The 53,078-nt window shown below is 42.0% G+C and overlaps 4 protein-coding genes across 5 annotated transcripts; 3 read left to right on the top strand and 1 right to left on the bottom strand.

Annotated features, from left to right (window-relative positions):
- The first annotated feature begins 3,227 nt into the window (after positions 1-3,227).
- On the top strand, positions 3,228-17,930 carry LOC117373835 (protein-serine O-palmitoleoyltransferase porcupine-like). 2 transcript variants are annotated; one of them, XM_033969949.2, is made up of 13 exons: positions 3,228-3,378; positions 5,522-5,701; positions 7,821-8,013; positions 8,708-8,751; positions 9,743-9,924; positions 11,345-11,475; positions 12,324-12,449; positions 13,444-13,544; positions 13,624-13,700; positions 14,329-14,392; positions 14,476-14,561; positions 15,968-16,078; positions 17,729-17,930. In XM_033969949.2, the coding sequence occupies exons 2-13, from the start codon at positions 5,566-5,568 to the stop codon at positions 17,825-17,827; spliced, it is 1,350 nt and encodes a 449-aa protein (XP_033825840.1). In that variant the 5' UTR covers positions 3,228-3,378; positions 5,522-5,565; the 3' UTR covers positions 17,828-17,930. The 2 variants fall into 2 exon arrangements, with proteins under 2 accessions (XP_033825840.1, XP_055078845.1); XM_055222870.1 differs by having other exon boundaries at positions 3,234-3,378; positions 5,482-5,701; positions 17,729-17,911.
- A 1,047-nt stretch (positions 17,931-18,977) lies between these two features.
- Positions 18,978-27,207, top strand: si:dkey-16n15.6 (organic solute transporter subunit alpha). The gene is made up of 7 exons (XM_033969951.2): positions 18,978-19,066; positions 19,688-19,839; positions 21,331-21,404; positions 22,542-22,697; positions 23,564-23,675; positions 24,931-25,183; positions 26,212-27,207. Exons 1-7 carry the CDS (start codon positions 19,006-19,008, stop codon positions 26,622-26,624), a joined length of 1,221 nt encoding a protein of 406 aa, XP_033825842.1. The 5' UTR covers positions 18,978-19,005; the 3' UTR covers positions 26,625-27,207.
- Positions 27,208-27,955: 748 nt separating this feature from the next.
- Positions 27,956-34,791, top strand: LOC117373836 (histone-lysine N-methyltransferase SUV39H1-like). Its single transcript, XM_033969950.2, has 6 exons — positions 27,956-28,027; positions 28,443-28,588; positions 29,220-29,879; positions 30,436-30,582; positions 32,575-32,704; positions 33,475-34,791. Exons 1-6 carry the CDS (start codon positions 28,009-28,011, stop codon positions 33,615-33,617), a joined length of 1,245 nt encoding a protein of 414 aa, XP_033825841.1. The 5' UTR covers positions 27,956-28,008; the 3' UTR covers positions 33,618-34,791.
- A 937-nt stretch (positions 34,792-35,728) lies between these two features.
- lactbl1a (lactamase, beta-like 1a) lies at positions 35,729-47,471 on the bottom strand. Its single transcript, XM_033969943.2, has 7 exons — positions 47,443-47,471; positions 47,006-47,121; positions 45,869-45,972; positions 44,762-44,916; positions 41,139-41,332; positions 36,877-36,982; positions 35,729-36,707 (listed from the first exon to the last, which is right to left on the bottom strand). The coding sequence occupies exons 2-7, from the start codon at positions 47,109-47,111 to the stop codon at positions 35,729-35,731; spliced, it is 1,644 nt and encodes a 547-aa protein (XP_033825834.1). The 5' UTR covers positions 47,112-47,121; positions 47,443-47,471.
- Between the last annotated feature and the right edge of the window lie 5,607 nt (positions 47,472-53,078).

Genomic DNA, 53,078 nt, shown 5'->3' with positions numbered 1-53,078 from the left:
ACTGCTTTATATCTGTCTGAAGGGAGGAGCTAACTACACTGAAACTGGAAACAGCAATTGTTTACAGTTTCTGTATGTAGGCTAGGTCTAGGTGCCTGAGACATACTTAGCATATTCATTCAGCTTTTAATGGGTGCTTCCACACACTTATTAGCATCCTGGCTAGCGGCATTATTCTCTTTGTTTCCTTTGTTTGCTTTGGGTCTGATGATGGAGTTATAGATGGGGGACAGGTGATGTCTCAGGCCCCCATTCCTGTTTAAGGATTGTCTTTCTTTAACTCCCCGCTCAAACCATTTCTTTTCTCTGGCTCAGATCTGAACTTCACTATCTTCAAGTGGTTAGTGTCTTTGAGATGGAGATGCACGGTGGACTGGGGTCCAGAGGAACTCTCCCGCCAGTGTTGGTACATCCTCTTATGGCAGGCACACCCAAAGTCCGGCCCGGGGGCCAATTGCGGCCCCTGTACAAATTTCCACTAGCCCTCAGCATCTGGAATAAAAATAATTATGTGTGGCCCGTCAGCACTGTTGACCAGTGTAAAATACACATGTTCAAGCTCACTGACTTTTATCACCAACTGGATAAAGACAAGTTTAAAGAAATTCAAACCTTTGCTAAGAAAATGCTGAGTTTGTTTGGTTATATTTGTGTGAGAAGACGTTCGTGGTTATGAACTTTAACAAGAACTGTGTGAGGACAAATCTAACTGACTCTCACCTGTGTGACACTTTGCACATCAAAACCATTGTCTTTGAGCCAGGCCTGGTTTATTTACCACAGTCCAGATCTCAGTTTCACCCTTCACATTAGTGCAAGTTATTTGTTCTCCTTCTGAGGTGAATAAATCCTAAAATCTCAGTGAATTTATTTTATTGTGATTATCAAAACCACAGTTTAAATGTTTACTTTTTTACATTAATTTTGTTTTTGAAAGGTGAAAGCCATTTGCAATTAAAAGAAAAAATAAATAAATTAAATAATTAATTTGCATTTAATATTAATGGTTCAAAGAATGATCAGGCCAAATGGTCGGCCCCCAAACACTTTCACCTCACCACATCTGGCCCTCTTTGTAAAAAGTTTGGACACCCCTGTCTTATGGAGTGACTGTTTAGTTTCTCCAGTGTAACACTCACTGCACTCTTCACTACACTGAATGGAGTAGACCACATTACTTTGTTTATGGCTCGGGGTTTTGTCCTTAGGATGAACCAGTTTCTGTCTTAAAGTGTTTGTGGGTTTGAAAAAGGCAGGAATTTCATACTGTTGGAAAATTCTCTGAAGCTTTTTGGACCCACTCGCTGTGTAAAGAATGATTATGCCTCTCCTTCTGGGTTCAGATTCCCTGTTGTCCTGTTTTTTATCTCTCTTCGATCTATTGAAGGTCCATTTTGGATATCCACAAGCAGAGAGGGCTTTCTCCACGTGTTGTTCCTCCTTCACTTTTTCCTCTGTGTTTGTAGGCACCACTTGAGCTCTGTGTTGTAGTGTCTGGATCACTCCGAGTTTGTGCTGCAGTGGATGGTGTGAATCAAACAGCAGGTATTGGTCTGTATGTGTAGGTTTCCTGAAGACTTCTACCTGGAGACACCGGTCCTCTCCTATTGTTACTGCACAATCTAAAAAGGCCAGTTTGTTCTCCTTGGCCTCTTCCCATGTGAACTTGATGTTTGGATCCACAGCATTAATATGTGCAGTAAAGGACCAAGTCATTGATAGACAGCAGTATTACAGACTATCCTGGTGAGTCCATTCTTGTATCTATGGCCTCCCAAAAATCCACAACCCCTCAGACCTATTGTATGTAGCACAGACTCCATCACATACAATGTGGCCAAACATCTGAAGACCATCCTGGTGGGCAACATGGAGCACCATATTGAGAACACAGCAGAATTTGTGAGGAAAATCAAGCATCTCCAATCTCCATAAGAGACCATGGTTTCATTTGCTGTGACCTCTCTTTTCACTTGTATCAGCACGAACTGGTGCACTTCACAAAATAGATGGCATCATGAGGAAAGAACATTATGTAGAAATACTGAAGCAACATCTCAAGACATCAGCCAAGAAGTTAAAGCTTGGGCTCAAACAGGTCTTCCAAATGGACAGTGACCTGAACCATACTGCCAAACTGGTTACAAAGTGGCTTAAGGATAACAAAGCCAATGTTTTGGAGTAGCCATTGCAAAGCCCTGATCTCAATACTTTTGAAAATGTATTGAAAAACCTGAAAAGGCCTGTGCAAACAAGGCAGCCTAAAACTTGGCTCAGTTACACCAGTTCTGTCAAGAGGAATGGGCCAAAATTCCTGCTATACTATTGTGAGAAGCTCGTAGAAGAAAGTCCGAAACATTTAACCCAAGTCACACAGTTTAAAGGCATTGGAACCAAATACTAATGAAATGAATCTAAACATTTGACTTTGAAGAAGGTCAGGGAAAAAATAAATAAATACATAAATAAATCCTTCTCATTATTCTGGCATATGGCAAATAGAAATAATTTTAGTAATCTTAATTGTCTTAATTGACCTAAAACAGTTAAAGGTCAGTCTGATTTCATGTCAGATAGGAAAAAACATATGTGTCTTTATATAGTGTATGTAAACTTCTGGTTTGAGCTGTAAAAATAAGACAATTGAAGCTGCAGTAATGGTGAAACGTGTTCACTTAAAAAAATTTGTCCAGTTGACAGAATTGAATTCTTCTTTTGCAATGGATCATATCTGGATGACTGAGGCATTACACAGACACTTCTGGGGCAGCACTCCTGCTCTGAGCTGAGCACACACAGACCATGATAATAAGTTTTATTTGTATTGCACTTTACATTTCAGAGAAATCTCAGTCCTCCTTATTTGTGACATAGGGCTCAGTAAAGAAACTATCCTTAAACGGAACATAACGTCTTACTTTGGCTTCTGTGACATTTCTAATTTCCACTTCTCCTTATTGGTGTCAAGCGGTAAAAGTAGGCTCTGCTGTTGGAAAAAGTACTCTGAAAAGTAACATTTCTTCACAAAGCTGCTTAAGTAAATGTGACTGAGTTGGCTGCTACCCACCTCTGACTATGTTTGACCAATAATAGGTTAAAACCCTGTATAGCATTCAATGAAAATAATAAGATAGTAGCTCGCTGTAGAGGTCATACTCCGGGGCGGTAGTGAGCGCGCGATCCCCGAGTCAACCCCCGGCACTGCCGAAGAAGCGCACCGGACGTCCCGCCTCCTGCTCCACGCGCCACGGCCCTACGGCCCCACGGCGCTACACTAGAACCAGAGTGTCCTGCATATGCGCCTGCACAGCCCCGGAGCACACCCCAAGCACACCCGGGCACACCCGGGCGCACCCGCAGCACAGAGCCTCGCTGCAGGTAAGAGCCGGCGCTCCGGAGGCTCTGGTCCGGCTGTGTGCTCTGTGTTTGTCCGCCTCCGGAGGCTCCGGTCCGGCTGTGTGCTCTGTGTTTGTCCGCCTCCGGAGGCTCCGGTCCGGCTGTGTGCTCTGTGTTTGTCCGTGTCTTCCATGTGTCCGTGCTCTTTCTGCGGTGCTTTTGTCACAGATGGTGCAGTTTTGGGATGATACAAACTCACGGTCACCAGAGGAGAGTAGTACCCGCTTACATATACTTGAGTAACTTTTTAAAGTAATTGTCCTTTTCAGAGTACTTTACTAGCAGCATACTTTTACTCGTGAGCAGTATTTTAATTGAAGTAAAATTTTGGGTTGCTCTCCTCACTGTGAGTGAATCTACAAAAGCTTTATGACTAAAAGTGATAAAAGGTTTATTGACACTGAGTGAAATGGGCAGAATCGACAATAATTGTACTCATGTAGTAATAATATTACACACGTAGAAGCACAAAGTAGTGCTCCAAGAAATTACTCAAGTAAGAGTAAAACGTATTTGGAAAAACTACTGCACAAGTAAGAGTAACTTAAAGAGCAACTGTGTGGACATAACATCCCATTCAGAATTTGAAGTTACTGTAACTTGAGGGACATTCAAATAATATAATAAATCTGGTATTTTCAGAGGATATTTCTGAAGGAGCAAAGCAACAAACACAAATCCATTTAACATTGTCAGCATAAAGCTTTTGTTACTTATAGACATGCTCACAGTGGGAAGAGTACTGTCACTTCAATAAAAAAATATTATTCAAGTAGGTGTAAAAGTGTGCAGATATAAAAGTACTGAATGCTGCAGTTTCTTTATCAATTTACTCAAGTAAATATAACAGTACTATTCACCACTGCATGTAGATTTTTTGTTTTTTGGAATAGAGCATTTTTAAAAATGGCCTTTTTTTAAGAGCAAATGCCAGAGCTGTAACCAAGAATTACCAGGTTAACTTCTTCTGTATCAGTTGATTTAACATATTTTCCAATCACAGTATACTGTCGTTGTGTCCTTTGGCTAGACACTTCTTCTCTGCTTATGAATGATGAGTTATGTGAGCGAGTGGCTGGTGTTGGGGAGATTTGGGTGCAACAGAGCACCTAGTAAAAAGACTGGTGCATTTGTATTGCATTATTATGCATATTATTGTTAATTTGGCAAATTCAGTAAAGAATCTTTATGTCCATATGTTGGTTGTGGTCTTTCTCAGTGTGGGTAAAGGTCACTGGGCAGCCACAGCATCACTTAGGTTTCTCCTGTCATAAAACCTTGTTTCAGTATTTCAGTATAAAACGGTATTAGGACTGTCTGATTATGATCATGATTTGGCTCATAATTGAAATAACAATTGAAAAACTGCTTTAAATATAACAAAGTCAATGCTTTGGAGTGTGCATGTGTGCATATATGTATATATGTGTGTGTGTGTATATATATATATGTATATAAAATATATATATACACGCACTTAAGTAACAAAATTGAGTGTTTCTTCCACCACTGGTAAAAGGGCCCATATTGCTCTATTTTCCGATCTATATTATAATGTTATTTCGTCATTAAAAACATATTGGAGTTATGTTTTGTTTCATTTACACATGTTTATGTTCATGTTTCTCTCAAACTGAAAACACTTGACCATGTCATAGTAATACAGGAAGTGCTCCATTGTGTTTTTAAACTCCATCTTGATTCATTTGGAAAACCTTCAAACCTGGAAAAAAGGAGTTATTAATTTGAAAATTACTACTTCATGACATCACAAGGTGGAAGGCGGTGGAATAGAGAGCATTTTGTGCTTTGGAGATGTAGACAGACTAATAATAAAGTGTTACTCAGACATGTGTGAATGTAACAAAATACAAGTCCAGGTCTGTTTTGGTCAGGTAACAACATTAGAACATGACTTAAAGCTCACAAGAGTTAGTTTTGCATAGTGTAGGACCATGAAACAACTCTAATCATGACAGAGACTGACCAGTAGGAGGAGTGGTAGAGAGAAGTACTGCCTACTAAACTTATTAAACAGATAAGAACTGCATGGCCACATAACATTAGCACCTCTCTCCAGCACAGGTCTTCTCACCATACCTCTCCATGTTTCTGTGTACTGCAGCCCCAGCCCTTTGTCCAGCCCACTGACACTGAGGCGGGGGCAGTATGGATGTGTGGAGCCGCCTGGAGCTTTGGAGGGAGCTGGCGCACTCATGTGGCCTGGGCACAGTGCAGCAGGGCCTGGAGCAGTTATGGGGACTGCTCCTGCTCTGTGGACTCTGCCGGGTCTGCTTCCGAGTGGGTAAGACACACAGCAGCCTGCACAAGGCTAGTCAAAGTACATAAACTGGTTTACATGTGTTTCTAATAAGTTTGTCAAAAGTATTGAAAATCGGATACTAATCCATACAAAAACTAGTATCGGAACTAGATACTCATTTGAGTAGGAATCAATACTGAAAGTCACATTCACGGGACAGAAATGAGCCTTTCCTGAATATCTCTAGAATGATCTTGAGCTGTATCAGAACAAGTATAAGACACATAGACTAGTATTCGCCTATGGACCACTATGAACCTGCCTGGACACTGAGGGATTACACAGATATAAGGCCACATTCTATGGTCTAAATAAAGACGCTTTTTATCATTGTGGTTTCGGAATAGGTATTGAGTATAGTATAGTATAGTATTGTGACACTTCTTGTAATGATTTTGTTTAATTGGGGTAGAATCAATGGCACACATTTTACACATAGTTTCAGTCAAATGGCCACATTTGGTTTCAGAGTGATGAAAATCTAGCACCATTACCAATTATCTAGCACCATTAGCAATTATCAATTCAAAACAAAATATTGAATTTGAAAAAGTCCTCAAAATATCCATGAAACCAGTGAATGTTGGAAAATTATAGAAAGTAGCCCTGCATTCTAAAAAGGAATCTGTCAAAAAACGTCCATCCATAATGCAGGTATAATAACTATTGTGTACATTAGCAGAGTTTTGTCCCTTTCCAAAGCTTTCTAAAAGTAATTCAAAAACCCTTAAAGAGGGAGTGTTTTACTTCTGTGGGTTATTAACTACTAATACATGCCATATTTAGATCACTGTGTTTCCTTTTATTATTTTGAAAATGCTATATTCACCGAAAACAATGTATTAAAATCATTAATTATTAGTTTCCATTTTATTGCTCTGAGTCTCCCCTCCCTTTGCTCGCGGTGCTAAGTAACTCCCCCTTCAGAGCACAGCAGCATGCACTGATGAAATGATTGCATATTGCATCAGATTTGTCATGTTATTGTGCTGTGTTATTTATGGACAATATACTTTGGCTTGTGGGCTGAGCATTGGACAGAATATTATTGTGCCCGGGAGAGATCACTAGATTACTCAAACGTGCATGAATGATATATAAAACCCTTCAGGCATGTTTATGATGAGGGAACAATGTTATAACATGGCAGAAAGCTCAAAAATGTATTTGACATAGAGCCTCTTTGTCAATCATGATATTTATGGGTTTCAGCTTCCAGTTTATATGTGATATTTTCAAGATTCTTGCCCACTCAGTCCACACATGCATTCAGACATGAAATACTCCCTCTGCCCATTGCTCAAACTCAATCACAAATTGAACGCTCCTTCACATGCAAATGAATGGTAAAGCCAATCCCTGTGTTAAAATAAAATTTCAAGATGTTTATGTCATTTATCTGATTTCCTAACTAGTAACATGTAAAATAGGAGGTTTAGTTGTCACTAGATGTTTACCAGAACCACACAAGTTTAGAAATCTCAACTGAAAGCTCAGATACCACTTGTACACACTAAGTATTCTCTGAAATAAAACACCAAAAGGTTTATTAATTGAGAAATGACTTTAAACACGGCTTTGTCATCACCTAAATGTGGTTGATGGCTTGGTACCAGCTGACGCCCTCTGCAGTATTCATAATTTGATCTTTTTGCGGGCTAATGCTTACAGCTATAGGAAAAATTACAAGCGACTATCCCTGGTGTTCCAAAATCTTCCTGCGTCTCCATGTCAGCTCCATGTCTTCTAATGTCTATCATTTAAAATATATTTAGTTTTGAATTAATTGCAATCAGAATCAGAATCCTTTTATTGCCATCGTTTGTGAACACAGTTCACAGACTAGGAACTTATTTTGGTGATAAAGTGCAACATAAAACATACTGAATAAATACAAATAAGGGCATGCACAAAGTAAAAAAAAGAAGATATGCTTAAAAATTAAATAAAATACTTAAAGGTAGAAAATATATACAACAGCAGCATCAGAACAACAGTGCAAATGGTGACTGTGCAAGATTGTCATTAAACTTGTGATGAATATGAACTTGTGACTCTTTTGATTGTCCTGACCTGCCCCTCCCTTCTTTCCCATGCCCAGGCTGGAGCTCCTCCCTGAAACATTGTATCTCTGCTGGGGCAGGAGTGAGCGCCCTCTACCTCTTCTTCCAGGTACATGCATTCTGGGTGCTGCTGCTCTGTGCCCTGTCCTACCTGCTCCTCCATCTGAACCAGCGCTCCGGGAGCAGGGGGGTGCTCCTGTCCCTGCTCCTGCTGATCTTCCTCCTCACTGGGTAAGATCCTGTGCTCCTACAGTCTTAGTCTGATACATTGAAGGTGCACTGTGTAACTTTTGTGGAAATGTTAAAGGAACTCTTACCATTTTAAAAAGGTACTACAATCACAACTGAACCTGAGTGGCCAGTGCCTTAAACTGCAGATAGAGACACACACACATGTTTATCTCATTCTCAGTTTATGGACAGGCCTCATGTGAAAGCTCAGAACCTCCAGAATTCACTCACTGAGCTGCAGAGGCTGCACTAGCACTGATTAGTGATTGGCCGCAGATTTCTGTGGTTTAGGTAGTGACGACTCAGGTCAGAGAGAGTCATTCAGCTCATTCTGATTCCTGATTGAATCTTGAAAACCAAAACCCCAAGTTATAACATAAATTTAAAATAAAAATCATACATACTTTTTAGTGTGTTGTTTACTAAAATAACAGTAATTGTGAGAGTAACTGTCTGCATGTAACATCTGATTCTCACTTCTGATACCTTTATTTAAGGATATTTCAAATATGAATACAACCAGTGGTCAGCTGCATCTACACTGCCACAACAGAAACACAGCAACTACCAACTTTCACTACTCATGTTATTATCTATCATCTATTTCATATTTTTATTGTAATTTGAGTACATGTTTTTTGAATAAAATGCAAAAGTTTAACTGAGACTGCTTTAAATGATTGTTTTCTCTTAGGGAGCTGCATTTTGTGGACCCTGTGACCTGGGCTAAAATCAGAGGTGAGCAAAACAGTAATTTCAGTAAGATTTTATTTATTTCTTTGTTTTCTGTTATCCATGCAATCCCTCTCTATTCAAACCCTCCTTACAGTTAGCAGTACAAGCCTGTGCAAGGCTCCACCCACAATTCTACATCACCCATGCTCCCTCAGACAATTCTCCATAAATATACAACAGCAGGATATAAAATTCTACACTACAACATCACAGACCTGATGTAATGTGCAGTGCAATAGTTTCATTAGTGGGGTGTACGCTGATTGTGATAGTACTCTAAAGGGGGACTGACTTGGCAACAAGGAAACTGAAACTTTAGCAAATATCATTTTCAAAATGATAAAAATTAAAGTTGCTATAAATATGTTATAAATATGTTGTGTTAGCAATTAATGCCCCATAGGAGTGTAATACCGCCTCTCACCATAAACACATATTAATCTTATTCTTATCTTTTAAGACTTTATTTTGTCTTTGTCAACTTTGGAATGAATGACCAAAGTTTAATGCTTTGGTCATTCATTCTCATATATCCTTGTTATATATATTTTTCTCCTTTTATTTCTTCCAATACAGACAGACCCTGGGGGTCCCCAATTGGCTAATCTACCTGTCAATCACACCCTTTTGAAAACAGGGAGATTCACCGGTGACCAGACTCACATCTTCATAAAGTATTGAAGTGTGTATTCTGGACCCCAGGCAGCAAACATGCAAGGACTCTAAATACAACTTTAGAGGGTAAATGAGAAGGGAAACGACTATAACATCGTTAAAAGCTCTGAAAAGTCCATTTTGTATAATAGGTACACTTCAATGATTTTACTTATATGTTTTTTTTTCTTTTATTATAATTGAAATTATTGAGTCAAAAATAATTTAAAATATTGATTAATATATGAATAATATCAATGTTTCAGTTCTTAACAGCCATATTGCAAACTTTTCCAGTACTGTGCAGCCCTAGTACTGTAGTGACCTGTTGTGTGTCCAGGCTGTCAGATGGTGGTGGCCATGAAGGTCATCTCTCTGGCCTTTGACCTGGACAGTGGAGCTGTGAGCCGGATGCCCTCCCTCCCTCAGTTCCTGGGTTATGTCCTCTTTGTGGGCAGCGCTGTGTTCGGGCCCTGGACCTCTTTTTCCCACTATATGAACGCTGTGGACGGCAAGGCACTGGTAAGTCAGATGCCCTCCCCTGCTCACACCAGCCATGAAGATCAGAACTCTGACTCTCTAATTGCTGAAGTTGTCAGATAATTAAAATGTCATGCGATAAGATTTGATGTGAGTAATCTGATATCTTTGGCTGTTCATTGTTCAAATCTTAAAGATTAAAAGAGTTAGTAGATTTTCAGAGCTGTATTTTGAAGACAAAGTACATTTATAAACTGATTTATTGACATGTGTCAGATCTATTGATACTTTGCAGTGAGGGGTGTTCTGCACATATGTGTATGGTGGAATGTTCAACAGTTACTATGGTGACACAATGCACATATTGGCTAACTCTGCCAAAAAGTTTTAAGATCTGAAAACTCAAGAAAAAATACAAAAGGCTGATTTTAAAAAAACACATTTTCAAGAGCCTGTGATCAATTCAGTGCACATGGTCCTGTTTAGGGGTTTGACTGAAAAACTGTTGGCTAATGCTAGCTAGCTTGTGACTAATGTTTTTTGAGGGAGATTTGTTTAACAGCACAAATCAGCTCACCTGTTGCAGTTCCAACTAAGTCAGATAGTCTGGTCTGGTCAAATAGTGTTAAAGAAAAGCTCAGATTAAAGCCTCAAACAGAGCATGCCTACAGTTAGCACACTTAGTATCAGCTGGGTTATCTGATTACTCTAGTGATCTTATTTTTACTAGCCATGTGAATATACCCACTGTCCCACACTGGACAGTGAGAGAGCTATGAATGGAATGGCAAAATGTGTATTTGACAGACTCTGTAAAGGTCTGTGTATACTGTAAATTTTGGACTACTGAGTGCACCTGAATATGAACCACACCAGGTAAATTTTAAAAGAAAATACATTTTGTACATGTATAAGCCTGAAAATCAGCAGGACGGCACCAACACGCCATCAACACGGAATGAACATACCTGCAGGTTTAGAAAATAAAACGGCACCAACAGGGGCCATCTGCTTTTATTTCCTCTTAAAGCTTTTGTCGTCTTTTTACATTGACCAAGTTTTTCCCACTGCTGCCTCCAATGTCGCACCATCGATTCATTGATGCCAAGCTTACGTGCAGTGGTTCTTTTGATGCCAAACTTACGGTAATCGATGGCCAGATCAATTGCCTTTAAAAAGCTGCATCATATGTATTTCTTCGTGTGTTTTCCATGATGAGGGTGTGTTTGATGTGCAAAATAACAGTTCAAAATCACAACTAGTGTATTCTGCAGCACATAATCTTTCCCCACAACTGTCTCACTTTTGTGTTTACTGCTAGAGACTGCCCCCCGGTGGCCTTTAGCCAGTAAAATTCTATAAATCAGCCGCACCGTTGTATAGGCCACAGAGTTCAAAGGGTGGGGAAAAAAGTCGTGGCTTATAGTCCGAAATTTACAGTAAACCTCATGTGTCTGTGCAGTCCCTGAGCTGGTTCCTGGCCTGTGTTGTAGGCCTGCTGAAGAGCCTGCTGTGCCTGGTCGTGTCCAGCTGTGTGGCTCCCTACCTCTTCCCTGCCATCATCCCCATCAGCGGTGGAGAGCTCACTGACAGGTGGGTCCTGGCATTGACAGTTGGAAGGAATCAGTATTACTTTATTTGTCCCTGAGGGTTAATTTAAGCACATTGAGCAGTAAAATACAAGATTAATTGAAAAGTTCAAACAAATGTCTCAGTGCAGCTCAACAAGTAGGGTCATCATGTCTAGTGTCAGGGCAGTTTGAGGTGAGTAATAGCCCTCAGGAGAAACGTGTTCCTCCGCTCTGTCCTGAAGCCCAGGCATCTCAGCAGTGACACTACTGGAAAGTTGCTTCTGAGTATGTCTCTTACTCTGCTCGATTGGTGCGGTTTGTGATAGGATACTTTCTCTGGAACATCTTCTGACATGTTTGGTGTAAAAAGTTTGTTGCATTGTTGTAAAAAGCAGCATTTCAGGGCAATTCAAATTCCTCAAAAATCTGTCAGACTCTTGTCTCAGTCTACAACACGTCAAAGAACCAATCAGGGGTATGAGGTGTGCAGAGGCGGCGTCTAGTAATTTAGCATTAGCACTGAAATTTTGCAGCTATAATTGGTAATAAAAACAAAATACATATGTCATACATACAACCACACTTTTGGCAGAAAAAGATGAGGAACATCTCATTTACATTGAGCATTTGATTTGTTTCAAACTGTGTTACAAGTTATTAGCTTACTGCAGCACAAATAAACACATTGAAGGTCTGCTAACTTTTACTTTAGCGTGTTTCGTTGTTTTAGTTTCATTTGCTTTAACATAGCAGATTTTGCTATGTTAAAACAAGTCTGCAGTGGACAGACAGTGTTGTCTTTTTAGTTGATATATCTATAGTCCCAAGTTCATGTATTCACTTGAAATGCTGTTTTCTTGTTGTTTGCAGGTGGCTGCGTGCTTATGAGAACGCTGTCTCTTTCCACTTCAGTAACTACTTTGTGGGACACCTGAGTGAGGTCACCAGCATGTTAGCAGGAGCAGGCTTTACACAGGACAAGGAGCAAACCCGCTGGTGAGCACAGGCCTCTGACAAGATTTATTTAAAAGAAATTAGGCAAGACTGACTTCAGAGCTTTTTAACCATGATATGGTTGTTTCCTTTCTCATTTACCCACTTGAAGTTGTATTTAGAGTGATGGTTGCCTTTTTTAGAAATCATTATTTATTCATTCTGCATTCAAGATGCCACTGCTTTGAAAACCCCCCTCTTCCCCTACCCCCCATACACTCCTTAGTGTGAAATGATGAAATGATAAAACAAGTAGTATTCGACAGTGTTGCTTAGTAATTGTTATCTGGACTATACAGGCTCTAATACACAAACCAAAAGAACTTTTAGAACAAATATATTATTATTAATCTATAATACACTCTCTGTGTAGCCTAGCCTTCAGTCAACATATTTCAACATTTTGTTTGAATTTGTTTTAAAGCTTGACTAGTTCACTAATCAAAAGCTTAATCACTGACTAGTCAACTACTGCTGCTACTAATTACAGCCCTATTGCATCCTGGGGTTTAGGTCGTAAAGATTCAGATCAGTGAAAGTCCTTTTAGGTTTAAACCAACTAAATTTCACCATTGACACTGGCAACTCAAATAAGAGACTCATGTGAGGCTCATTCTGCTTGAACATGTTTAGTTTATATGTAGGGACAAAGTTAGGTCACGTTTATGGAATAAACATTTTACTTCTGTGGGGTTATATCTACTAACACATAACATATTTGGATGTTACTTTTAATTATTTTGAAAATGCATTTTTTGCCAAAACACATATTAACATGTTCAATAAGTATCACTTTTGCTTTTGACTGTCTGAGTCTCTCCTCCCATTGCTCTCCACACTTCCCCTTCAGAGCGCTATCACAACACAATCAGCTGCATCCCTCTAATAAAACTATTGCACATCACATCAGGCTTGTCACATTACTGTGTACAGTTTTGTATCATCCACAATTGTCATAGATTCTAAATGTGCTGACTTGTTGGTGTGGTGTGTGCAGGGACATGAGAGTGGTGATTCCTCTGCATGTGGAGCTGCCTCGCTCTCTGGTGCTGGTGGTTACCTCCTGGAATATCCCCATGTCCCAGTGGCTCAAGACCTGTGAGGGCCCGCCTTCACCACGCTCCTTTCTGCTCTCTGATGGTGCCATGCTTTAATCTGTCCTCCTTATATTCCTCAGATGTGTTCAAAAACGCCATGAGACTGGGCACATTTTCTGCCATCCTGGTCACCTACACAGCCAGTGCCCTGCTGCATGTGAGTACTGCCTCCGTTTCTGACCTCAGACAGAGAGAAGAGGAAAGAAAAGTAAAAAATAAAGGGACTATTTTAAACATATTATGCAAAATTGACTTTTCAGAGCTTTTAACCATTTTATAGTAGCTTTCCTTCTCATTTACATTCTCGAACTTGTGTTTGGAGTAATACAGACATGTCTGAGCAATCTTTATTTTGCCGAGCCCACTGCTTTGTACTTTGTTCTCAAAGTTTATTTATTTAATTGGTGATAGTCGCTAGTGTGATCGACAGCTGTCCAGAGGAGGAGCCAACAACTTCTTGGCTCTTTGTTGTGGTGACATTTACCGCGATGTCGGCTCCCATTTGGCAAGGCAGTTTTCTAACACAGAAGTCAGTGTCATGGATTAGAACTGTATAGCAGACAAAAGCATAATTGCTCTTCTTTAAGGAACAGTATTTTAATTGTAGAGCAGGGCTAGAGCGGCAACAGTTAAAAGCTGTTTTTAAGACAACTGAAGGATTTGGAGCAGAGAAAATATTTATATATAAATAGTCACAAAATCCAATCAAAATATTTTTTTCACTGTAGACTCCACCAGGACACCTCCAGGACTTCTCTAAACCATAGGTCCTTTTCTGTCCCTAGGGCCTGAGCTTCCACCTGGGGGCCGTGCTGCTGTCTCTGGGCTTCCTCACATATACAGAACATGGTAAAAGACACAAAAGCAGTAGTGCACACAGCTCTACGTTTCAGACCAGGCTCATTCACTGTTTTGTGTCTGTACCTCCTCAGTTCTGAGAAAGAAGTTGGCAGCCATCTTGAGTGGGTGTGTGCTGTCCCGACCCTGTCCCTCCGGGTGCAGCCACCAGCACAAAAAGGTACCACACACCTACAGCTGCATTACTTCTTTTTCTAACTGTGAAAGGAGTTTTAAGGTGTCACCAGCTCTCACAAACCCTCTGGCCCATTGCTGGTATTAATAAAGTCCTTAATTATTAGCCGCAGACGGTGCACAGTGGTTTGATTTTGCCATTAGAGGCGTTGTATTTTAAACAGTTTGCAGTAGTTCAAAGTTATCCTTCACTTAGCTTATGCATTTCCAGCATCTTAATCACTTACTCCGATCAGTTTATAAGCCCTTTTCAGAGACCATAGCTGCAACTTTAAAGCTAGCGAAAACTGGAATGCTAGCATGTACTTCCTGATTATCGGCTAATACAATGCTTTACAATTAGATGCAGACAGTACACAGCAGATTTATTTTGACATCATGAGCTGCTTTACACAATATGTACTGGGGCAAGACAAATTTTGCTCAAATATATTTTTCTTCATTTTTTTAACTTTTACATTATGAATAATGAATTGTCTTTATATTGTCATAAAAGTTGTGTAAGACAATTCCAGATTGCACCAAGTTCTGTCGTTGTCTTTAGGCAAGACACTGCTCCCACATTAACTAGTATGAATGTAGTGTGAGTGTGTGAGTGTTGATGGTCAGAGAAGTGCTCATTAAAAAGAGGGTCTGGTACTCTCATTGGGCTCTCCCTCTATAAATAAAAATAAATATAATTTATGTTGCAGATTGGCAGCCTCACTTGTCAGTCTGCCCCAAGGCAGGTGTGGCTATAATAACATCTTATAACCACCAGTCTGTACAGGCAATATTTTGTATACTAAATAGTCTAGTTAGTATTCAAGGCTTTCAGTTTCTTGTTACATGCAGCATTTTAAGGACTTTTCTCCATTCAAAAGATATAATATTTTTTATAAATTGTTAATAGCCAAGGCAACCATCCTAATTTTTCATCATCCTGAAACCCATGAATATAAAATTTAAAGAATAATTTTTTTCACCCACCACCACGTTTCAAATAGAGCTGCTACTTGGAGGAGTAAAAAGAGTGAGGGGGAGGAGCGACGGGGTCTGGGGGTATAAGGAACAGTGTGATTGTGTCCACACTTCAAACTCCACCCCTGCAGATAGATTTGTGTAATCAGAAACATCTGACTGTAAACTGGGCAGTCTTATGTGATGTGGTACTTAAAATTGCAGAGGCCACTGAAGGCAGCACACTCAGTTTTAAATGCTTTTGACCAGAAAGCTATAAATATACCTAGTTTGCCCTACAGTTGCCAAAAATGACAAGGAACAGCAGACAATACTATGAAAACGGCATATACACAGGATTTAGTGTCTAGTTCCAGTTTAAATAAAGAACTAACTCTGACAGTCCATTTTAAAGCTCTGTATACTCAGACTCCTATGTGCTCTCCTCTGCAGGACTTTTGGGTGGTGGGGTTAAACCTGTGCTTCAGTTTTCTGGCCGTGCTGCACCTGACCTACCTGGGCTCCATGTTCGATCCTGGGCTGATGGAGGAGGAGGCTGAGATGGTAAGAGTTGTAGAATTCTGGTACATGCATTTTGGTTAGGCCAAATCAAGTGAAACATATACAAATACAGTGGTCCCTTGTTTATGGCGGGGATTACATTCCAAAAATGGCCTGCAATAGGCAAAATCCGCCAAGTAGTCAGCTTCATTTTTTACAATTATTATATATGTTTTAAGGCTATAAACCCCTCACTACACACAGGAGATTGATTGACAATGGTCTACAGTCCCTTAGCCAATCAGGACACAGAACACAATGCATATTCATACACTGTAAAAAAAGCATGTAAAATTGCATTGGAAAAATCTGCAAAACAGTGAGACCGCAAAGGGTGAACCACGATATACCAAGGGACCAGTGTATTACTTGGCCTACGTCTGTTTTTAGCCTTATTTACAGTGCTCCTCTTCTCAGTGCTTCAACATAGAGATTAGGATTGTGTAGTCATATCTCAGACAAATTTCAGTCAGTCTAATGTTAAACCAGTGGAGCTTCCACTATAGAGTGATAAATGTATTTACCAGTAGTAGTAGTAGTGACCCAGCAGTTTATTAGGTTCGCCCATACTGTTTACTCTTTGTTTTTTTACATTCAATCCCAAACTCTACAGCATGACTCGCAAGCATATTTCATTATATATAGACTGTTGTCAATTTCAGCAGATATACTAAAATATAGAAGAATTGATTTATTCTAATGCACCAAACATTTTAACTTGGAATCTATCTATTTTTTTCTTTATATTTTTATTTGTCAAATTATCATTTCTGTGTATAATACAAAAGAGTTTTGGCCCAGTGTACAATATGGTTGCCTGTAACAGCCCTAGTGTGATGTCATGATTTCTGACCAGGAAGTACAATTTTAAACAAAAAAAAGTGTGGAAAGACAAGTGTGAATTGTTTAACTAAATCTTAAATCAAATTATCTTTAATGCGTTTTAGCAAAATAGATGGTCTAACCCAGGGGTGGGCAAACTTTTCGACACATGGGCCACAATGGGTTCTAAAATTTGACAGAGGGGTTGGGCCAGGATATATATATATATATATATATATATATATATATATATATAACATTAGAGATTTGGCCTGTAACATGTAGCAAAGCATGAATATGCAAGGCTCATTGTACAAATTGTTTTCCAAATACATTCATTAAATTAATTATTAATTTATTACATTTCATTAAATAAACACAGCAGAAAACCTTAGGTAAGGGGTTTACCCTTACCTATTTTAATATAATTTGGTCACATTCGGCCATATGTGGCCCCCGGGCCGTGGTGTGCCCATGTCTGGTCTAACGTGTCATAGACACTTGATGTTCATAAAAGTTAACCAAACAATTAATAAACACTGTATAGTTTGATTATTATAAGAAAACTGCAAAGGTGAGATTTTTAAATGCTTCTGTTTGGGTTGTGAAGCGAATCAATTTTCACCATGATTGCAATCATTACTCCAATCAATTACAAAAAATTATTATAACAAAAAAACATATGAGCACTCATTCTGGCCCTGGAGCAAAGCCTGGAGCAAAGCCACTGGGCTGGTGCGTTGGTTAGTTTTTATTTTATTTTTATTGATTGATTGATTTATTTAGCACAATCTCCATTCCTGTGTCAGTTGGTTGCTCTCTCTGTTGCAGGGCTATGCCGCTGCCCACACCCTCCAGAGATGGTCTGAGCTGCACTGGACCAGTCACTGGATCGTCATCTTGAGCTGGATCATCTCACACATCATTTAAGTCCCTCCCCCGTACCTGTGTCATGTACATAGAAACTGTTATTGTTTTTGTATATCTGTATTTTATTTTCTATACACTTTTTAAATAAAGGATTTTGAATAAGTAATCGGTTTGGTTGTGGAGCAGTTTTTCCCTTAGTCTGGCTCACAAAACTGACCTAGGCAGCTGTTTCCTGTTTGTCGATGCACGCCACTCCTGTCAAGATGAAAACATCTTACATTTGCAGTGTTTAATGCAACTAGCACTAGCAAACCCCAATGTGCAGATAAATGAAATTAATGCACAAAACTGTGGATAAACCGTAATTAGTTTAGTGTTTACACTAGCTTTAGCCTGGTCTCACAATGTCACAAACTTGGAATGCTAAATGTCTTTTTGTGATTTGATAAGATCAGCCTTATGAGAGTATAATTAATTATGGGGGTGAAAAAGAAAATGTGAAAAAACTCATCTAAAAACGAAGGTTAAGAATGTAACTATGGTTCTGTGAATCCCACCAGACCACCAGGGAGGGATGATGTAGAACTTGAGTTATAACTGACTTTTACATTTTGATTTTGTACTATTTATCTTTTTTTCTCTCTCTGGAAATGTACATTTTGAGGGGCCCCAAAACTGACCATGTTTCACCCTGCTCCCTTTTAAAATCAGCCCTGTCGAAATCTTTACAATCCTGTCACTGATTTTATTCGCATGTATTTGAGCACAATGTGTCTCACTCCAGTACAGATATATTGTATAAGCAGCTCTTGGGGTCAAAATATGTTTGCTGCATGCTGTCTGCAACTAATTACAAACTGTTTTATTACTTGATAATCAGGTAGTGCGCGATAGCATGCTGGTTGTTTTTAGCTTGACCATAACTGTAAAACTCTGCTCTGGTCTCTAAAAGTTCTGAAAAGTGCTTATAAACTCATCACGGTGAATAACTAGGATGCTCAGAATGCATATGGTAAGTGAATCCAACATTAGACTGACATCATGTCATGCAATAAACATAAACCAGGACTAAACCAGAACTCCTCTTTTATGGTCCTTCAGGCGGACTTTGGGACCATGCTGGGCCATGCTCACTGTGCCTAGTCAATCATTAGTGTTTTCAGGTAACAATGCAGCGCTGTTGGAGTTTGCAGAGGAGAATGAGGTCTGTTAACAGTGCTGCTTAACCTAGAGTGATCATGAGACCCAACTGCAGCTGGATTGGGCCCGAGATCCCCCTGTCCTCTGAGATCTTCAGTGGTGAGTCCTCTTCTGTGAACATTCATCTTAAGGAAGGCATTATTCTTAGTGTTGTGTATGTGTAGTGTATTTATTGTAAAACCCTTAAACCAATTTAAACAAGTTGATAAAAAACAAACAAACTGCTTAGTAATAGAAATGGCTTCATTGACACTTGTTAAAGTTAATTTGGTGAGCTAATCTCCACCTGAACAAACATTTTTATACATACAGCATATTTATTTTAAAGATGGGATATTATGCAAAATTGACTTTTTGGCGCTTTCTGCCATGTTATAATGTTCCAAAACATGCCTGAAGAGGTTTTATATGTCATCCATGCATGTTTGAGTAATCTTGTGGTCTCATCTGGGTATTATTGTAACTCTCTTCATGGTTAGCAGTACAGTTCTGTCCAATGCTCAGCCTACAAGCCTACATCAGCCATGCTCACCCATGCTCCCACACAGACATTTTACTGATATAAAAAAGTGTGTGTTGTGATAGCAGTCTGAAGGAGAGGGAGACTCAGAGCATCAAAAATTAAACTGAAATTGTTCAACACATTAATAAATTGTTTTCACTCTGATGTGAAACTGAAAACTAAATGTTTTTAAAAGTATATCCCCCTCATTTGTCCAGCCATCAAAGATGAGCTGTGGCTGTTCCTGATCCCAGCTGGTTTGGCTCTGCTCACTCTGGCTCTGTTTCTGGAGGAGGTGGGCTTCTTCCTGCGCCATGTCCCCTCCCCCCGACGAAGACAGCTGTCCCTCTGGATCCTGGGCATTTACCCAGTAAGATCTTTTAAGTGGAACACTAAAGTCACTTTTTTCACTATTAAACAGTGTGTACAGTGTTTGAAAAGCATTGTCTACTGTCCCTAGTCATTTTTTGTCAGTTTTATTGTAAACTAGGTACATTTGCAGCTTTCTGGTCAAAAATGCCTAAATCTAAGTTTGTGCTGCTTCCAATGGTCTCTGCAATTTTCAGTAGTTGGTGACATCACAAAAGACTGCCCTGATTACAGCCAAGTGTTTTTGATTACAGAATTTGAGGTATGGATACCTGTTTGATCAATCACACTGTTACTTATGCTTCTTCAGATCTGGGCAGATTGCTGGTGGACACTCTCTTATTTATCTGAAGGGAGGAGCCAACTATGCTGGAGTTAACACACCTATTTGTTTACAGTTGTTGGCTAGGTATGTTGAACTACACCAAGTGTGAACTGTGCCTGAGTTATATTTTGCATAATTGCTCAGGCCCCTAATCGGTGCTCTCACACCTATTAGCATACCGGCTAACACTATTGTTTTCCTTGTTTTGATTTAGGTCTGAGGATGGAGTTATAGATAAGAGATAAATTATGTCTCAGGACCCCATTCCTGTTCAAACATGAATTGTCTTAACAAAAATAGCTTCTTTAACTCCTCTCTCAAACCATTTCTTTTCTCTCTGAATCTCAGTATCTTCAAAGGAGTGGTTAGTGTTTTTGAGATGCAGATGTACAGCAGACTGGGGTCCTGAGGAGCTCTCTCGATGGTGTTGGTACATCCTCTTATGAGTGACTGTTTAGTTTCTCCAGTGTAATGCTCACTGGACTCTTCACTACACTGAATGGAGCAGACCACACTTTGTTTATGGCTGAAGGGTGTGTCCTTTGGGTGAACCAGTTTCTATCTCAAAGTGTTTACAGTGTAAACAAGTAGGTCTGTTAGTTTTATAGTAAAAGAAATAATTCAAGTCTGTTAGTTTCAGTGTAGTTAGCTCCTCGCTGCAGACAGATATAAGGCAGTGTCCAGCAGTAATCTGACCAGAACTGAAGAAGCGGCTTGGATGTGTTTACCCATCCGAGTTCATTCTAGTATTCACCCCTGAGTTTATAAATGCTTTTCACAGCTTTTAGAGACCAGAGCTGAGCTTTGTAGACATGGTAAAGCTAAAAACACTGGGATGCTAATAGGGCACCTCCTGATTATCAGACGGTAAAATGCATTATAATTAGATGCAGACAGTACACAACAGACTTATTTTTTCACTATATTTCTGAACTGTGTGTTTTTGCTCAAATACATTGGGAAAAATAGGGTATGGGCTCTTTACGTTTGCACCCAGTAAGATGTGTAAGCATGTACCCACTAATGTCTTCCGTTCCTTGCACATGGTGGCTTCATAGGGCTGTTTGATGAATCAAAAAGCTGATTAGACTACAGACACAGCAGATGTCAATTATGACTATTCAAGACTTCTACAAACATATTACAAATTTGTGAATGTCATTGCAGGTGTTTGCTCTGAGCTCTCTGGTGGCGCTGTATGTTCCTCGCTCCTCCTCCCTCTGCAATTTTCTGGCTTCACTGTGAGTGCTAGGTCGTGTTACTCATCACAACATTTTATTGACAAAGAATATATTCATGGGGAAAGCAGCTAAATACTCAGTTGTGAGAGACCTTGTATTATGCAAAATTGACTCTTTTGAGCTTTAAGCCATGTTAGAATGTTGTTAGCTCCTCAAAAACATACCTGGAGTTGTTTTTTGTTCGAGAAAGTCTTTATTATTAGTCTGTCTACATCACCAAAGCTCAAAATGCTCTCATCAGCATTTCGTGGGAGTGAGTAACTGTAAGCACTTCTCTGTTAGAAGCTCTATTACTCAAGTTAGACTTAATCTGAGATTTATTATAACACAATCTGACCAGAAAGAGCTGAATTATTCGGAACTAAAACAGGTGAGAAGATTTGTGCTGTTAAACCAGTCTCTCACACAATATAATTACAGTCTCAAGCCATTAGCCATTAGCCAACGCTCTTATTGATCACATGCTCCTGAAAATGTGTTGTTTAAATCCATTTTGTACTTGTTTTTGAGTTTTCTTAAAGCTGTTTTGTCTGTGTTTGCTAATGTGTGCTTTGTGTCTCTATGTTAACTGCTGAACATTCCACCAATAGAGATGCATGTGGAACACCCCCAGCGTGTTGTCACTGCAAAATATCAACTGTGGACACAGGATGCAAAACCACAGGATCCCCTTGCAAACCTGGAGACGAACAAATGCCTCAAATGAAGGCCCAAATAAACTCTAAAAAGCACATTAGACCAGATGCACAGGCCTGAGAGATGGAACAGACAGAGTTCAGTGCCAACATGACAAACCTGATGTGCTGTGCTGTAGTGTCATTAGCAGGATGCATGCTGATTGTGTTGTGATAGTGCTCTGAAGGGGGAGTGACCTAGCACAGAGAACAAACGGATTAAGAGGGTCTAAAATTGCACGTTTTAGTATGTTTAAAACAATAAAAACATGGTAATCAAAATATGTTATGTGTTAGCAATTAACACCCCATAGAAGTTTAATACCACCTAAGCCAAACTTTCCCTTTGCCATCCTGATTGTTTTGAATAAGGGACCACCAGTGAGCACGTCCTCTCCAGTGTCAAAGGTTACTACTGTACATAAACTATACTATTGGTCTGTTGGCGTGTCTGTCTGTGCAGGTACCACTCGTTCACTCTGCTCAAGTTTATGGGGCTGATCACAGACCTGTTTGGAGGACAGGACACCATGATGCGCGTGCTCTCTGGACAGACCGTCTCCCCTGACCCTTTCCCCTGCTGCTGCTGCTGTTGCCTGCCCCTAGTGGCAGTTAATAGGTGAGGCGTGGCGCAGGCTATGGTACGTCCTCACAAAAAACCTCTGAATCCTCACTATCTAAACCTCAGCACATGCAGTCAGTCATGAGTCAGTGCTAGTGCAGCCTCTGCAGCTCAGTGAGTGAATTCTGGAGGTTCAGCAGCTTTCACATGAGGCCTGTCCATACACAGAATGACAAAAACTTGTGTATGTGTCTTTACCTGTAAGTTGAGGCACTGGCTACACAGGTTCAGTTGTGATTGTAGTACCATTTTAAATCCTCAAGAATGGAGCTACATGCATACCTTAAAGGTTGAAAGGGATAAAGTGCAAATGACAGGTCAGTTCATATTTCACTAAGTCAACATAATTATATTTAAGATTTAGCTAAAAATGATAATTTCCCACCCATTTCCCCTTAACTTTACTGCACAAACAGCCACTTGACTGTTGTAAAACTGTGATTATATTTACCATATGTATCGCACCAAACAAAGTAATGAGTAAAAAACACATCAACCTCATATGCACTTGAGGTTTTTAATATTAATCATTTGATACAATATTTTCTGAATCATTATATTGCATTTCAACAGGTTTATTTGTGACAGGCCTATCCACATGTGTGAGTAGATATTCATCGCATTGTGGGGACTAAAATCTGTAACACACATTGACATCATGGGGACTAGCTAAATACTTTATCATTTATTATTTATTAAACAACATGGTTTAAAATTCAGTTATAGGTTCAAATTGGATTAAGTTAAGGTTTAGGTTACAGTTACTATAGTTACTACGGTTAAGTATCAGTCTCCAGGAAATGAACAGAGGTCAATGTAATGTCCCCACAAAGCATGTAAACCCATTGTGCATGCGTGTGCAGGAGCAGTCAGGCCTGGATGATGGCGGCCGTGTTGCAGCTGTCGGTGGTGCGCAGTGTCCTGTTTTTTGTCACCCTGGTGCTGTGGACAGACGAGCGGTACGACTATGGGGACGTATGTGTCACATGTGTTACATCATATACTCTGTCATACATGTACTGTATACTACAGTCCTCCAAAACATGCCTCCTGTCCCAGCACAGAACGGGCAGTGAGGGTCAGTATCAGGAGTCACTATTAGGGCTCGAGTCTGACCTCAGAATTTGACATGCTAAATACTGCACACATAACCTCAGAGTGATGCTGCTGTAGTTACCATCTTGCGTTATGTAACTGCCACCTGCTTGTCTCCATGCAATTGTCATTGCTTTGACTGGAATGTTCCATAGCATTAAATTAAACGTATTCATCTAGCACTTTTTTACTCAGAAGTACATTGAAACATGCATCCTTACAATCAATCTTTAAAGTCATACTGTGGAACATTGAAGTAAAGCAATATCATCTCATAGACTCAGGCAGGTGATGTACCCATCTCCAGAAAAGCAATTACGCATTAATAATCACCATAATCTTTCATTTCAACTATTAAAGCAGACCTATTATGCAAAATTAACTTTTTAGAGCTTGAAACCATATTATAGTTGTTTCCCTTCACCATTTACACTCTTGAAGTTGTTTTTTGGAGTCATTCGTGCATGTTTGAACAATCGTAAATTGCTTATTTTCAAGACGCAATATTGCAGATCACCTCCCGTTTTCACCGTATGGTGTATGGCCACTGCTCTGTACTTTGACTTTGTTTTCCAATTTTATTTTCTGTGCATTCAGCAGCATCGTGTAGTCATTTTGGTTAAAAAAAAACAAAATCCGCTGCTCACTGCAGCTATCCTTCAGAGGTGCTGACACTTGACACTTGATGACGTTTATGGAGATGTCAGCTCGCTGCAATTTTCTGTTGCAGAAGTTAGTGGACAAGTTTCTTTTATTAAGTCGTTTTAGATCAACATTGTGATTTGTGATTTCATTATAACATAATGATACACAGGTGTCATATATTATAACTGTGTAGCAGACACAATCACAATATGTCTTCATAAAAGTATTTTGAATTGTTAATGCTGACAAAATGTTATTAACTGTAAAATATATTGTATTTAGATATTCATTCACATTTTCTTAATGCTGACAAGTCTAACAGTAGATTCTAAATGCATTTTGTCCCATGCTTCAGATATAATTGCTTTTTTGTTGGAGTATAATTCACAGACCAGGTCTCTGCTTTGATTCATGAATGTGTTTTTTGTTGTTGTGTTTGTCCATGTGCATGTGCATACTCACTAACTTCCCTAATCCTCTGTTTCCTCAGATGAACTCAGTAGACCCTAACCTGTATGTGAATGCCATCATCGGAGTGTCCACGTTTGTGTCCTTCTATGGGCACCTGCTGTTCTACAAGGCCACACGGAGAGCCCTCCCGGGGTACAGTCTCAGGGCCAAGTTCGGCTGCATCATTGTTGTGCTGGTGCTGTGTGGGCTTCAGAGCAGCATCCTAGAGACCATGGGCGCTCTGAGAGTCATCCCCTGTACCCCACCCTTCTCTGTACTGGCCCGCTCTCAGTGTACGTACATACACATCCACACACGTACACGTATACATGCACTGTACAGGCATACACACGCATCTACACACATACATGCACTGCACACATGCACACACACATCTATACACATGTACATCTACACATACACATCCAGAGGTGGGTAGAGTAAACTGTACTCAGGTAAGAGTAATGTTATTTTAAGGCAAGGCAAGTTTATCTGTATAGCACAATTTGTACACAAAGTAATTCAAAGTGCTTTACAGAATAAGAAAGACATTAAAATCACAATACAACAAATCAAAACACAAATAATCATTATAAAATTAACATTAAAAGGAGAAAAGTCCAGAATAAAAACCTTTCAGTCATATGCACAGCTATACAGAACAGTTTTGAGCCTGGATTAAACATTGTCAAAGTAGAGGCCTGTCTCACATCTTCAGGAAGACTGTCCCTGAAGTCCTCAGAGTGTGAGATGGTTCATATGGCTCTAACATGTCTGACCAGAAAGTAAAATTATAAACTTCCTCAAAATTACAAAACTAGAAAAAACTGGGCAAGATTTGTAGTAAAGTTGCGTTAACTATGATTTAGTGAACTGAGCAGCCTAACCTGTCATGTGCACTTTAACATAAACCCTCATGTTAATTTATTTTAACCCATATGTGAACTTTAAACTATGTTGTGCATCTAATAATTAAAAGATTTTTATCCCTATAAGGAAGGTAGGTGCACATGACAGGTCCACATTGTGAACAATACCACACAGCCATATGATGGACAGCATTCATTTTGACATTTTTATTTATTTATTTGGGTATTTATTCTTTTGATGTTTTACCCAATTTTTGTGTATTTCTATTCATTACATTTAGCATTATTAAATATATTATTGATAAATATATTTACATATTTTCACCTAATTAGTTTTATGGCTTTCTGTTTGGTTTTAAACTGTAAAAATATATGACTATATTTACTGATGGTGTTGTAGAAGAGCCCTTCCTGTTGGCTGTAATCTCATCTGCTATGCGCTTTCTCCTCAGTGATCTACCACTACTGTGTGATCGTGGAGATGTTTTGCATCAGCCTGTATGCCCGCCACACATTCAGGAAAGTGGAGCCCAGCCTGGCCCACGACCAGGAAGAAGAGGCAGCTACAGGTGCAAGGAGGCAGGAGGAGAAGGCCGTGCAGACCCAGAGCAGGGACCAAAGCTGGGGCGTCAGGAGGGACCGTCACAGGGGCGCTGGAGCAATGGACCACAGGGGACAGAGTGGGGATCAGGGCTGGGACATTGGGGCAGTGGACAGACGCGACAGTGGGGACAGTCTGTGCCGGATCGAGCACGCACCACTGGAGACATTCAGCTTCCCAAATAAAAGGCCCAAACCTGGAGAGGAGACCAGCACTGTCACCGTGGAGATGAGACCGGAGACCACTTCTGTTACTGTAATATGACTCCGTTCATTATTTAATGTAAATAAGACTAAAGGAAGCTTTTCTGAAATGTTTGCTTTTATTTATTTTGCTTTCACTTTGCATGGTACAGTTTTAACTTGCACTTGGGGATGTAGTGACAACTTTGTTAACTGACAATGGTTTCCTGAAGTGTCCCTGAGCCCATGTGGTAATATCCTTTGCACATTCATGTCTGTTTTTGATACTTTACCGCCTGAGGGATCAAAGGTCACGTGCATTCAATACTTGTTTTCGGCCTTGCCGCCTACGTGCAGATATTTCTCTAGATTCTCTGAATCTTTTGATGATATTATGGACTTTAGATGATGAAATCCCTAAATTCCTTGCAATTGTACGTTGAGAAACCTTGTTTTTAGACTGTTGGACTATTTGCTCACGCAGTTGTTTAAAGTGGTGAACCTCGCCCCATCCTTGCTTGTGAATGACTGAGCCCTTCGGGGATGCTCCTTTTATATCCAATCATGACACTCACCTGTTTCCAATTAACCTGTTCACCTGTGGAACGTTCCAGACATGTGTATTTTAAGCATTCCTCAACTTTCCCATTCTTTTGTTGCCTCTGTCCCAGCTTTATTGGAACATGTTGCAGGCATCAAATTGGAAACAAGTGAATATTTGCATAAAAATAATAAGTTTATCAGTTTGAACATAAAATATCATGTCTTTGTAGTTTATTCAGTTCAATACATGTTGAAAAGAATTTGCAATTCATTGTATTCTGTATTTTTTTTTACGTTTTACACAGTGTCCCACCTTCATTGAAATTGGGGTTGTACTATTGGCGGTGTATCATCTGTACTTCATGAACGTGGCTGTTTTCTATATTATGAACATTTAATGGTGAAACATAATCTTCCAATTCTATTCCATCTGAGTCACTTGATCTTTGAAAATATATTATTTTACAAACAAATTTCAGAGACAAAAAGATTATTTAATTTAAATTAAATGGCAAAAAATACAATAGGTTACAATGGAGAATGATGCTTTAAGTTTATTCAAATATAGACCACATGGTTAGTGCAGGATGCTTGGGGGGCAGACCAGTTCCTTGGAATCTTTTTGGAATGCAACCAAACACCTCGATATATTAGTAGTTCAAAACTTAAACCGTACAACAAAACCCAAACCCGGTTTTGTGTCGCTTTCCGTTACAAACGCAGCTTGTATTCATTTCTACACTACGCCATTTACGCAAAGTGTTCGTGAATTCGTTCAAGTAAAAAGATCCTCCCTCATTCCCTCACTGACCAATGAGAAGACGAGCAGCAGAGATCCAGCCAATCAGCGCACAGCCTGACACTCCGGCAGCAGCTGCGGCCCGCCCTCCCGCTTTCTACCGTTTTGGCGGCTTGTAGGAAACATGGCGGAAAATTTGAAAGGTAAAACTATTAAAAAAAATATATAACAACCAAAAACGAATAACTCATTTACGCAAGGTTACTCTGAATAATACGTAAGTGGACACGCGGAGCTTTTAATGTCTTGATGTCTCACTAGGCTGTAATATGTTGTAAACTGGGCAGTGTTTGTTATTCACCGCTCCTCCGAACTGAACACTGTTGTAAATGCGCTTTCTTGATTTATTTAACTTAATTTAACATAAACAAATACATGATGCAACCGCGCAATGCCGTTTTGGTGTCATTTTCGACAGATGGATGCACATTGATCATACTGGCACGGCAGACTTTTGGAAATGCGCAGCGCGTCCTTACTGAGGGTCTTCTATGTTTGACTAAGGGTTTTATATTACCCAGTTCAACATTTCTGAATCCAAATGTACATGGATTGCAGATTGCCATGTTCCCTGTAAGATGTCCTGGGACGAGGTGGAGACGCTGTGCCGCCTGGAGGAGCTGCGCTGTAAGGACCTTGGCGTGAGCCGGGCCAATGTGCACGAGTACGAGGTGGAGTTCATCTGCGACTACAAGAGGACCAAGGTATGGACACGGCTGGGCCATAAGGCCATACATAAAATCTGTGCCATTGATGGCTGAGCTGGGCCTAAAACAGGACAATATCAAGCCTAAATTTGGACTATTAGGTCTTAAATATGACTAAGTCATATTTGAAGTGGTTCAAAATGAGAACAAAGGGTAACAATATAACTGCACTTGCCTCTAATCTACTGTAGAACTGTATAGTACTAGAACTGTGTAGCACCCTGGGTACTACCAGAAGCAGCACTTTTTATTTATTTAACACAAGTTACTATAGGGAAAAGGGCAAGGATTCTGCAAACAATTTTTTTAGAGCACTCAAACCTCAGGTGTAGGACAGTGCAGAATTACTCAAACATGCATGAATTATTCTACTGGTAAATACAGCATTGAGTAACCTAATGAGGAAACACTGTTATAATATGGTTTAAAACTCTTAAAGGTTAACTTCATATATTGTGTTCCTCTGTCACTATAGTGAGATATTATATTGCTCCATTCTAAATGAATTTCGAGATTACACAGTGCAATAATCAGCTCTGAAAAGCCTTCTGTAGTAGTAGAAACAAAGCTCACAGTAGCAGCAGCAGAGATGCAGAACCTCTTGAATAAAGCTACTGTCATGTTCCAGGAGGAGGAGTTCTACCTGGTGAAGTGGCGGGGCTTTACTGAGGCGGAGAACACGTGGGAGCCCAAGTCTAACCTGAAGTGTCGTAAACTGATGAAGCAGTTCCACCTGGACCTAGAGAAGGAGCTCAGACGCCACAAGAGGCGTTGTGTGCCACGCAGACTGGACAAAGAGATCTCCTCACTCTTGGCCAAAAAAGCCAAACTCCGGCAGTCTCTGCAACGCTGGCAAGCCCATCTCAACCACACCAGCAACCACCCTGGGCGCATCTACGTGGTCAACGACGTGGACCTAGAGGGGCCGCCCAGAAATTTCACCTACATTAACAACTACAAGGCAGGCCCGGGCATCGTGCTGGACGAGATGGCTGTGGGATGTGAGTGCACGAACTGTATTGAGGACCCGGTAGATGGGTGCTGTCCGGGAGCCTCTCTGCACCGCATTGCTTACAACGAAAAGCAGAGGCTGCGGGTACGAGCTGGGGAGCCCATCTACGAGTGTAACTCCCGCTGCAGGTGTGGGCCCGACTGTCCTAACCGAGTGGTGCAGAAGGGCATCCAGTTTGATCTGTGCATCTTCAAGACGGACAATGGACGCGGCTGGGGCGTGCGCACACTGCAGCATATCAATAAGAACACCTTTGTCATGGAGTACATTGGAGAGGTGAGCAGGGCATTGCAGCATGCGTGCTGAGGGGATCCATCTGTTATAGTTAGGAGAACCAAACTGCCAAACACCCTTCTGATTTGCCCTGGAATCTAAACTTTTGTGATGTGAGGCAGGAGTGCTTACATGCTTTGACACCTTTCACGTCTCACCAGATATTCTTGAGTTTATATATTGTTTACATCATCTGTTCTTGACTATGATCTGGTTATATCCCTCCACACTAGTGCAGCTGCCCCTGGATGCTGATTTCACTGGGTAGTCGAGGCTGCAGGTCTGAAGAGTGGTCCCTGGTCCTCTTCACAGAGGTCCTACTCCTGACATTAACCCCCAGTGGCATTGAGGCACATATTCTTCCTGATCATTCTGAAGACACAGGCCTGCACATGGGAGGGCTGACACTTGAAAAATGGGCCACATTTTTATGCAGTCAAAAACAACCATAGTACATGTTCCAGAGTATTGCATTTTAATAATTGACCTAGCTTGACTGTGACTGACTCTCCTGTCTTTGTGGTATTGTGTACAAAGTCTTGTGTCTGTCATTGTGCAGATCATCACTAATGAGGAGGCAGAGAAGCGCGGACGTGAGTACGACAGCCAGGGCTCCACATACCTGTTCGACCTGGACTATGTGGAGGATGTGTACACGGTGGACGCCGCGCACTATGGCAACATCTCCCACTTTGTCAACCACAGTGTGAGTATAGTGACCCTGAACTGGGTTTGGGCAGGACTGTCCCAGGGGTTTACAGAATTAGGCCTGCAAGATTAAGGACAATTTAATTAATATAAAAATGTAAATGTCGACAATGGGCAAATTACAAAAGCTGCAATTTTTGAAGTACCATAATTTTCTCCACAAACAACACAATTTGTTGTTTTATTCTGCATAAAAACTGCTAATGCTGTAGTTTAGATTTGTACATGTTTTGATTGTGATGCATTTTTTTTTTTTTTTGTTTAATTAGTTTGTCAGTTCATACCTTAGTCTTTTTGTCAGTTCTGGACATGTAAAACTATGAAACAATCCTATTTAAAAAAAAATCAACTTCAGAAAAAGCTCAATTAAATATTTTTCCCAAATCATTCAAGAAAAGAACGAAGAAAATGCTCTTTCGACTATATTTTTGTTTTTCCTGTCATCCAGATGAGTCTAAGTGTTTTAAATGTAAATCTTTTGCTAATTGTTATTAAAAACACACTACCTGATGTTGTATATATGTGCTAAAACTAAAAGTAGGATGCATGTGCGTGGTAATCAAAAGCTGAATAAGTATACAGCTGACACTGCTGTGCCACAGTCAGGTCCAGAACACATCAGAGTCTCTAAGGCTGGGAAAAATACCTATTTGTATTGTGACTGAGATTGAATCCTCTTCTTAAAACATAAATAGCAAATCCAAAGTTCACATTTTAAACAAGTCCAGAAGAATTGACAAATAGACTGAAGTATGAATTGACAAACTAATATAAGAATCACATTTCAGAATATGTTTGCACAGATCTAAAGATTAAGTTGTCCCACTTTAAAGTGGCACAGACATTTAAACTCAGCCCACAACCAGTTTTGGAATAGAGCTGCTAAACTGAGCAGTACCAGGAGGACTACAGGGGCGAGTGAGAGGGGAGGAGGGGCGGGGTCTGGAGGTATAAGAAACAGTGTGATTGGTCTAATGCAGGGGTGTTCAAACTATGGCCCGGGGGCCAAATGCAGCCCTCAGACTAGTTTTTATTGGCCCTTAGGCCTCCTGCTGAACCGACCCAATTGATCATAAGCAGTACTTTTAACAGCAAATTAAACAATTTCTACCACTATAAACTCAAACATCACATTGCATTTGTGATACAGATCTAAATTAATGTGTTTCAAGCCTTATTAATATACAGTGGCTCTGTCAAAGCTGTGTATAAAGTACCACACTACACTGATCACCGGTCTGTGGCCCTCCGCATTGAATATGTTTAGAGATGTGGCCCTCCATAAAAAAACGTTTGGGCACCTCTGGTCTAATGGGTATCCACACTTCAAACCAAGCTCTTGCAGCCAGGTGTTTGTAATCAGAAACGCCTGGCTGTAATCAGGGCGACCCTGTGTGATGTCATCAAGTACTTGAAATTGTGTGCTGCCTCCAGTGGCCACCGCACTCAATTGACAATAGATAATGCAATTAAAACACCATATACACAGTTTAGCAACAAAACTTTATTTAGTGTTTAATTGAAGCTTAATGCTCCTATATTACACTAAAGTGACTCTTGTGAGCTTTAAGCCACATTATAATGTTGGTACCTCATCAAAAACATTGGGAGCTCAAAATGCTCTATTCCAGCCTGAGATGTTATGAAGAGGTAGTTTTCAAGTCAACAGCTACCTTTTACTTTTTGTCCAGTAGAATCCAAAGGATTCTAGTGTATGGAGTTTGAAAACACAGTGGATATTTCCTCTATTAACACATGACATCACAAGGAGTGTTTTTTTTGTTTGAGAGAAGAACTTGGCATAAATATGCAAAAATTGTGTGTTAAACATGACTGAATGAAATAAAACACAACTCCAGGTATGATTTTGATGAGGAAACATAACATAGATTAGAAAATGGTATATAATGGGCCCTAAATGTTAAACCGATTAAAAAATAATAATAATGTGATCCCAAAACTGTGATCCTAACTCTGTGTCCCTCCCCAGTGCAATCCAAACCTGCAAGTGTTTAACGTCTTTATAGACAACATCGACGAGCGGCTGCCCAGGATCGCCCTGTTCTCCACACGAGCTATCTGCGCCGGAGAGGAACTCACCTTCGACTACAAGATGCAGAGTGAGTCCTGCCCTGCTCAGTATGCTCCCTACAATCAGACTACAACTCAGTAAAGCAGTGTCTCATAACATTCAAATCAGTTTGATTTCAGTTTGAACCAGTACAAATTGCAGTATGCATGTGCTGATGTGTAAGTGAGTGACTGTGTTTAGAGAAGACAGTTTTGCAGATTGGCAGCTATATATCCCTTATCAGACAGCACCAGGGCAACGTACAACCTGAGTCACTGAGTGTGGAGAAAGAATGATGCAATGTAGAGACATAAGAGTGAAATATTACACAATGAACTTTATTTCTTTGTTAGCGCTTATAAGCAGTTTAGATTTCTACAAACAATGTCTTTTGTAGTGGATTAACTTAATATTTTGATTTTAAATATTTTTTTTACTGCCTTGATTTCTGATGATCACCGTAGGTCTATTCCATACTGTTGTGTCCTTAGGCAAGATACTACACCCACCTTGTCTAGTATGAATGTGGTGTGTGACTGAATACTAGGTGATGGTTGGAGGAGCCAGTGGTTCAGATCAGCAGCTTTGTTTCTGTCAGACTACCTCAGAGGAGCTGTGGCAATAATAGTAACTTAAAAGAACAGAGTGAATGAAAAACCCATCATAAAGTGCTTTGGTATTGTTAAAAGGTGCTATATAAATCCAAGCCCATATTATGAATCCACTACTAGGGTTAGGAGTTTGTATATGTTCTTTTCTGTTTTGATTTTCTCGATGTCTCTCTGACTCTCTGCTGCCCTCTGGTGTTTGTGTGTGCAGTTGACCCGGTGGATTTAGAGAGCAGCAGGTTGGACTCCAGTATCACATTAACAGACCTGCCCATCTCTAAGAGCTCTCCAAAGAAGAGGCTCAGGGTGGAGTGTCGCTGCGGCTCCGACTCCTGCCGGAAGTACCTCTTCTGATGTGGCCTTTTCTCCAGACTATTCTCCAGACAGATTACCAATTTCATTAGTGTGTTTGTACATGTCCAGAGATGTTTTTCTATGAACTATGGGGAGTTTTTGTAACACTGCAGCACTATTCCATGGCTTGTCAGGAGTTGTGGCTCAGGCTAAGGCTGGGTACTGCTCGCATTGTTTCAACACAAGTACCTCAACACAAACTGGTTCTGTACCTGTTCATACCAGTAGCCCCAACAATCAAGCCAAATAATGAGAGGCAGACGTGAGAGCAGTGCTCAGCCCTGACTCAGTACAGCTCAGTGCCTTTTTAGAGGCAGAGACAGGGCCTAACATGGAGCTCAAAACTGTAAAGAAGAGATATGCTGCTGCACTGACTTTTTCAGCTTATAACAATGTTACTGTTTTCTGTTCATTTGGTCTTACTAATACGAATGCAACATGCAATTGTATCATTGGTTCTTTCAAGTTAGTCAGTTGCGTTCTTTTCCAGCCAGGGGCAAACGGATGTGAAACTGAGACGTACATGGTCCTAGAAAGGTGATATGATAATTCTTTAAGTTATTGCCCCTTAGGCTGTTACCATTACACTGTTTACACCATATAGAATGTGCTCCGAATTTGAGTCTGGTGTGCCAGCTGAATTTTTTTTGGATTTTGAACCTTCTTTTGGACAGAAGGTTTCATGTCTGACTTGAAGCAATGTGCATGTTTAGAAAAATAAGTGAATTTATCAAATGCTTTATGTTGTGTATACAAAATTGTGGGGCACAAGGACTCCCTCTGCTGGTGCACAAGAGAGTGATACAGTCAGGCTAATAACAGTTGCTAACATTGAAGTTGATTAGATGTGCTGAAATGATCTAAACAAATCTATTAATATTTTTGTTAAGGCAACCTCATATGGATACAAGCTGAGAAAGGGAGTTTGGCAGAATATAGCTCCATAACTTATCAATCTTATGAATGATTTGAAGTGAAGACAGACCTTCCTCTTAGAAAACGTGTCAAATGTAAATAAAGTGAAAGATTTGTACATGTGCTCTTTACAGAAGAACTCACAAAATGGCTGGTTTCAATATATTTGAGATATATATTTGAAATATTATTTTTTAAATATATTTATACCAGTCTAATAATCCTGGATTATTGCATAAATAAAACTAGTAAAAATTGTTTATCATGGCGCATTTTTTTTGACCAGACGTATCCCTTTGTGTTGCAGACATAACCTTACCCATTCTGTGAGCCTGTGATGACAGAAGCTCCGTGCTGGTTGTGTGTTTGTGTGTGAGAGAGAGACCCAAACTGACCATGACCAAAACTCCATTACTTTTTAAACCACTCACATGCTGATGATGATGGTGCCCTACATCTTACCAAACTCAACACGAGCTGAGGCCATTTGGCCTTTCAATATTTTATGACCAGTTCAGTATATTTATCATTAAGGAGACAGATAGTACTTGGTACATTTACTTGCATAACATTTTAATAAAATTATACTTGCTGTAGTTTTCAGACCTTATACTTGAGTAATATATTATGTAGTGTAACAGTCTTGAGTAAATGTTTGGGTCACTTTTCCCACTGTGAGCAAGTCTACAAGTGACAAAAGCTATATGTTGATGATCTGAACTTGAAGACTAATGTATCTTATGGTGAGGTTCAATAAAAAAAAACCCACACACATTCACTGGGCTCAAGGGATCATTTCGGTGCTACATTTGTGTCTCAAAGCCTCTGTTAGCATCATCTAGAATGCTGCACAAAGATCATGTCACAGCATTGGGTCCTTTTATAAATGTCTAATAGACTGCCTCCATCTGAGGGTCACGCCATGTTCCCACCACAGTTGACTAACCAAACCATATACAAGTTTTTCTCATTCTCAGTATATGGAGGCCATGCCTCATGTGAAAACTCAGAACCTCCAGAATTCTCTCACTGAGGGGCTGGAGTTTAGGCAGTGATGAATTAGATCAGAGACAGTTCTTTTAGGTGTAAACCAACTGGATGTTAGCAATGAAACTTACAACCCAAATGTACATGGTTTCAGTTTAATCAGAGCACATGTGTCTCAGGGCCCATAGCAGCTGTCCTGACAGGTGCTCTCATGAGGTGAAGAAGGGTCGTCCATAGATGCGCAACACGCGGTAGGTGTTAAGTCCTGGGGAGTCAAAGCCTGGGGACAGGCCCTTCTTATTGAACATATAGAAGTTAAAGAGCTGGCGGTCCTGCGCCTCCAGAGACACAGAGGCAGCGTGCAGCTTGAGCTTACAGGGGTACGGACTGTCGAAGACCACCCTGAACACTCGACCCTGCAGGTAGTCCAGCCGGAGGGTCCGGTACTTTGCCGGGACCGAGGAGTTCAACTGTGGACCAAACTGCTGCATGACCAGCACCCCGGCTGGGTCTGCTTTGATCTCATAAAAGGTTATGTTCCTGTAGGTGTAGAAGCCCAAATACGGGAGTGGGTCTGGGGGTGCCCGGAGTGTGCGCGGGGCCTCCCTGAAGGCCTCCTCCAGAGCTGGGATGAGGTAGGAGTAGGCCTGCCTCACCAGGTCCTCCTCGGCGGGCCTCACACCCGCCATCAGCAGCACTATGCCCAGCTTCAGCTGTGGCACCAGGGACAGGGTGGCTGCATATCCGTCCAGGTCCCCATCCTTCTGTACCACGTCGTAGCCCATCTGTCGGTTGACCTCCCAGGGGGTGCCCGTGGCGTTGGCGAAGTAACCGGTGTGGCAGCGGAGCAGCGGGGTGAGCATGGTGGTTAGGGTGTCCTGGTGCAGCAGTGAGACACCAGGGACCCCCAGCAGCGCCATGGTCAGCTTGGCCATGTCTGCGGTGGTGGAGTACATCTGCCCCGCTGGCCGGTACCAGCCCAGGTCATACAGGGGGGCGGGTTGACCGCTGCTGTACACGCCCACTGCCAGTGGTCGCCCTGACGATGGCTGCCACTGGAAGCTGGTGTCCTCCATTTTGAGCCTCTGCAGGATGTTCTCAGACACCCAGCTCTCAAAGTCCTGCCCTGCCACCTGCTCAGCCAGCACCCTGGCCAGTAGAGAGAAGGCCACGTTACTGTAGTGACACCTGCACACACAGGACAGAAGCAGCTAACACGCTGTGCGCTGGACAAAAGCTAAACAATCTTAACAGGAAATATTTTGGAGATTAGTTTTTATATTATATTTGAAAAAAAATCTAAATTTATTCTGAGATGTGTTCACAGTCAAAAGCCATGTTGATGATGAGCCCTGACCTGGTTCCAGGGTCTGCCACGAGCACGTCGTCCTGCAGCAACCTCAGAGCCTCCTGTGTGTCCCCTGCCCACAGCAAATTAGTGGAGCGTAATCTGCGTGGTAAACCTGACAGGATTACACCAGCTTTTAGACCAATGCACACAAACACCATACCTCTGTCTAGCATTAGCATATGTCACATTATATTTCAATAAATGCACTGATGACTAGTAAAAGTGGGGCGGGTGCAGAGAGATCCGGGCGGCAGTCGAAGGCGGGGACCTCGACAACCGGATCTCCGGACATGGAGACTGGCTCTGGGGACATGGAATGTCACCTCACTGGGGGGGAAGGAGCCTGAGCTTGTGCGGGAGGTTGAGCGTTACCGGCTAGATATAGTCGGCCTCACCTCCACGCACAGCTCGGGCTCTGGAACCCAACTTCTTGAGAGGGGTTGGACTCTCCATTTCTCTGGCGTTGCCCGCGAGGAGCGGCGGCGAGCTGGTGTGGGCTTGCTCATTGCCCCACAGCTCAGCCGCTGCGTGTTGGGGTTCACTCCGGTGAACGAGAGGGTCGCGTCCCTGCGCCTTCGGGTCGGGGACAGGTCTCTCACTGTTGTGTCGGCCTATGGGCCAAACAGCAGTGCAGAGTACCCGGCCTTCTTGGAGTCCCTGGGAGGGGTACTAGACAGTGCACCAACCGGGGACTCCGTTGTTCTCCTGGGGGACTTCAATGCCCATGTGGGTAACGACAGTGACACTTGGAGGGGCGTGATTGGGAAGAACGGCCTCCCCGATCTGAACCCGAGCGGTGTTTTGTTATTGGACTTCTGTGCTAGTCACAGCTTGTCCATAACAAACACCATGTTCGAGCACAAGGGTGTCCATCGGTGCACGTGGCATCAGGACACTCTAGGTCGGAGGTCGATGATCAACTTTGTTGTCGTGTCATCTGATCTCCGACCGCGTGTCTTGGACACTTGGGTGAAGAGAGGGGCTGAGCTGTCAACTGATCACCACCTGGTGGTGAGTTGGATCCGCTGGCGGAGGAGGAAGCCGGACAGACCAGGCAGACCCAAGCGTATTGTGAGGGTCTGCTGGGAATGTCTGGCAGAGCCCTCTGTCAGGGGGGTCTTCAACTCCCACCTCCGGGAGAGCTTCTCCCTGATCCCCTGGGAGGTTGGAGACATGGACTCCGAGTGGGCCATGTTCTCCACCTCTATTGTCGATGCGGCTGCTCGTAGCTGTGGTCGTAAGGTCTGTGGTGCTTGTCGCGGCGGCAATCCCCAAACCCGGTGGTGGACACTGGAAGTAAGGGATGCCGTCAAGCTGAAGAAGGAGTCCTATCGAGCCTTGTTGGCTCGTGGGACTCCTGAGGCAGCTGATGAATACTGGCGGGCCAAGCGTGCCGCGGCTCAGGCGGTCACAGAGGCAAAAACTCAGGGTTGGGAGGAGTTCGGGGAGGCCATGGAGGAGGACTATCGGACGGCCTCAAAGACATTCTGGCAAACCGTCCGACGCCTCAGGAGGGGGAAGCAGTGCTTCACCAACACTGTTTACAGTGCGGGTGGAGAGCTGCTGACCTCGACTGGGGATGTTGTCGGGCGGTGGAAGGAATACTTTGAGGATCTCCTCAATCCCACTGTCACGTCTTCCGAGGAGGAAGCAGAAACCGGGGACCCAGAGGTGGACTCGTCCATCACCCTGGCTGAAGTCACTGAGGTGGTTGGCAAGCTCCTCGGTGGCAAGGCTCCGGGGGTGGACAAGATCCGTCCTGAGTACCTCAAGTCCCTGGATGTTGTGGGGCTGTCTTGGCTGACACGTCTCTGCAACATCGCGTGGCAGTCGGGGACAGTACCTGTGGAATGGCAGACCGGGGTGGTGGTCCCTCTGTATAAAAAGGGGGACCGGAGGGTGTGTTCCAATTACAGGGGAATCACACTCCTCAGCCTTCCCGGTAAGGTCTATTCCAGGGTACTGGAGAGGAGAATCCGACCGATAGTCGAACCTCGGATTCAGGAGGAGCAGTGTGATTTTCGTCCTGGTCGTGGAACACTGGACCAGCTCTATACTCTCCATCAGGTCCTCGAGACTCATGGGAGTATGCCCAACCAGTCCACATGTGTTTTGTGGATCTGGAGAAGGCATTCGACCGATTTCATCTCTGCTGTTTGCAGATGATGTTGTCCTGATGGCTTCATCGAACCAGGACCTGGGGCGGTTTGCAGCCGAGTGTGAAGCGGCTGGGATGAGAATCAGCTCCTCCAAATCCGAGGCCATGGCTCTTGACCGGAAAAAGGTGGTTTTCCCTGTCCGGGTGGGTGGAGAGTCTCTGCCCCAAGTGGAGGAGTTCAAGTATCTCGGGGTCTTGTTCACGAGTGAGGGAAGGATGGAGCGGGAGATTGACAGGCGGATCGGTGCAGCGTCTGCAGTGATGCGGTCGCTGTATCGGTCCGTTGTGGTAAAGAAGGAGCTGAGCCGGAAAGCGAAGCTCTCGATTTACCGGTCAATCTACGTTCCTACCCTCACCTATGGTCATGAGCTCTGGGTAATGACCGAAAGGACAAGATCGCGGATACAAGCGGCTGAAATGGGCTTCCTCCGCAGAGTGGCCGGGCGCACCCTTAGGGATAGGGTGAGGAGCTCGGTCACACAGGAGGAGCTCGGAGTAGGGCCGCTGCTCCTACACGTTGAGAGGAACCAGTTGAGGTGGCTCGGGCATCTGCTCAGGATGCCTCCTGGACGCCTCCCTAGGGAGGTGTTCTGGGCATGTCCCACCGGGAGGAGGCCCCGGGGAAGACCCAGGACACGCTGGAGGGACTATGTCTCTCGGCTGGCCTGGGAACGCCTTGGGGTCCCACCGGAGGAGCTGGAGGACGTGTCCGGGGTGAGGGAAGTCTGGGAGTCCCTGCTTAGACTGCTGCCCCCGCGACCCGGCCCCGGATAAGCGGAAGAAAATGGATGGATGGATAGTAGGAATTTCAAAAGTGAATTCAATAATTAGCCTAAAAATATGAAAAAATCCAACTGAAGCACTGAGTGATGATGTGTAGAGTTAATGTAATTAAAAGGTGCACTGTGTAACCTTTCAGGTGGAGGGTCTGCCAATCAGCTTGTCTCATTGAAATCATATTGCGTTGAGTGTAGAATGTTTCACAGTACGGCATTAAACTGGTCTTCATTGTATTACTTGATTGCATTTGCACTACATGGAGACAAGGTTACATAGGCTAATGCACCACACAGAAACTGCACTACTTAAAGTCACAAATGAGCTGGTGATAACTGGTCCCGATTCTGGTTCTGTTGAACGTCAGAGCAGCGTTTGACACCATCAACTACAACAATCTACTGCAGAGGTAGGAAGTTCTTCTCCTGACATATAAGACCATAAAGGGCATGGCCCCATCGTATCTGCAAGATGCTATAGTACCATATCATCCAAACAGAGCTCTCTGCTTGTAATGAGGACTGTAATATGCAGTAGCTTGAACCCTGGCTAGCAATCACTGCAGGGTGTCGGGTCAGGACAGCGATTAGGTATGTTCAGGTGAGGCTTAAGAATGAGGGAGTCCACAGGCAGGTACAGGTAGATTAGGTAGGTTCCTTTTAATGTCCTTACTTGGGTGTGGGCGTATATGGGTGAGAAAGAGTGGGTTTGTGTGTGTGTGGGGTGTGTGACAGCAGTGTGGTTATATCTAAGGGACGCACACTATAATTCAGACATTAAGTCAGTCCGAGAGAGAGCCGATGCACGTAACGTTGTGCAACCATGTAAATTATAATCTGCGTATCTGCGGCACACTGGTGTACACTCGCGCTCCCTCTGGTGGTGCAACAAGAGATAACAACAATTAAGAACAACTAAACTAAACCAGTAATATAACAGAACTAAATGGGCTTTATGGACAGTCTTTTATACACTGCTCTCAAAATGTTGGACTGGTGTTTCTAGAGAGTCTAAAAGCACAGTAGGAGTGAGAGCTTTCACTTACCAAGTTCCTGTGTTATGGAATCAGCTCCTGCCCATTTTAAACATCCCACAGTCTCTACATTTAAGAGGAGGCTTAAAATGTTCCTCTTTGAATGAGCTTACGGTCAGGCCAGTTAGGAGCAGAAATAAAACCCAGTTTTAGCTAAACTGCCTCAGGAGCAGCTATGCTGGGGGAAATATTGTAACTTGAGCAGACAGAGCAGTGCCTACAGTTAACATCACACCCCTCGGGAATGTTGATGACATCAGCTGCAAAGTATCTATAGACCCATGTGCAGTGTAGGCCTACCAGAGAGCTGGCTGGCCATCCTGCGCAGGCTGAGGGCAGGCAGACTGCCTGGGGCCTGGTTGCTGCCGAGGGGGTTCTTAACGCTGAAGTCCGGCAGGTACTTGTCCAGGGGGTCATCCAGGGAGCTCAGGGACCCCTCCTCCCACATCTTATACAGCATGAGGGTGGGGAAGACCTTCGACACGCTGGCTATTCTGGAAACACATGACATACATATAAATATTATATAACACAAGTACAATATTTATCTACACTATCCTCCTAAATTGATGTTCACTTCACAGCTGTACCAGGTCAGAGAAATGCCAAAAGTGTGAACCAGGGTTCAAAGCAAAGGGTGGCTATTTTTATTTATTTATTTTTTTAAATAAAGGCACGTTTTGATTATTGAACATTTTTTTGTCATTTTAGTACAAATCCAAATTGCAATCAGATCTTTTAATCCATTCTATTTTTCCACATTAAAACAAATATTAAAAGACTATACTTTCTCCAAAATACAAAATTTTTGACCCAAAAAAATTGTGTTTGAGTTTTTTGTTTGACGAAATGATCGCATTGGCCTTGAAAGCACAAATTTGAATCACTATTACATGATCCTGGCCTGAATGTAATGACTAACAATCATATGATCAGTGCACACTATAGTAAGTCCTAGACTGTATAAACAAGTGGACTGAGTGAAGGTGACGTCACCAATACCGTTTGGCTCCAGCTACCGGTTATAGGGGGCAATTTGGAGCATTCCATATTTGGAATTCTGACCAACGGTATCGTAGAAACCAAAGAACCAGTCTGCAGCGAGGCTGTTGAAGGTAACGCCCCTTCCGCCCGCACCACTGGTGTAGCAAGAAGTAGGCGCTTAACAACACTGTCAGTCATACTTATTAATAATGCTAGCGGGAGCAACCTCAAGGAAAGAGCCATCTGTTATTAATGTTCATATCTTTATGTATGGGCAAAATAGCAAAATAAAAACACCAGGATCACGTAGAGTGAGTTAATACGAACATTTTAAGATGAGGCTGACAGTAAAGAGAGAAGGAGCGGTTGAGGGGCAGTCAATGGTGGTCTAGAGGCAGAGGTGGTCAAGGGGCGGTCGAGGGGCCATCGAGGAGTGGTCGAGAGGCCAGAGGTGGTTAAGGGGCGGTCGAGGGGTGGTCGAGAGGCAGAGGTGGTCGGGAGGCAGTTGAAGGGAGGTGGAGGGGCAGTCGATGGTGGTCTAGAGGCAGAGGTCATCGAAGGCGGTCAAGGGGCCATCGAGGGGCGGTCGAGAGGCAGAGGTGGTTAAGGGGAAGTCGAGGGGCGGTCGAGAGGCAGAGGTGGTCAAGGGGTGGTCGAGGGGCGGTCAAGAGGCAGGGGCGGTTGTCCATGGCATGCACATGAAAGGAACAAGTGCACGGTGGCGAGGGCCGTCATTGCCACTTGCGGCTTTAATGTCATGATTTACTTTTATTAATCTGTCTAATCTTAACTATTGTACGGTTTAGACAAGTTTTGCCCCTTGTTTACAGTATGGTTGTTAAGTAACAGAGAATTATCTCGACTTAAGTCTTTTCTGCTGCCTATGTTAAACCAGGAAGTAAAACTATGTATAAAATTTATAAAAGACTTTTAGTAAAGTTGTGAAAATAATTATGTTAAAGGTCCTATACAGTGAGGCAAATAAGTATTTGAACATCCTGTGATTTTGCAAGTTCTCCCACTTAGAAATCATGGAGGGGTCTGAAATTTTCATCTGTGCATGTCCACTGTGAGAGACATAATCTAAAAAAAATTATGAAAAAAATTGTATGATTTTTAAAATAATGTATTTGTATGTTACTGCTGCAAATAAGTATTTGAACACCTGTCTATCAGCTACAATTCTGACCCTCAAAGACCTGTTAGTCCACCTTTAAAAAGTCCACCTCCACTCCACTTATTATCCTAAATTAGAAGCTCCTGTTTGAGGTCGTTATCTGCATAAAGACGCCTGTCCACCCCAGACAATCAGTAAGACTGCAACTACTGACATGGACAAGACCAAAGAACTGTCAAAATGCACAAGACAAAATTGTAGACCTCCACAAGGCTGGAAAGGGCAAAGGGGAAGTGCCAAGCAGCTTGGTGAAAAAAGATCCACAGTAGGAGCAATTATTAGAAAATGGAAGAAGCTAAACATCACTGTCAATCTCCCTCGGACTGGGGCTCCATGTGAGATCTCACCTCGTGGGGTCTCAATGATCCTAAGAAAGGAGAGGAATCAACCCAGAACTACACGGGAGGAGCTGGTCAATGAAAAGAGCTGGGACCACCGTTTCCAAGGTTACTGTTAGTAATACACTAAGACGTCATGGTTTAAAATCATGCATGGCACGGAAGGTTCCCCTGATTAAACCAGCACATGTCCAGGCCCGTCTTAAGTTTGACCAGTGACCATTTGGATGATCCAAAGGAGTCATGGGAGAAAGTCATGTGGTCAGATGAGACCAAAATAGAACTTTTTGGTCTTAATTCCACTCGCCATGTTTGGAGGAAGAAGAATGATGAGTACCATCCAAAGAACACCATCCCTACTGTGAAGCATGGGGGTGGAAACATCATGCTTTGGGGTGTTTTTCTGCACATGGGATTTCACTGTATTAAGGAGAGGATGACTGGGGCCATGTATTGTGAGATTTTGGGGAACAACCTCCTTCCCTCAGTTAGAGCAGTGAAGATGGGTCGTGGTTGGGTCTTCAACATGACAATGACCCGAAGCACAGCCAGGATAACCAAGGAGCGGCTCCGTAAGAAGCATATCAACATTCTGGAGTGGCCTAGCCAGTCTCCAGACCTAAACCTAATGTAAAATCTTTGGAGGGAGCTCAAACTCCGTGTTTCTCAGTGACAGCCCAGAAACCTGACTGATCTAGATAAGATCTGTGTGGAGGAGTGGGCCAGAATCCTGCAGTGTGAGCAAACTGGAGAAACACTACAGGAAACGTTTGACCTCTGTAATTGCAAACAAAGGCTACTGTACCAAATATAACATTGATTTTCTTAGGTGTTCAAATACTTATTTGCAGCAGTAACATACAAATAAATTATTTTAAAAATCATACAATGTAATTTCCAGATTTTTTTAGATTATGTCTCTCACAGTGGACATGCACCTAAGATGAAAATTTGAGACCCCTCCATGATTTCTAAGTGGGAGAATTTGCAAAATCACAGGATGTTCAAATACTTATTTGCCTCACTGTATTATGCAAAATGGACTCTTGTGAGTTTTATACCATGTTATAATGTTGTTACCTCAAAAACAGACCTGGAGTTGTGTTTTGTTTCATTCACACATGTTTGAGTGAGACTTTATTATTAGTCTGTAACATCATCAAGCTCAACATGCTCTGATCCACCTTGTGGTGTCATGGAGTGGTAGTTTTCAAGTTAACAGCTCCTTTTGCCTTTGGTTCAATTGAGATTGGCAATTCCAGGACTGATATTATCCAGATGATTCCAGTGAAGGTGTATGGAGTTTAAAAACACAGTGGAGCACGTCCTGTATTACCACATGACATCAAAAGGTGGAACAGAGCGTTTTTAGTCTGAGAAAAGGACTTATCTGTCCAAATGCAGCTCTATGTGAGAGTGAGTACCTGTACACAGTGTTCTCGTTGGGGGCTGGGGAGGAGGGGTCACTGATGTTCTGTTTGCCGAAGTGAGCGTTCCATAGCACTGAGTCATTCAGGAGCACCACGGCGGAGATGGAGGGGAGCCTGGTGCTGACATGAGAGCGCAGGAGCACGTCCATCTGCACTCAGAGAGGGAGGGGGGCAACTCAAATTCACACACACTGGTTTAAACTTTACAGGTTACATAGGGACACTTATGGTATACTTTATTGTACCGTAGGGAAATTTGTTCTTTACATTTGACCCATCCTTCAATGCAGCTGGGACACCTCCTCAGAAGCAGTACAATACAGCACAGCACAGTACTCGAGGACCCATCTCCCTGATCTTGTTGCTAGCCTTGGTCAGAACTGCCATTGCTGGATGATTTGACCTGCGGTCCATCTTTTGGGTTGATGGGGGAAAACAGAGTGCCCAGAGGAAACCCATCCAGACACAAGGAGAACATGCAAACTCCACACAGAAATGCCTGAGTTACCCATGGGTCGAACTTGGACCCATCTTGCTGTGAGGTGTGAGTGCCAGCCACTCAGCTACCTGACTGCCATTCATTTCCTGGAAACCGATCTTAAGCTTAAAATGGCTGTGCTAAATTTTTTGTAGTTGTACAAAATTAGTTTTAACCCAGTACAGATATAGCAACTTTTGAAAAGCTCTTATTAACTCATTGTAGTGAATAATTAGGACAAGTTCCGAGTTAGGGTATTAATTAATTAGCTACTAACTTTGAATCATTCTTAATAAACAACTTGTTCATTATGAATTAAGTCTTTGTTCATGCTGTATTAAGGCTATTCATGTGTGGTTATGCCTGAATTGTTAGCAAGAAAAGTCTCACCCCAAAGATATAATATAAACTAGGTTGATTTGTGTAAAAGGTTCAATATTCATGTGACCAACAAGTCACACTGCACCGATTCTCTGGGAGGCTTTATCACATCTTTGTAGCCTGTATAGAAATTTGCTGTTAAGCTATGCAGCCCTATGCAAAATAATATCACATGTGATCTGTGTAAATGTCCAGAAGCACTAGGCCCTGAGTGCTTAGCACATACAGACCATGGTACAGACCTTCTCCAGGGCCACTCTCAGGGAGGTGATGGGGTGAGTCAAGGGCACCGGCTCTGGGGAACGGGGACACATCTCTATGGGCTCCAGCTTTTTCAGCACCACCTCTGGAAGGGAGAGGAACACACACACAAATCAGACTGCTCATAAGAGCTTCAAGGATTAAGCATCCACGAAGTCAGGAGACACTTGGGACAAATGAAAGTTTTGACAGGTTACATAATCTAAATAATGTCATACTTATTGAACAAGTTTATAGTCAGTGCATTTAGTGCCATCATTTGCATTTTTAAGAAAGGTACTACGATAACAACTGAACCTGTGTTGCCAGTGCCTTAACCTGCAGACAGAGGACACAGACATTGTATTTCTACTAACCTGCTCAGGGATGACAGGTGTAAATTTGCATTTGTGCTACAAATGGGCACCGGCATCTTTTCTATGACTTTTGCCTTGGTTTATATATTGTTGTGCACTGTCCAAATGTACAAATAAAAGCATACCATACCACACATACATGTTTTTCTCATTCTGAGTATATGGATAGGCCATGCCTCATGTGAAAGCTCAAAACCTCCAGAATTCACTCAGAGGCTGCACTAAGCGCTGGTTAATGATTATTTGGTGCTGAGGTTTAGGTAGTGACAATTCAGATTAGACTTTTTTAGTCTTTTTAGGTTTAACCCAATTGGATTTTAGAGTTGAAACTGGCAACCCAAATGAGAGGCCAGGGCTGGTCCTAACCAACAAGCAGGGGGGCAGGGGCCCCCCAAGAGCACCTAAGATGTTATTGCGAATGATGAAAAATGTTGATGAAATTATTTCCACCAGTTATTGTGCTTGTAATTAACAACATTTTTAGTGTGTGCTTTTACTTAAGTGCATCTCTGGTACTCTTTCCACTACTGATTACATGTACTAGTGCCATTGCCAAATTTGTACGGAAGTAAAAGTATAAAATTAAATAACTATGCAAAACAGTATAATTACCGCACTAAATCTACTCCATGGTAACTGGAGTGTTTGTGTTTTCCTCCTCCTCCTCCTTGTCCTGTCACTACTTAAGTCCTAATCTTGATGTTACTATTTCCACCTGGTCTAATCCTGGCCTCAGAGCTCTCCTCGTGTGTGTTACATCACCTGGTCTGAGCTTGGGCATCCGGTACTGCCAAATAAAGCCAAACGTCATGACAACAGAGAGCAGGAAGAAGAAGACCGAACCCACCACAGACCACTGCAGCTTCATCTCCACGGCTCTGCAAAAGAACCAGAGAACCAGAGTCGGAACAGACCAGGACTGAACCAGGGCTGAACCAGGACTGAACCAGGACTAAACCAGGACTGAACCAGGACTGAACCAGGGCTGAACCAGGACTGAACCAGGACTGAACCAGGACTGAACCAGGACTGAACCAGGAATAAACAAGGAACAAACCAGAAGCAAACCAGGACTGAACCAGGCCTAAGCCAGCACCAAACTGGGACTAAAACTGGACTAAAACAGACAAACTACAAGTATAAAATATTTAATACATAAATATGTATTATTAGTATGAACAAAGAATAAGGAGACTTACCACAGAAGCACTCAAATGTTCACCCTGATTGGTTCATGTCTGTCTGGATATAACTCTGCCCTGATGTGATGGACTGGTCCTGGTCTGGACCACGTCTGGTCCTGGTCTGGTCCTGGTCTGGTCCTGGTCTGGTCCTGGTCCTGGTCTGGTCCTGGTCTGGTCTTAGTCTGGTCCTGGTCCTGGTCCTGGTCCTAGTCTGGTCCTGGTCCTAGTCTGGTCCTGGTCTAGTCCTGTCTGGTCCAGGTTTGGTTCTAGTTTGGGGTGCTGATCAGGTCCTGGACTGGTTTGATTTGGTAGGTTATTCTCCTGAGATGGCTGCATGTGGTCAGCAGTGCTCTACTACAGCACTTAATCCACTTGATCTCCAGACCACGCCCACTTTGATGTCATCACCTGAGTGTGAGTGTGAGTGTTATAGTGTGTAATTGTTCTACAGTGATAGCACCACTGTGCCACTTTATGACACCACTGAGAGGCAACAAGAGCACAGGAACCGACCAGCATTTTCCTTTACATGTTTTTTGTCTGAAAATGCCGTAGATCTGCACTGACAATAAAGTATTTGGCTCCACAGCTCCCCCTGGTGTTCAAATAGTTGATAGAAAAAGGATTCAAAAGAATCCGTATTTTGACTGTTGTGAAATGTTTAAATCTATAGAGATCTATATATATGTTTATTCTGGTGTTGTGTTAAATAGAATATTTGATTTTGTCACAGCAGCTTCGTGTTTTGACCCCTGTAAAGCACTGAACCAAAAATATGTGTTTTTGAGAGAATGCAGTCCATTATCAATAAACAACTGTGTAAAATAATTTTTAGACAATTTACCTTATATCTTAATTTAAAAGTCATCTCTAAACAAATACAACTCAATAGCTAATATTTTTTTGAGAACTAGCGAAAAGAGCGCAGTGTTTAGATCCGGGCACTGCAGGCCCCTGCAACACCGACCTTTGGATTTAAAGACAAATAAAGCTGAGATTTGATCTAGGCATGTGCTCCATTGGCCAATTGAATAATTACACTTAAATATAACTGCCGAGCCCCCTCGCGGGAGGTTAACAGGTTTGAGTCCCGGGGGAGCGTCAGAATGAACCACACACACCAGGACATGAGACATGCGCACAAGTGGAACAGCCAATCACTGAGTCAGGACGCATTTTCTTTTCTTTTTTCTTTAAAAAAAAAAATCATTGTTATCAATTGAATTGAATTCAATGTGAGACAGGCCTCTACTCTGACAATGTTTAAATCCAGACTCAAAACGGTTCTGTTCAGCTGTGCAGACGACTGAAAGGGTTTTATAAAGGTTTTTATTCTGCACTCTTCTCTTTTAATGGTAATTTTATGATGATTATTTGTGATTATTTATGTTTTGATTTGTGTGATTTTAATGTCTTTCTTATTCTGTAAAGCATTTTGAATTACCATGTGTATGAACTGTGCTATACAAATAAACTTGCCTTGAACAGCAGTTCACCAACACAACAAACCTGAGGGACAACTGCAACTGTAAAACACGCCAAGGGGCCTCAAAATAATAGACCATATAAATAAATGTTCAAAGCATCTGGAATAACTCTTCAAACAACAGTATTTGAGGTGGAAGGTGGTTCTAGCAGACTTCTAATCTTTCATTGTGATCAGAGAGCTATCGTACAATTTAAATTCACAAATAAATGAAGAAAAAGAGGGTTTACAACGAGCCCAAACTGTCCATTTGATTAGAAGGGGAAATAATCATCAGTGACCTGGGACGCAGTGATGACATTCAAACAACACATGATCCAAGGCTTTGTCTCCTGAAAGACAAAACATATAAGGTCCAAACTCAAACTGAAATCTTTTAAGAAGCAGTCGCCCCAAAATATCTGGTTCTGTTCTGCAGTTACTTTAGCTGAACAAATGTAGTTGTATACAGTAGTACAGTGTAAAGTACACTATATTAAAAGACACATATGATTTTTTTTTCACTGTCTGGCATGAAATCAGACTGAATCTTTTTCTGTTTTAGAACAATCAGGATTTCCAAAATTATTTCTATTTGCTAAATGCCAGAATAATGAGAGAAAGATTTTTTTATTATTTTTTTTTAGAAAAAATGTCTTTACTTTCTTCAAAGTCAGATGTTTACATACAGTAAGATTACTATGACTTTAAACAATCTTTCATCATCGGAAAACCCAGATGATGATGATGTCATGTCTTTAGAAGCTTCTGATTGGTTTATTGACAACATTCGAGTTAATTAGAGACTCACCTGTGGATGTATTTGAAGACACACCTGAAACACACTGCTTCTTTGTGTAACATCATGGAGAAAGTCAAAAGAAATCAGTCAAGATATCAGGAAGAGAACTGTGGACTGGCACATGTCTGGTTCATCCTTGGTGCAATTTCCAGATGCCTGAAAATGCCACGTTCATCTGTTAAAAGTATACACAAGTATAAAGAGCATGGGAATGTCCAGCCATTGCTCAGGAAGGAGACGGGCTCTGTGTCCCAGAGATGAACGTGCTTTGGTCTGAAATGTGAATATCAACCCAAGAACAAAAGCCAAAGACCTTGTGAAGACACTGCTGAAGAGTGTGTCATTATCTACAGTGAAACGAGGACTGTACTGACATGGACTGAAAGGACACTCTGCAGGAAGAAGACATTACTCCAAAAGAAACTTAAGAAAAATGCATTGGTGCACTTCACAAAACAGATGGCATCATGAGGAAAGAACATGTGGAAAATATATGGAAATGCTGAAGCAACATCTCAAGACATCAACCAGGAAGTTAAAGCTTAGGCACAAATGGGTCTTCCAAATGGACAGTGACCTGAAGCATACTGCCAGACTGGTTACAAAGTGGCTTAAGGATAACAAAGTTTTGGAGTGGTCCTGATCTTAATCCTATTGAAGCATGTTCGAGCAAGGAGGTCCACAAACTTGGCTCAGTTACACCAGTTCTGTCAGAGGAATGGGCTAAAATTCCTGTCAACTATTGTGAGAGGTTGTGGAAGTAAATCCAAAATGTTTGACCAAGTCATACAGTTTAAATCCTCTCATTATTCTGGCATTTAGCAAATATAATTAATTTTGGTAATCTTAACTGACCTAAAACTCTAAAAATTTAGTGTGATTTCATGTCAGCTAGTGATCCAGCATATAGCAATAGCATATGTATTTTTATATAGTGTATATAAACCAGGGGTGTCAATCATGTGGCCCAGGGCCCGGATCCGGCCCTCCTACAGACTTGATCCGGCCCTCAGCAAAAATTGAATTTTTTATTTTTTTCAATAAATCATAATTTTTAAGGCTCATAAAAGATGTAGATGAATATACTATTTAGTTGTGCCCATTTTTATTTTTGCTAACTGTAGAATTAAAAAAAAAAATAATAATAAAAATTAGAATTTCTTCCCGACGCCACTGCTCTGCTGCACCGCTGCTGCAGCCGCCGCTCATAGGTCCCGCCCCCTTGAGATCAAATTAAGTTGTATGTGGCCCCCAGACCAAAATGAGTTTGACACCCCTGATATACACTTTCAGTTTCAAATGTATCTCTTAAATATCATAGACTCATGAGGTGGGCTCATGATTCTTAAAAGAGGTTGAAGTAAAGTTGTTTTGAGTGTGTCTCATACTCTCACTATTGCGCATGTTTTGGGCTAATAGGGGGAACTGGAGACCCACCAGGACACAACCTGCCACCTTTTACAAACATGTGACAACACTCTCGTTTTGTTAAATCAAAGTTTAATCTGTTATAAAATGCCTTCCTTGCTTGTAAATATTCCTTGAATTTTGGATGGGATATTTGGTCTGGATGACATAGAGACATTCTGTTTCAGTGACTCACCACTACTTCCTGTATTTTTAAACTTTTTTTCTCAACTTTTTTCCCCACAAACTGCTGATATTTATCAAAAAGACAGGAAGTGTCCATTAGCATACCAGTTGTTGTCAGAGTTGTGAAAATTGCTAATTAGGATGCTCAGAATGCATACATTTTAAGACACTAAAAATCAGTGACAGCATCTTTAAATACATTGTGTCAGTGAATGATTTAAAGATGCATTTAGGCCTTAAAGACAGGCCTGTCTTTGTTTATGTCGCTATTTCATTTTACATTTTGTGATGTTGGTGCTACATAACCTTCCAATATTTGTGTAATCCCTCCCTCCAGGTCTGATCCATAGCAAAATAAAAAAGATATATGTCAACAGGACAAAACGCTGTAGGAGTTTGACTGCTCATCCAAGACAATTCTTCAACTCTTAATCTGACCAGAACATTTTGTGATGTCGCAAATGGATGAGCTTTAGTCCTGGACACATCTGCATTTGTCCCTCCAGGGGAGTGATTTGGGCTTTACAAAATAAACTGAATTGAACTAAACCATTGCTGAAGAAGTGCCTTTGATGAGCAGAAGATGAACATCTTCACCTGTTCAACTGACAGATTTTATTTTTCTTTTGTTATAACTTTCCAGTGAACAGCCGGTTATTAAAGACACAACTCTAAAGATAAACGTGAGCAGACGTGTGAAGCTGAACGGGGAAACGGTGATAGAAGCTGACATGGCTCCTGTAGCGTGTGGGGGGCGGGAGCAGAGGTGTCCCCGGTCACTAAAGCTGTGAGGAGTCGTACCCTTTGCGCTGGACAGGTTTACGCATTACGCATGCCCGTGCCACGCCACGGGAGAGGCTTTCACTGTGGCGTGCGCGTGCGTGAGGGCTCTTTGGATGTGCGTGCCCGTGTCTGCGCACGCACATCCAAAGGGGCGGGGCGGGGGGGGGGTGACCCTGCACTTGGTCCCTCACGCACCCGCAGTCCGCGCGCATTAGCTCTCATTGGACGGCTGATGGCATCTGACCTACAATCTGCTGCCGTCTCAGGGGCCGGCGTTTCCATGGCAACAGGCCCGGGGCGCTCTAATCTGTTGTTCACGTCGGCACGCCCGCACGCGCATTCTTCTGCTCTATTTCCCCAGAGTTCCGCGCGCAGGACGCCTCACTGCCGCGCGCTCCTGTGTCAGTGCGCAGGCTTTCTGTGGATAGGCCCGCGGATGGATATAAGGGAGTCCTCCGGGGGTCCCACACTCACAGCCCACCTCAGGCCTGTCCAGCTCCATCAGCGTGTGCGCGGCTGAGTCAGGCGTGTGATGGGGTTAAGTGTCCAACATGAACTAAAACAAGTGGAAGATTATGTTTGGGGTTAAAGGTTCCTGCATGCACTCTAGGTCTGCTTTGTTAATGTTTTATTTTTATAGCCATTTTAAACAAATTGTATAGGCTAATATATTTTTCAGGTATTAACACAGTCTTTCTTTGACATGAAAAGTAGGCTTATACAAATAAACTCAACCAAATCATTCTATAGACCTACTTTTTTATATATATATGTTTACAGCCTATTTATCTATTGCTAGTTTTACTTAAGCTATGTTAGTTTTCAAGTTAATCGCTACTTTTCACCTTTAGTTCAACAGAGATCTGTGATTCCAAGTCTGACATCATCCAAATGATTCTACTGAAGGTGTTTGGAGTGGAGCACTTCCTGTATTATTATGACATCACGACGTAGAATAGAGTGTTTTCAGTTTGAGAGAAGAGCCTCAGCCTAAATATGCAGGGTTAG

This window comes from Periophthalmus magnuspinnatus, chromosome 7 (assembly GCF_009829125.3).
Source record: "Periophthalmus magnuspinnatus isolate fPerMag1 chromosome 7, fPerMag1.2.pri, whole genome shotgun sequence".
Taxonomy (NCBI): Eukaryota; Metazoa; Chordata; class Actinopteri; order Gobiiformes; family Gobiidae; genus Periophthalmus; species Periophthalmus magnuspinnatus.
Note: the sequence above shows the minus strand (reverse complement) of the source record. Positions and strands in the feature narration are given on the sequence as shown.

Bases quoted from the DNA above. Each gene is read 5' to 3' on its own strand.
- si:dkey-16n15.6 (XM_033969951.2), top strand. From the start codon at position 19,006: ATGAGACCCAACTGCAGCTGGATTGGGCCCGAGATCCCCCTGTCCTCT. The intron at 19,067-19,687 runs GTGAGTCCTCTT...TCATTTGTCCAG, and splicing joins GTCCTCTGAGATCTTCAGTG to CCATCAAAGATGAGCTGTGG. The intron at 22,698-23,563 runs GTGAGGCGTGGC...ATGCGTGTGCAG, and splicing joins CCCCTAGTGGCAGTTAATAG to GAGCAGTCAGGCCTGGATGA.
- LOC117373835 (XM_033969949.2), top strand. From the start codon at position 5,566: ATGGATGTGTGGAGCCGCCTGGAGCTTTGGAGGGAGCTGGCGCACTCA. The intron at 5,702-7,820 runs GTAAGACACACA...TCCCATGCCCAG, and splicing joins CCGGGTCTGCTTCCGAGTGG to GCTGGAGCTCCTCCCTGAAA. The intron at 9,925-11,344 runs GTAAGTCAGATG...GTGTCTGTGCAG, and splicing joins CTGTGGACGGCAAGGCACTG to TCCCTGAGCTGGTTCCTGGC.
- lactbl1a (XM_033969943.2), bottom strand. From the start codon at position 47,111: ATGAAGCTGCAGTGGTCTGTGGTGGGTTCGGTCTTCTTCTTCCTGCTC. The intron at 44,917-45,868 runs GTCTGTACCATG...CTCTGAGTGCAG, and splicing joins TGAGAGTGGCCCTGGAGAAG to ATGGACGTGCTCCTGCGCTC. The intron at 36,983-41,138 runs GTAGGCCTACAC...TAATCCTGTCAG, and splicing joins GATGGCCAGCCAGCTCTCTG to GTTTACCACGCAGATTACGC.
- LOC117373836 (XM_033969950.2), top strand. The intron at 28,589-29,219 runs GTATGGACACGG...GTCATGTTCCAG, and splicing joins GCGACTACAAGAGGACCAAG to GAGGAGGAGTTCTACCTGGT. The intron at 29,880-30,435 runs GTGAGCAGGGCA...GTCATTGTGCAG, and splicing joins TCATGGAGTACATTGGAGAG to ATCATCACTAATGAGGAGGC.